Genomic DNA, 60948 nt, shown 5'->3' with positions numbered 1-60948 from the left:
ATAGTAAAAAAAGTAGCATGGGGAGTTGCAGCAGTTCTTGATCTCCAGTGCTTCCTGAACTTGAAGTTGTTTCTCTTTCAACTTCTCACTAGAAGCCAGACACATCCAAAGCAATTCATACTGTGCAACTGTCTTATTTGCAGCGAGAACAATATGTTTCAAAAAAATGCCTTTCCTTTTTTTTCATCCTACAAAATCACAAAAAACATGGAAAAGCTTGTGGTTTCAATAATGGCATAGTGTGCTTTTAGAGAATACTAATTTAAGAATAAAGGCTCTTGTGACCTGTACTTCATAGTCTGATTTCAAAATATTGAGCAGAAATATTTTGTTTTAAAATTATGTCTTCTTTCACGACAAAACTTCCTACAGTGTTTTTATACTTTCCATCTGGATGTACCAGAATTGTTTCATTCTTTTCCAGTAGAGACATATATTGTGGAAAGCCAGTTGTAAAGCCAATGGTGTATGTTTAATACAAAATATAACGTGAGATAAATTCTCAGTGCTTTCTGGAAGAACAAGTCTCTGAAAATAAGCAGTCACCAAGAACATACCACAGAGGCTCTCCCTCCCACCTTCGAGGCTCCTCTCACACTAGCCCCCAGTCACCACCGTGCTCAAAAGGTTGGAGATGGCTCTTCCCAGTGCAACATGGGGCTGTTTGGCTGTTTCTGCCGAGAGTCTGGCTGTGAGTGGAGGAACAGCTTCCCTTGCAAGCTGTGGGCTGCAGCAGTCAGTGGCCCCAGAGTGCTGGTGAGGCTCCGTCTCACGCCGTGGTGATGAATTAGCTGGGACAGCTACACTGCCCAGGGACTCCTCCTCTTTGACAACCCTGGCTTGACTGATGCAGCTGTACTGATGTTTTCTGTCTGGGGTTATGAGCAGAAAATACTCTGTAGGGAAAATAGAATATAGGCACTTTTAATGTTACCCACAGATTTAAAAATCTAATGCTTTCACTTAGAACTTTTGAAATATTATATAAGAAAATACAAATGTTTAGCTGAGGAAACACTTCATCTTGTTCTTTTGAAAAGAATTTATCTAACACATCATTTAGCTTAGAAAAAAAAGTACATATTCTGTTCATTTAGTTGGGCTTTTTTTTTCCATCCCCTCCCTCAGTGATATTTCTCTTTGGTCTATGAAATCATCATTCAGAATATGAAACTGTGATTCAGAATATGTCTGGGTGATTATATCCTACATGAGATATAGAAAAATGGTTTCATTCCAGATGACCCCTTATAAGGTTATAAAGTAATTTATAAAGGATTTGTCATATAAAGGATTTGTCATCTGGAAAAGAGCTTTTTCCCATGTTTAGAAAACAACAGAAACCATGTAGTTTTGTTATTAGCTGAGACTACTATGCAATTCTCCAGTAAAGCAACTGATTAAAATTTATTTTTCATAGAAGTGCAATTTACACTAGCATTTTGCCATTATTGATAATAATTAATAACAATTCTAATATAGGAAATGAAGTATTAATCAGCAATGTTTAAAGAGATGTACGTTATAGACATACAGTACTTAAAAAATAGGAAAGATTTCTTCACTATTTTGTTTTTTGTATTTGCAGCTGTGGACTACACAGTCAAATATTGGTGAAACAAACTGCAAAACATGCTTGGTGACAAGATGACAGGGTAAGGTTCTAATTACAGAAACAAATTTTTCAAATGTTCTCAGACCCAGTTTAATCTTGGTTCATGAGAGAAAGGGGAGGAGGTAGAGGGCATAAACTCTAATGTTCCATTTCTGTTTTATGTAGCTACATTCAGCTTTAACAGGCATTCATTTATTTCAATCAGCATGAATCTTGGCAGCTGTATTTAGTATATGTGGCTCAGAATAATCTCTTTAAAGGCAGAAATCCCGAAGTGCACTGCAGCCACACTGTACTGTGAACTGATTACCCGAAGAACAAAAGGCTGTTCAGACCTTTAAAGACATAGTAAGCCATGGAAAACTTATTTCATCAGTGAGCTTTAGGGGAAACTGATGACTCAGTGCTTGACTTACAACAGTGTTCATACACAACCCTGCACACGTCTGTGTGCAAATCCTTCACTCTCACTGTTTGACCAAGCAAGTCTGTGTTACCTGCACACAATGATATTACTGCTGGGTATCTCAGCCATGGGTTTTCAGAGTGCTGTTGCAACTTGTGTGTATACAGCTGAAGGTCTGCTGCAACACCAAGTCTTCAGGGTACTTAGCCAGTCACCCCGTTTATGCTCACACACTGCTCAGACTAATGCCAGTGACTGAATAAATACAACTGATACCTTTTTATCAGACACCTTATTTTTCAAAGGCTGAGAAATTAGCTTCTGTAGATCTGACAAGTGGGAAACTCTTGCCTTCACATTTACAACCTGGCAAAGAAAGTCGAACAGATCAAGTCTCTTGTCAAGGACGCACCAGAAGAGAGTGAGGTAGCTGGGAAGAGCTATTTTCTGCTATTGAGTCCATGTGCTCTAACCCCAGGATCAGACAAATGAATGCAGGCAGAAACCTGACCTGAAAATTGCAGATTTTCAGTTAAGATCACTAATGAGGATTTTAATTAGTTGAGTAAGCCAGCATCAATACAATCAGTAAACCAAGCTCCATGACCTAGCAGCCTACTTCTTTCTGAAGGAAACTTTACTGTAGACAAGTGGGTATGAGGCCTTTCTCAGCCAATTTTTACCATTTATTAGCACAAGTCTGGCTTCACTAATTAGTATTTTAATTAATTTTAAATGACATGGCTCTTCTTAGAGCGTAAATCCATTCTGAATGCTCTCATCTGGACTGGGATGGCCACTCATTTCCAACAAGGGCTGGTATGGCTCTGTGGCTCGCTTGTGGGGATCTGCTAGCCCTGTGTCTCCTTCTCCCCTGGCAGTTGGGCTTTTCCCCCAGCCTTTCCAGGCTGCCATAACTTCCCTTTCATCTGGTCCTAGCAGTGGTCCTCGCTGGGTTGCAAAGGGAGATTCCCACTCTGGCAGTGGTTGTAGGAAAGCCCCCTCCACAGCATTGCTAAAGATTTTCCTTTTTTTGGAACATGGCTGCCCCTTAGGTAAAAACAGCTAAAATAAAATTTTCAGCAGATTCCACTCCTCACTCTGATTTTTATTATTTTAACACAGTACCCATTGTGAAAAGCTTGACAGTCTATACAACCACTGCTTGAAATTAATCTAGATGATGTGTCCATAATATGTCGATATTCTGTGATAGAACAGCATCTCTATCCTTTTAAAGTAGCATCATCACCAGTGGAAACAATTTGCTTCATCAAGGTGATTCCTTATTTCCATGGTGTGAATTGATGGTTACAACAACAGTCAGGAATGCTTCCTAGCTGAAAGTTTGTGAATATGCAACAATATAGTGAATTTTGAACTTGCAAATAGCTTAAGATGACTGCCTGCATTATAAACAATAGACTTGCAACAATGACAACTGCAATACTTTGTGCAAACGCTGAACTTCCACAGAGCTTATAAATAAGATTGAGTGAAAGGGAAGAGGAGGGCTGAAATACAGCTGGATAGAGAATGGTGTGATAGCTGACAGGCATCAGGTCAAGGATGAATTAGGAAACCAAGAAGGGAATGGAAGGAGAAACAGGTAAAGTTTCCTTACAAGCTCCCTAGGAAGGGAGAAGAGCTGGACAGAAAAGGAAATGGAGAAGGGAGAAAATAGTATTGCTTTTCTTGGCTCTGATGGATGAATTTCAGAGTGTCCCTGTTATGACTGCACTGAGAAAGCTGTACTAACCTAGGAATACACTACATAAGACAGCCATAGGGCAGAGATAGTGCTTACTCGTAGGATTTAGTGGCTTGCTCAACAGCAGTAGCTGAAATTTATTTCTACATCTTACTTATATCTATCTTTTACAGAAACAGTACATATTTGTACTACATAGCTGCAGTAGTGTAGTTCTCATTTATCTTCTTTTTTCATTTTATGTCTTTTGCATTGCATTTTAATTTGATGAAAATGGAACAGGCTGCCCAGGGAGGTGGTGGAACCACCACCCCTGGAGGTATTTAAAAGACGGTAGATGTGGTTCTTAGGGACAGGGTTTAGTGGTGGACTTAGTAGTGCTGGATTAACAGTTGGACTTGATGATCTTAAAGGTATTTTCCAACATAAATGATACTATGATTCTCTCATTCTAAGGAAGAAAAGCCCCATATGAATCAAATCTGCACAGAACTAAATAAGAGAAACGTGATGCTGGAAACAATGTGTTGGCAAGGGCCATAGGAGGCCTTTGCAGCTCTCCATTCCACTGGCAAAGCTGCACCTCGTAAGACTGAATACAAACAGAAATATAAAACACCCTCAGGAATGAGAATGCAGAGCAAAATTGTCAGGCTAGGTCTGATAAAGAAAAAAGTTTGGAATTCGAGCAAGAAGTCTACAGATTATTGACTTAGGTCAATAAAGATACAGACACAAAATCAACAACATTTTAAAATCTTTGAGCTGGTTTGTAAGTGCTACTGTGAATGAAGTGGTAATGCACAAGAGATAAAACAAGCAATCAAAGACAAAACCAAAAAATGTTATAAATTAAATCCTTGTGTCTTGGTTATACAGACTATTAAGTGGCAAGAGAGTAATGTCAATTTGTATTAATTTCTGCCATTTATAGCAGATGAAAATGGGCTCCTATTTTTACCCAGCATCAGTGATGTGCTGGTAATTAAAAAATATCACAGCTTAAAATAATTTTCTAATTCAGTAACTTTTCTTCTACCTTTTTACCCAAGTCCAGAGTGAATGAAAGGAAAAAAAAATCTTAAATTCTCACCAATTAAAAGTTTAGCCAAGGTCTGTGAAGATTACTTGATTAATTTTTCATGTCTGACATTTTTTACAGAAGCATAATTTTTATGAAAAAGAAGTGCCAATTTTAATAGTGTTTGTCAACCAGCCTATTTTGACTGTTTCAGAGTCTTCTTTCACTTTTCTGCTCATCCTTTTCTTCCTAGACCAAACTCAGATCGATTTGATTGTTTTTCTGCTTTGCAGAGCATTCCTACAAAATCATTAGTTCAGGTCTCAAACAGTTCCCTTCATTATATGGAAGACTGCAAGGAAGTTAAGTTACTGAAAGAAGGTCTGTACCATCCATCACTCATCTTTTCAGTGAAAAGCAATAGATTTTTCAATGCAACAGCAAGGCAGAGTTGCTCTTGAAAATATATTTGGTCAAATTTTCAGCTAATATAGCTTGTTTTGACCCCACAAACATTGGTTCTATTTTTGGGCCATTTCTAATGTGCTCAGAAGTATTTTTTTTAATTTAAAACTGTGGTCTAATTCTTACCCAGATAGTACTCAGCAGCTTCTCTTTTTAAAAGTTAACAATATTATATGAAAGCAATAAGAATTTGAAAGGCAAACATATTATTTTTTTAGTGTATCCTGTTTATCTTAAAATGAAACTGTTTTAGCTTCCTTGAGTGCAAAGATATAATGAAAGCTAAAAGGGATGTAGCAGGTACCAATTATAATGACCAGTCTGCATGGGTACCAAATCTGCAATTCTAATTTACAGGTTAAGTGATCACACCTCAGAAAATCTGGGAACATAATAAAGAATTTGTTCAAACTTAATTAGGACAAGTCATTAAAGCAAATCTTGAGGGGGAGGAGTGGAAAAAGGAGGCAATGAGAAGAAATTGCTGTCCTTAATACTTTTTTACAAAGTAAAATCACTCTCAAGTGAATTCTAGTAATGGCAGTGAAACAGTAAAGAAAGGAAGAGTAGGGGAAAAAGCAAGGGAAAGAAAAAAGAAGTAAACTGATGGTATATGAAAGGAGAAAGGAAAAAACCAGGCATGTGGCATTTTAAAATTGTTGTGTGTTTTCTGCTGGCATGGCTGTTGCAGAAAGGTTGGTGTCTCTCCACACCAATTGCTGATTCCTTCCTTTGTTCCATTTCAGCTCTCTGCATTCTGCAATTGTTAATTGCATTTCTACTTTAAACTGTTCCATATTTTTGGTTAAACCCTAACTTGGATCTTTGGATTCTATAGTACTTTCTCCTTTTAAAACCAAGAAGTAACTAATAAAAGAACAAATCTACCTGAATGAATGCCCTTTCCATGCCTCATTATTGCAGTGGAAGGTTTGAAACGCAACTAAAGAATAAACAGAGAAACTAAAAGGCCAGGCAGAAAAGAATTCAACACTCCTCTATTAGATCTCTGGGGTTTTTTTTATGTTTATTAATTTGAGAGCCTGAATACCTGCTGCTGTCCTCCCTTTTTCCCCCAGGCACTGCCCAGGCAGGCTGGCTCTCACAGAGAGAACACCACAAGCACATAGCTCACACCACTTAAAGGCTGACAGGCTCCAGTCTACCAGTGCAGCATCCACTTCATTAGGATTATTTATATCCTGGTAGATGTCAGAGTGTGAATATTCCTGTTCTGGCTGAAGGATGCTGAGTGTCTGTCCCATTTGTGCAGAAAGCTACTTGTGGCCCTCCTCATATCCTCAGCACTGCTATTGCTCTGTCTACCTGGCTGTCATTTTCAGCTGTGCTCAAGCCACTGTCATTTATCCTCAGATCTCCCTGGCACCGCAGGACTGCTCTGATGCCTGTGCTCAGCCAGAGCACAGCATTTCTCTTACAGTGCCAGGGAGTGCACTTAGGGGTGAGAAGTATATATTGTGGCCTTACTTGACACAAAAATCATTTCCAGCTGTTTATTTCCTAGTGCCCTTGTTTGTGTTACAACTTAGTTCATTCTGCCAAAGCAATGTGCTAGAGTCACAGAGCAGCTGACAACCAGCATGGCTTGAGCCCAGGGTGTTGAAGCCATGAAGGTGACTCACCGTCACAAACTTTTGCCCAGTGTCCTGTTTCCAGGGAACTGATTTTGCAAAAGCACCCTGCTCTGAACCATTTTCAGGAATGGATTGCCTGTGCTGTATTCAGGAGACTGCACTGCCCCACCCTGGCCTGTGCTGATCCATCTTCCCAGTCACACAGGAGGCTGAGCTGCTCTCAGTCCCCATCCTTTCTCTAACCTGGAATGTAATAATACAGTGCCATGGATATCAACAGGAGGAAAAACTTACAGTGCAGGAGCTCAGGGTGCCCTCTGCTCCACTCTGAAATTCAGCAGTAATGAAGAATCATAGACTCAGACTTATAGAATCATAAAATAATCTGGGTCGGAAAGGACCTTTTAAGAGTCCTACTACCCTGCCATGGTCAGGGATATCTTCAACTGGATCAGGTTGCTCAGAGCCCCATGCAAGCTTCTCTTGAATGCTTCCAGGATTGGGCTTTCTTTGAGCTTCCTTTTCTGGCAGACGCACTCACAGCAACCCTTCTATTTCTCTTTGCATCCCTTGCTAAGTTCAGCTGCATCTTGGCCTTTGTGACCTCACCCCAACAAAACTGGGCAGCATCCCCATACTCTTCCTGTCTCTTTACCGTCTGGATTTGTAGCAAGCACTACAACTAATACAGGCGCTCTGCCTGAGGGGTAAAATAAGCAAAGCGAGGAAAAGAATATCAAATCTGCATACCCCTCTCCACTTGCTACCTTTTGCTGTCAGCTGCTTACAGATATCTTGCCCAGTCTGTGCATATTGTTTACTCGCAGCTATTACTAGCAGGAGCTGATTAAAAGTCCCTTCATATATCGAGAGAATTACTGGCAGCAGATGGATATCATAAGTTGAGATGAAAGGCAAGGGTGGCTTGGTATTGCACTAAGTGGGCAGAACTAGGGGATTGCTCTGGAAGGCAGTTAAAATGGAAGTGAATTCAACAGAGCGATATGGAAAAATAACAGCTATAGAACAAAGGCCATAGCTGCCCATGGACTGACATCATATTGGCAGCAGGTCAACAGGCAACTGGTATAAGCATTGTATTTTCCAAAGAATGACTTTATAAACAGTTCTTCACTACCAAATAGCAGAGACACTTGGATATTTCACAAGTTTTATCTGAGAAAAAGACAGAGAAGAAAAAAGGGGCACATTAGGATGAAGAACTACTCAGACATTCAAGCAGAACAATTTTTTTCATTTCCATAAAAGAGCTGATTTATTATCAATTAGCTATGATTAGCTTGTTTATTATTTATGTTTAATGTGGAAATTCTGAAAAGCATGTCCTCGATCCTTTTCATTCATGCTGTTATAAAGCAGCTGGGATGGGGTCTGTGGCTCAGATCCAGGAAGCCGTGACCGACCAGAGAGAGCGTCCTGCAAGGGACAGTCCCCCAGAGGTCTGCGGGGATCCCTCAGCCACCGGGCTGCCTCTGCAGAGGGGTGCCTGTCCCAGCAGGCTGTCAGCTCTTTAGGGATTTCAGTGAGAGTGACTTCAGCTCTTGTCCTGCAAGGCAAACCCCAGGCTGGACCAGGAGGAGAGAGACGAGAGGCTCCTTTGGCGGTTCTGCATGGGGCAGCTTTATTTGACCCGCTCCCCGCAAAGGGGAGGCCAGGGATGAGCTCTCTGATCTCTAAGGGGGAATAGGGGTAGTTCTTATAGGGATGCAAGGGTGGGTGTGAGAGGGTAAAAGCCAGTGGGTTACAAAGGATCTACATAGGGTCTCCCAGAGGATCATGGTTCTGTGTCCTCTCTCGCCATAACGGAGAGTGCTGCATCTTCTAAGGGGATTCTGCTGGGAGGTTATGCAATCTCCTTATCTCAGCAAGCCTCCCTCCAGGGCAGGGGCTGGGCATACCCCACACGGTTACATATTGAGAACAGCCAGAATGAAAAACATCTGCCTGCTGCTACAGACACCAAGGCAATCCTATAGGGAAAGAGGAATGTTTGAACTTTAACCTTATCTTCATTGGAATTTGCAGCAGGTTGTTGCACATATATCTTATTCAGAATATGTAGCTGACACTTTTCACTGGAGTTAAGCCTGTACTTCCCAGGGCTTTTGCTGAGGAATATACACATCGCTCTGGTTCTACTGCTCGGAGCAGAAGGTCTAAAACCAGCAGGCTCTTTCTCCGGAGAAGCATCAGGCAGAGGAGTTCTCCCTCTTGTGGAGTCAAATGTAACTCCACTGGAAATTTAAATTCTGCTTCCATGCTCATCTACTCTCAGAGACAGAAAAGACCTAGCCAAGAGGAAGGTGAAAGTAATTTGCAGGTTTCCTCATATGATGGCACAATATGAGCAAGAGCAAGGTCTAATCAGAAATAAGGTAATGTCACTATGAAGACCGTATTTTGACCTGAACACACATTGTGCATTGCAATAATTCCGAAATTCTTTTGCACATCAGGCATCTGGTTCAGCAGCTTTTCCTTTAACTTATGGCCATTACTGTCAAATCTGCCTTTCTTCTGTTTCTAAATGACCCTTTGCACTTCTATATAGAGGAAGGATTTATTACAGTTTTAAACCAGTGCATGCTTTTTTCTTTTTTCTTTTTTCCCCCCCTCTCTGCATGTAGGTAGAATGTTCTCAAACCTCACCAAGCAGGTTTTCTTCCAGTGTGAATTCTTTTTGCCATCCCTCCCTCCAGCAGGTGTGGCTCACAGTTGTTTTTGGCTCTGGGAAATGAACATTTCTGAGCATTACGTAAATATATTTCTGAATTGATCTTTGTTCTCTGTGTATACTGAACTGTATTAATTTCTATCACTTCACAGACAGAACATTTTGGATGAATAGCTGTTCAAACACCTATTAATTTCTACTGTTTTGTTTTGGTTTTTTTAATTGAACTGTAGCATGATCCAATTAACTCTCATTTATTCTTCCCAAGAAGATCAACCCTTGATCATTTGCTTTAATGTTGACATCTCATGTTTCAAACCCATGGTCATGTAAGTGAAATTCCATTCTTTTGACTCTAATATTGACTTTTCAAGGTAGCTAATAACCAGACATTTCATTAGCCCACTTATCTTTTATGTTTTTCAGTAGCATCCATTACATTAAATGTGTGCTCCTAAAAAAGTGTTTATAATTTTTTCTTGTGGTAATAATCTAGCCTCTTGATGTACAAGACAAAGTGGCTAATTTTCCCCTTACTGTGTGGCATCTTACTTAGGTTTGCATTTTATTTTTCTCATTCACATTTTTTTTCTTTTAATTTTAGAGCTTTTGAGCCACTTGCAAAATTTTAGAACTTCACATAGAGTTGCTTGGCTGGCACTCCTCATAGATCAAAAAGTCAATCCTGAAGAAAAAAAATTGGAAGATTTACAAAACCTGTTAGCTTATCAGAACAGGGACTTGACAAAGCTCGTACTAGAGATTGAAAGATTGTGCAATAATACTTCTTAAGTGTCTGTTACACAATGAAGGTAAATTTCAAGAAAAACATTAGGAAGTATCTTCAGTTTCAAGTCTCACATGTAGCAAAGGCCTTTCAGCTTACAGTATAACAGAGCTGTGACCTGTCCCAGTGTCTGGTTGTGCAACTCCCAGGTAGTTTCACACTTCTCTATCCTCATCCTACTTGATACGTGAAGGCATTTCCTCTCCTCTCTATCCAGGGAACACACAACAGCCCTTATGCCTCTTCAGGCTCATGCAAAGCCCAGACATCTTCAGACTTGCTATGGCTGGCAGTGTTTCCTCTATCAACAGCAGCTTCTGTTTTCCTTTGCTGACACAGAAATGGCATCTGATACCTATCCTCTTCTCCTGTTTTTATTTAAAGAACTGTGACTTTCTGTAAAAGGCAAGTATCACGTATTTCCTTAATTCCTAAATAAGAGCTAGTATAATCCCTAGTACTGTATTGCCCCAGCTGTCGCTCCTGAAAGGCCCTTCCCCAGTTCTGCAGGTGGGCTATTCACCAGGGTCCCTTGTCCCTGCAGCCTGCCAGGTCCTGTAGAGCCTTGCAGTGAAGCTTCACCTCCATGGGCTGCATCCTCCAGAGGCTTCCAGTGCTGTCCACATCCCAGTCCCTCCCACCAGAGAGATGCCAGCTGGCAAACTAGATTTAAAACAGCCTCCTCCTAATATTTTGATATCTAATGATGAGATACTTAGCCTAGGTGCCAAGATTGTCTCTGAAAAGTAAGACAGTTTATTGTCTTACTGTGTAATTGAGCACCTGTGAATAATGTAGAAAAAACCCCAAAACCTGAGAGCAAGAAAGGGCTTGAATTGCTTTTATGTCCCATCTGAAAGCAACTAGAAATTTTTCCTTCCATAAACGATTTTTTTATTGATTTACAGAGAACACAAAAAAGAGTTAGTCTCACTTCTCTTCTGGCAACCCAACTGGTGAGATGTAAAGCAGGGCAAATTTCTCTCACAGTACTATTTTTATGCTTTAAAGCCACACAACTATAGAATTTGCCAAGAATGAGATGTTTATTTGTTTAAACACTTGCAGCATCTATGACTTGCTTTAGGTATTTGGCAATAACTTACATGTATTATTTGTAAGGAGTGAAAAATCAACAATCACGTTAACATTTCTGAGATTCCAATGTCCAGAGAATTTCAGTAATTTTATTTACATTTATAACCTTATATCTATTACTTTTCTTCTGTTCAGAAAGAAAATGAAGGCTTGTGTGTATCATGCCCAGAAAGTCAAGAGGCTGTGCTGGATTGACCTTTGCTTGATACCCAGTGCCCACCAAGCTGCTCTATCACCCTCCCTTCTCAGTGGGAGAGGGGAGAGAAAATAAGATGGAAAACAAATTGGAGTTTGGGATAAGGCAGCTTACTAAAGCAAAAGAAAAAGTTTGTGCATGCACAAGGAGGGGAAAAAATAATTTTATTCTCTACTTTCCATCAGCGAGCAACGTCCAGCTAATTCCCAGGAAGCAAGGCTTCAGAACGATCACTCCTGAGGGCAAACTTTGCAACTAACAAATGCCCCACCTTCCTCCTACCTCTCTTAAGTTTTATAGCTCACCTGGTATCATCTGGTACGGAAAATCCCTTTGGTTAATTTGGGTCAGCTGTCCCAGCTGTGTCCCCTCTCAGGATCTTGCCAGCTTACTGCTTGGGAGTGGAATGTTGGGGAGACAGTGCTGATGCTGTGCTGGCAGTGCTCAGCAGTAGTCAAAATGTTGGTGTGTTATCAACACCTTTCCAGCTACCAATGAAGAGCACAGTACTGTGAGGACTGCTACGGGGAAAATGAAATCCATCTCAGCCGGACCAAATACACAGATACATGCAAAAAAAGATTTTGGCAAAGAACAGACAACAAAATAAGTTTCTCAGCTCAGAATTTTGTTTGGGAATGGTCTTATTTTGTATTTTTGGTCTTATTACACTCCCTGTAATGCCTGTTACCACCTGAAATGTCACCTCAGGTGTCTCAAATCCTTTAGAAACTTTGGTCCTGCATTGAAAAACTTCAGAGGATGGTACAGCGCTGTCTTGGTGTGACATGTGGCTCAGCACCAAGCATGACTTTGAACTCTGTGGAGGCAAAGACTGTCACGTTTACTTTGGTGCAGCTTGGAGGGTTTGTACTCTCTCTGTGCCCTGATACAGTCTGGGACCACAGTTCTGTCACTAACCAGTGCTTTGTAAGAGATGAGGCAAAAATGCAGAATTGCTGTACAATCATAGGGCAGGATCACAGTGGTGCCATTCTGTAACAGAGGCATATAACAAGAGTACATGGGGATGTTCTGAGCTGGGCAAACCAAACTGCACCCTTGATGCATGAAATTACAATCCTCCAAATGCCTTTGCAGTGTGGGGAGGGAATGAAGAGAGGCTTAAGTAATAACAATTGCCTATTCCATTGCTCTTTCTCTGAGCAGATATAAATAACACACAACAATTCTGGAAGCTACAGGGACTTGTATAAGATTAAATTACCTAAGTCAAGGTTAATTGAAGAGAAATGGTTAAATTCAAATTAGAAACAATGTATGTTACATTTAAATATGAAACCAGGAAGGAAGTATGACTTTCCAACAAGGATTACAAATGGTACTGCATATCAACAAACCATATTAGAGCTGGAACACTTGTTTTTATGGTCTAGGTTGCAAGGCTGGTGGCTTTATTTTTCCTAGAAGTTATTGTCTTTTCCAAAAGACTAAGAATTAGGACTAGTTGCACATTCCTGTGTGCCACACTGAAAACTTAACATTCAAGAGAACATCCCTAGTTCTTAACTGCCCTTTTCTTTCATGGCACCCACTGGTGGGTGCACCTGTCCAGTGCAAGTGTCTGTGCTGGGTATTGTGCAACAGGCACCTCTGTGGTGTGAAGACCTCTCTGGAGGCTCTCTGTGTGCTCAGTAGGAGATCTGCAGGTTATCACGTCAGCAGAAACTGGTGAGGTCTCAAGGGTTAGGCAGGGGCTCAAGGAATTTTGAAAAACATCAATTTTTAATTTGTCCTTGTGAATTTCTTAAATAAGTTCCACTGTGGAAAAAATCAGCATGATTCATGAGATCACACTTTTGATATTTCTAGGCAAGCAAAGGACAGTCTGAGAAGGTGAAGTGTTTTCCTTGAATATACACTAGCTGGAATGTGACTCAATGCCTTGAAGTGCTCCATGGCAGACTGTTCTGCTGGAAAGCAGAAGTACTTCAGTCCAATGGTATCATTTGTTTGTTGGAAATACCTTTTCTACAAAAGAGTAATGTATGTGGACTATCGTCAAATGAGAATTTCTCACAGAACTTAAATGACCAAACTCTTTGGTTTTCTGCTTTTGGCAAACTATGTGTGCCAGGAACTATGCATTAGAATAATTTAACACTAATATTACATTGACTCAAAGCATGCCTACGAGCAAGAATTATATATTTTTTCACTTTGGCTAAGAATTTAGTTTTATTTTTAGACGAATACTTTGGTTTCTATTTTCAAACACAGACTTTGAATTTTGCAAAGATCTGATCTAATATTTTTTACTTTTCTTTTGCCTTTAATATTTAGCACTAATCTACTAATAAATCTTTGTTCATTAAGTGCTTTATAATTGCAAAATGTTACATGATAACTCACTACTAACGAACAGAATTCTAAAAAGAAATCCTGGAAAACAGAGTGTTTTATAAAACCATCACAACTTAACTGACATCAAACTGATGCACAGTACAGTGGTTAGTGGTCTAGTATTACTGAACATATGGGAGAACTTCAGATGATAAAAATTGCTCCAGATAGGAGATGTCAAGGCACAGTTCTCAATGCTGAGGCAACTCTATTTACTCTTAGCTGCTGTGGGTTCCACGTCTATGTCCAGGTCTGAGAGAGCACAGTAGAAGAGCATCTGAACATACTTCGTTGTTGTAGCTGTACTGGCAAAAATGTGAGACAGAGTTATAATATATCCTAGATATGCATCTGGATTTTGAGGATTTGAAAACACTACACAGATATTAGGAAAATCTTAAAACACCTTAATCAATTGAATTAAGCATATGTTATAAATAGCTAAAGGCAAAAGAAGTCAATAATCAAACTGAAATTCTTGTTTAATCAGATTTCATCAACATTTTCACTGAATTTATAGCTGACTTGATTTATTCAAAATTAATAAAAATATTAAAGATATCCTTTTCAAGACTGCCTGAATTTGAGGACTGGCATCTACCCTTCAAGACAATAATTAATTATTTCATTGTTTCTGAAAATCTGTGGTCTCCTCTGATTTGGATGTTCCATTCCTTGGATGGAAAGTGAAGAATCAAAGATGTTCTGGTATTTCTGCCTTCCAGGGTGTTAAAAAGTACAGATTTAGTATTCACAATCCTACATGGCTCTTATTGAGCCAACATATTGAAATGGTTCAACACCACAAATATCAGATGACCACATGACATCCACATATGGGACTGTTTTGTACAGGTAAGCATAGTTTTGTTTTCAGGACCATGTGATGAAGCAGATGATCTCAAACATGCCACATATCAAAGCATAGCAAAGCTTCATAAAGAAAAGGATTTTAGGATAATTTATTCTCTCTTTCTTCTCACCAAGGTTTCAGAATGGTGACTAGGACGTGATGTTGCTTACCAGAGAGCCAAAGTAGACATTTAGGTCGTTTTTCAACTGGCAGATAGACTCCCAAATAATATGCAGGAATGCCTGAGAGGGCAATACCAACGCCAATAAGGGAATTGATTGTGTCACTGTAGAGAGGCACTATGACCAGGAAAAGGGAACACAAACAATATACTATAGGGAAGAAGAGGCTAAGCTGTGGAGACATAAAAACCAAAAAACAAACAAAAAAACCAGCATTTGTTAAAAGATGCAACAAATACTCTACTGTAAAAATTCAGGCTTTGCAGATTAAAGTCAGACATGTCAACAATAAAAGTATGTACTGAATCTTTTGACTGCTTACAGTCAGCATAATTTGTTAGCTTCGGTGTACAGTGCTGAGAGCCTCTTATTTGGCACACATCTGAGCATTTGACTATTTCATTTTTTTCAGGCCTGCATAAACCCAGTTCCTTTACAATTAGTAAAAGATCAACCTTTGAAAAAAGTACTTTAAAACTGAGCAGTAATGGCTATCTTTCTCTTCAACTTCAGTTCTGAATTTTTAAGGGTAATTTTGATTGGGAACTAGCTCACTAGACCTTTAATTACCATCTTGATGCTGTAGAACTAATGGACTGATTTACAACCATTTTGTGTGGTCACTTAAAAAAATATCATACCACAAATAAGGGAAGTTGGGCCACAAAGCTGATAAGAAGACTGGAGCACCTTCCCTACGACAACAGGTTGAGAAAGTTGGGGCTGTTCAGCCAAGAGAAGAAAAGTCTGCATGGAGACATCATAGCAACCTTCCAGGGTCTTAAGGGGGCTTACAAGGAAGCTGGAGAGGGATCCTTCGTCAGGAACTGTAGTGATGATAGGACAAGGAGTAATGGGTAAAAACTGAAAGAGGGGAAATTCAGGTTAGGTATTAAGAGGAGATTCTCTACTGTGAAAGTGGTGAGACATTGGAATAGGTTGCCAGGGAGGTTGTGGAAGCCCTAACCCTTGCAGTGATTCAAGGCTAGGTTGGATAAATCCTTAGGCAACCTGGTATAGTGGGAATTGGCCCTGCCTATGGCAGGGATGGTTGGGACTCTGTGATCTTTAAGGTACCTTCCAAATCTTAACATTTAAGAATTCTGTGATACTATGGAAGTTTCGATAACCTCTTTATGAATTTATCTTTCACCCATTTTTTTTACTGTGTCTAGTAGTGAGCCCTCTCATGAGTCCAGGAGTTGACATTTGAATACCAGCTGAAATTGGTGAGAGTTTACTGGTATAAATACTTTTTTTCCCTTAAAAAGGTTAAAAATTATGAAAACCAACTGCTACGTTTCAGAAAAGGAAACGTTGTATGTGGAGCTGTGGTGTTGAATAGGCTGGCAAATGCTGACAGGAATTAAACAGTCATTGTGTATAATCTGACTGTAATCCTTAGTAGAGTCAGAGGCAAAACTGCCAAAAAGGCAAGATTTAATCTTTATCTTCCACATATTTTGTGGGAAAGTTTGGAAATTGAGTGTGCACACACTTCAGGAAAATTTGGTCTGCTGTGGAAAATTGGGAAGTTTTCTAGCAGGAAGTACTTAGGATATTTTATGCCTTTGTTTGAACCTTTTTTAAATTAATCAGAATGTTACACTTAAATGGAAAAAAATGTGTTTGTAAAAATGAGGCAGGAGTTTTGGAAGAGAGATTGACAAAGAAGATATGTTTGGGGGGTGTGAATTTTTAATTCTCTTAATTCTTACTGCATCACTGCAGAGCCAAAATGCAGGTCATGGAGCCAACAAACAGGAGCCAGTGCATGCTTCTGTGTGCCTGCTGTGTATTTCCATCCTTGCTTCCTGGACAATCACTGGATTAAAACTAGAAACAGGTTTTAGGCTCACTTTGTTTCTGTGCAGTCTCCCTGGCCTAAGTGATAGTCAAATGCTCTTGTAAGTCAATCATTAAACTTGCATTTTACTGTCTATGACCACGATGCAGTGGGAGGGAACATTCAAAATATATTTGATTATTTAAGCTAACTTCTGTGTGAGCAGAATTGTGAACATTTATGGGCTTTGGAGGGATTTTGCTGTGTTTGTTAAATCACGTAGGTTTGATCTGTGTTAACCTCTCTGGAGCCTCCATCACCAGCTCTACTGAGGTCTGCTATTCTTCCAGGATGGGCTAAGAACCCCAGAAATTTATTTATTCCTTATTTGTGTGGAAACAAAAATTATTGTAAGTCTGAATGAAAGAAGAATAAATGGGATATATAATTTCAATTTCACAGCAAAACTACCAGAAGAGATGTTCTTGTGGACTCTAATGGGTTTTGCTCCTCCATCTTGTGTTTTGAGAGGATTTCTATGGCTAATAAATAATCTATAACGTAACTGGTACTGTTATGGTTGTGATATTAAAGATCATATAAACACATGCATTAGTTGGCTTTTAGAGCTTTTTTCCTGTCTTTTTTACTTACTTTAACAGGCCGTGGTCTATGTGGCTGAGTATATCTCAAATATATTAGTCCTGCAATAGATAGACCCACAAAGAGCCAGTAGTTGAAGCAGTAGTAATTAATAAGGAGGAAAACATCTTCCACAAGGAGATAAAGCAAAGTCATTAAACCCTAGAGATAATAAAAACAAAGACTTTTTAATGTGAAAATAAAGACAGAGTAAAATTATAAACTGGCCTGTTTCCAACCTATTTGTATGGGCTTAGGATATCAGGTCCTTGAAAGAAGGACATGGTCCGCTCATAAATTGAGACCATTAGAGTAAATTTTGTGCCCTGCAGGTGTGCAATACTGCCTGCACAGAAAGACCTAAACCACCAGGAATTCAATGTCTATTTTAACAGATGAGCAGAAAGAACTTCCACTTTCCACATGAAAAATGTGAATGGTGATATATTAAGAGAGTATAGATCATCTTACTACTGCAAACAGAATCCCTGTGAGAAGAGTCTTCATAATGAAATTACAATTTTTAGTAAATTATTCTATGTCAAACAGGATCAGTATGATAACCTATTCATAAATGTTATCTAACACAGGGCAATGGCAGACACCAAATAAAATGCACACTCAAATACATAGATTATTTATGAAAATTACTTCCACTAATTCTATAACTTGTGGCACAATTGTGTGTCACAAGATCTCATTTGTATAGTGACAGCAGAAAAAAGTCAATAGGGCTATAGGTATCCAATGGTAGAAATTTAATTTTAAGAGCTTTGTCACTTCTGTAAAAAATAGAGTTGTAGAACATCAACCTGTGGCAGGGTCAGAGAGATGTTCCTGACATACTCTCCTCCAGTGACACTCTAAAAGCTCACATTAAAGACTTAAACAGCTCCTGTCTATACCATTACATATTTAGCCATTCTCGGTTTTCTCAGCAATGCTATTGTACTTCTCACTAATATTGTTTGGAGAGTGTATGAACATGAACCAAGCCATTCTCTTTCCCACCCCCTCAATGAGTTTTAGAAGTTTTAGAAGTTTTGTGGGCATTTGCAGAAGATGTCCCCAGGGCAGGAGAAGCCCATGAGAAGTCCAGGGCAAAGCAGAGATGTTTTACCCGAGGTCCAGACCCCAACTGCCCCAGCCAGGCATGAGGCTGAGGTGTCACTTACATTGAACAGGAGAGCAGGGACTGGTGTGAAGCACTTTATGTGAATCAAGCTCAGACTGACAGGGAGGTGTCCTTCCCTGGCTCCAACATAGAAAAGCCTAAAAAAAGACAAAGGGAAATCAACCATACAGCCAAGGAATAGCTTTTTGCTTCCTGACAAAGCAAAGAAATAATTCTTTTATTACTCTGTTGTAAGTGCTGCTCTCTTCTCAAGTGGCTTTGGTTTATCAAACGGTGCTGATCATGAGAAGATGTCTGATTGTAACAATCTCTCCATCATAAACGAACAACTTGACATGGCAAAAATTAACTGTGTCACTTTTACCAAACAGCAGTAAAGAATGCTGATTAACAATACACGATTCCTTTTCAATTATTTAAAATAAATGTTGTATTTCATACCGAGATGCTGCAATAATTGATGAGTTTAAGCCACTATAGCAAGACATGGCCACTGCTATAGGAATTATCCACTTGGCATGACTAAGGGTTTCACCTCCAAATGTCTGTAACAGAAGAAAATAATGGTGAGGCCTACTATGTTAAGCATATGGATAATCCTGAGGAATTCTCATGAAAACACAACAGCCCAAATGTAGTGTCTTAGCCCATACTTTTTAATGACACCCAATAATGACTTGGGAAATGAGAATTTGAAAAAGCTGATCAGTATCAAAATAAAAATTGCAGATATATTAAAAAAGATTAAAAAAAATTCTAAGCCTAGATTAAGTCATTGATGGAAAAGAAGATGATGTATTGGCTTTAAAGTATTCTGACAAATACCGACTGTAGTAATCCATGAATTATCATTTGACTTCTGTATAAAATATTGATAAGGTTTTAAGAAATATTTCAGTGCACACTTCTGCATTGAAAATATTGCTGTGGTCCTGCAGCGTTAAATGTTACACACTGTACATCAGAATGATAACAAAAAAACCTGGTTCTCCTACCACCCAGACTTTCTACAGATCTTTGATCCTGGCAAAAGCATCTTTCCTATGATGTAGTGCTAAGAGCAGGATTTACAGAGCATGTAAGAGGATTTTTCAAGAGCAGATTTATCGGATACATTCTTGATATGCACCTTCTAATATACCGGTACTGTTACATGAAAAAAAGTGTTTTAAGCTGCCTTCAGCATGACAGTATTTCAGCTGTTTGCCAAGTATGCTACCTAAAATTTTCCTGTAGTGTCTTTTGTTTGGGTTATGTTCCACAACTTACCACAGCCACCGCATCACTTGTGAGGAGAGCTGACATGTCCAACACTACATAGTATGCTATATTAGTCAACAAGTAAATAATAGCTACAATAGGCATTGAAATTGCAATAGAAAGAGGTAGATTCCTGCAAAAGGAAAACAGAAAAATTATTTCATGTTATTTAAATGAGAAATACTTAAATGGAAGATTGGTCCCTGGTTCAAACATTTGTGAATGGATACCTCCATCATGTCTTGTAATCCATCATTTTGAAGCACGGGGTTACTAAATAACATGCAGCCATATGTGAAACAATCCCATAAAAAGCTTAGTTTTTTGCTTGAATGTCTGTCATAAGTTAAAAAAAAAAAAACCTTAAAACATTCATACATGTAAATTTAATATACTGAATTATATAATATGAAGCAATTTGAGAGCACTCAAACAATGAGATTTAAATGCACACTTAGGTATTTTCTTTTTCTGACTCATAACCTACACATGTCCCAAGACAAGGTGGACTATATCAGCTTGAGTGGCTGATGCACACCAACTACCACAGGGCTGACATCCCTACAGAAGGGAGGAGATGATATTTGCCCATGAAGAGTACTGCTGAAGATCACATCATAAAAGCCATAAATCTGACGCACTCTCACTCTACTGGTGGCAAAAGATATCTTGGAAAAATAATTTTGTCTAACTGAAAAGAAGTAGGGAGTTTTAGAGGGCTAGACAGACCTTTGCTTTTCCTTGCTTTCAGCAGGGATTTGTTCTCCTTCTTTAAAAATTGTTGTCTGAAGTGTAAGATGTAAAATACATACATATAGGTAAATGACTCATTAGTGTGATAAAACTGATGAATGGGCACAATAATCAGAAGGAGTTCTCCTACTTACTCCCTCGTTTGAAAAGAATAAGGTTTTGGAGAGAGAATAATTTGACTAATTTCCAATCAGAAACAAATACAGAGTGGCTTGTCCTGCCATCACCTGCCAGTGATTCAAAGGAAAGTGATTCATGTGTTTACCTCTCAGGATTCTGCATTTCCTCGGTGACATAGTTGAGCGTGTCCCATCCTGAGTAGGAGAAGAGGGCAGAGTAGAGAGCCAGGGCGATCATCCCTGGGTTTGTTGCCGAGCCCTCGAATGGAGCTCTCAGGTTTTCTGTTTCCCCTGTACAAATGGCAGGTGCCAATTGCCTGTTACATTTCAAGGATTACAACTTAGAAGGGCACTACACCTGAAGTGTCAGCTAACCAAAAGGAAATAACCCCCACTGCATCCAACAGCATTACTGTATGTGAAAGTGCACAGCTTACATTTTTATTTAACAAACAGAAGAGTTTCAGTCAGGTGTTCAGACAGCTACACTTGCACAGGGAGAAAACAGAACACATTTTCCCATGTTTGTTATTTGGATGTGACTTTTGTAATTCTACCAGATTTCACAGAGTCCTCTTCTGGCATTACTGCCGAGCCTACCGAAGGAGGGAGCCGTACCAAGGGCATGCACTACTCTGCCAGCCAGGATGAGGTACTTGGCAAACCCAATTTCAGTTCCTGAATCTGTCTCATATTTCTTCCTAAAATCGGTGCTTTTATTTTTCAGATGAATCAGCGGCCACTAGAGGGGGACCTCCTGTAGGCATGGTTTTCAGGGGGATGCTCTGACCCACAAGGGTGTTCCCCAAAACTAAGAGATGAGACTTAAAAATCTTTCTTTTAAAAATTCTGCTGTAGTTTAGCAACATCGGTTGAGATGAGAACCTGCAGAATGCTGCAAAATAGGCGAAATGCTAATGAAACTGCATAAGCCTCCACTGCCATCCTGGAAAGGGGAAGAAAGGCCTTACTGAGTTTGCAGAAGGAAAGTCTATTATCTAATGCAAATGGAATTGGGTTAAGTATTAAGGGAAGACAGAAGCATGCTGAAACCTCAATTAGGAAAGAAAGTAATGTCTTTGTTGTAAAATGAAAGCACTGATTCGACTAAGGAGTTTATAGATACTACAAAGGCAATTCAGTCATTGAAGAGCAGGAGACTGAAGCAAAGAAGAGAAGCTATGAAATGTACACATACTTTGGAGAAGAAAATGGTTGGAATGCAAAAAAAAGAAAAATCCAAAATGATCAAGAAAAGCTTTTTGGGTTTTTTTGCTAAAGACAGCTCATATTCAAAATCAGATATATTCAGAGTATTTTAACACAAGAAGTGTATCCAGGCACATCAGAAAGAATATGGCAGGGCTAAAACATCATAACTGTTCCTCTCACTAAAACAGCTGCTGACCTTAAGAGTCATTGACCTGGTCACAGCTTCCTCCAGAAGTCTACATTATTCCTCCTCCCAGTCCTTCCTGTATTTAAGTGCTCAGTTCTGCTTAAACAAAGCAGAGATGAGACCTTTACTACCAGTAAAAGCTCTCAGCATTTCGTGTTCCTCACCATAATGTTTCCTCTGTGCTTTAACCCTCCCTGACCCCACAGAGCAATGCAGAGGAAACAAAGTGGGCTGTATGTGGGACCAGAGGGAGCAGCCCCTGGGTCCAACAGCACACCAGTGAGTGGGACAGGAGTTTTGAAGGAGGCAGTTTGAAAGCAGAGGCAACGCTGCTACAGAGCTGACACCACAGAATCACACCTTTAAAAAACTGCAGCAGTTTTATGAGGGGAACTACTCCTTCATGCAACTGTGGCCCTTAAGCAATGCTGCTTCCCTGAATCTTCACGTCCCTGCCCTTAGGACTGGGTTTGGTTGTCCAGGTTTCTTTAGACTTCAACCAACTGGTGACACCTGACATGCACAGATAATGGCTTATCAAAAAAGCTTTCTTAAAGTCTGGTGTAGCTGCACAGTGTAACAGCTGAAGCATCTGCAGCCAAGGAAAGAAGGAGGCCCGCAAACAAGGAAAAGCCAGCACGCTCCTTAGGTTTTATAAGCTAATTTAGCAGGAGAAAAAGATAATTCCTAAGCTGAAGAGGGGAAACCATCTTTATTTCAACTGAGTAAAGATAAAGTGGCTATGCAATTTAAGAATTTCAAAGCAAATAAAAATGTAAAAACCTTAGTAATCTAAGCAGCAGAACTAGAACTGGAAGAGACTTCACTGTGGCAGAGGCCCAAATTAATAAAAGAAAATCTATTGCCATATGCAAAGATCAGAGAATCATAATAAACTACTCTCCAGGTTTTCAGTGCGTTCAGTTCAGCCCAGTTATTGCTGAGAGGAGGTGGTTCATCTGCCCTGTGACGCCTTACAGTAACACCATACCACAGTGATTCACAGAACTGCACTGTTACAGTCTTCTCCTCTGTTTCTAGGAACAAACATGCCCTCTCCCAAATCCCACCTATGATTTACCCTCTCTGATCCTCTCCCTGGGCAGGGTGCTGTGGCCAGGGGTGGTGCTGGTGGGGTGAGGTGGGGGGAGAATGGTGGTGGTGGGAACTGTGAGGAGTAATGCAATTTCTGTTTCACTGTTCTGTTGTAAGACAAGTAGTAATGCCTAAGTCAGACACCAAGGCTGACTTTAAACTAGTCAGCAGGAAAGTGATATTAATTCAGCTGCTATTTGCTATTCAGACCAAGCAGCACAGGACTTGGCCTGAATAATTAGCCCCCGATTGCTTAACAAGCCATAAAATAGATGTGATCTTCCTATCGCAGACTTTTTTTTCCCAGAATAAACAACACTTCATATGTAAGTCTTAAGGATCTCCCTGCACGGATTTTGAAACTCATATATGGTTCATTTCATAGAATTTAGATAAATGAAAATTATTCTTACCTTTACCAATTTTGTAAAGTCCAACAGATATCACCAAGATAAGAGCCATAACTTTTGCATATGTGAAAACATCTTGTACACGGGTACCCCACTTCACATTAACACAATTAATAAACGTTAAGGAACCTGCAGAGAAAAAGAATATGCATGAAAGAAACACTGGATGTTGAACATCACTTAAGTCATATTTCAAATCCATCTTTCCAGATACCACTCCTCTTTCAAGGAGTAAAACTGAATCAAATTTTACCACTTCAGGACCACCCAGATTTATTAAGATGAAATACCGGGTTTAAAATTTACACAGTGCTTTTCTGAAGAATACTGTTTTCATGACAGTAGGTAAGACAAAACACATCAGTTTTTGAATTTTAGAGCTAACTCCTTCTCCTTTTAAATAATACTTAAATTTTATTAAACCAAACAGAGTTGTTCACATGCAAGTGATAGTATTTCTTTATATCCTGTATATCACAGATTTCTTCATGCTGAATTAAGCTCTAGTTTAGGTACAGAATAAGGACAACTTCTGCACAGAAACAGTCTGGATGCTGTGGACAAGATACTGCACTGAGCCAGGGCATTATGCTATTACTCTGTGCTAATGGCTTAGAAGTTGTGTCATTCACTCTTTGGCCCTGAGTTTTGAAGATTGCATAGCACTTACAGAGTTCTCTCAAGTCCCAGTTTTGACAGAATCTCACAAAAATAACAAAGTAGTTGGTTTCAGAGAGCAGGTGGGATCAACCTGTTTTCCTTTCCTCCTTTTGTTTTGTCCCCTTTGTTTGTCCCAGGGGCTGAGCCATGTGCCCATCTGCTCTCACTCTAGCACACACACATGGCATTACAAGCAACTTCTCCCTCTTGCAACCCCGTAATTCAAAACAGAGACAGATGAGGAAAGGTAAGGGTATGCATTGGTACCAGGTATGAAGCCCAGCTCCTGGAGTAGAGAGCAGAACAAACATGGCATGGTGACCTAGAGTGCTCTTAGGTGTGGATCAAAGTGGGCTATTTCTTATCTAGAAGTCTTGTTGGTCTTTGCTTCTGTTTCCTCCACCTGCCTATAATCTATACTTCAGTTTTGAAAGGAAGAAAAAGGGTTTTGTAATGCTCAAAATGAAAATAATTTAGAAATCATTCTATATCGTAAAGACACTAGCATGCAACCACACATGCTCAAAGAACTCCTTGCCTTCATTTTCATAAATGAATCTGTGTATGTGACAGTGTCCTATCAGCCAGTTAGGCCAGTGAACCACAGACATACACGTATCTTTAATCAGCAGTCACAATTTCTCCCTGCCAAATTGTTGTAATTCTCCTCTCCCCTCTAGTAATCCCAGCCCCAAACACAATACAGCTGAATAAAAGATTATTAGTTTCTAAGAACATGTTTTAGATAGGGAATAATTATTTTCACAGAATGCAGAGAAATAGAAATTTGGCCACATATAATTACAGTTCTTAACTTCTAGCAATCACTACTTACATATACACGCAGCTGCAATCAACCTCACTGCATCATACGGCGGTTCACAATGGGGAAAAACTGGCTGAACAATATAGTTAGCAAAGGTGATTGCTATCACTGCCTGAGTTGTTGGTTCGATAATTAGCAAGGAAGACCAGAGTCTGATGAAGGCCACAAAGGCCCCAAACGCCTCCAGGATATAGGCATAACTGCCTCCAGATTTCACGATGGATGTTCCCAGTTCAACGTAACACAAAGCTCCAAACAGGGAAAAAATCCCACCTAGCGCCCAGATGACTAGAGAGAGTCCATAGGAAGCACTGTACATTAAAACACCTCTGGGTGATACAAATATCCCAGAGCCAATCATGTTCCCTACAATTAAAGAAACTCCATTTAGTAATGTGATTTCTTTTTTCATCTGCACTTTTTCACTTGTCTCTGCCATAGTGTCCGTTTCAGCTTTTGCATTCTTAGTTCTGGATTTTTTGTCGCAGCATATTTGCCAAGGGGTTGGCATTTTCAAATCACATCACCTGAAAACAAGAGGAGAGAACATCTTTTGTAATGCATATGGCATCAGAGACATGGATAAAATAATTAACATACAGGGCATAAATGATACAAAGAACAACTATTTCGCCTGCTTTTGTCTTGCAGTCCAGGAATAGCACACTAGCGAATTTTCTTCACTTTCACAATTGCATACCTTTTCAATGGGTAAATATGAGGCCACTGTCCTTGGTTATAGATTCTAAAACTTTTGTTAACAGTTCACTATTGTTGTTTGTCTTGAATTGTAATTCTATGTTATGTTATTGAAAATATTTTAAGGAAGAAGGAGACACTGTACCCCTGGAAACATGTTCTAATACAGCTGGAGTGTCCACTACAAGAATACCTCTTCCTAAATTTTCTTCTTATCCCAGAAAGAATTTTATTTCGTTATTATTTGTTTCATCAAATGACATTCACTTGAAAACTGTTCTGCTGGAGAATACCAGAGAAAAGACAGAAAAAGATCCTCCAAACCTCTAATCTCACAAGGTAAATGTAAATATGAGGGTAAAAAAAGAGTTTTAGCTGCTCCTAGAAATGGGATTGCTGCTCTAGTGAACAATGCAGCTTGGTTAGCTATTAACCTCACTTGACTTCTCAGGAGAAGCCAGTAACATTCATAGGGGTCTGGAACACTCTGTCCTGGAATGCTTCTGTATACGAGAGTCCAACAAAACATGCCTTAAATGCATCTCCCTCTGGTGCTTGTAGGACAAGATCCAAGTATGCTGGGAGCTGGGAAAAACGCCCTAACTGCACAGCTGCATGGATCAATCAGCCTTGTGCACACATGCACAGCTCTGGGGCTGGGGTCCCTGGGGATGAGGAACCCAGGACTGCAGTGACTGCCTCAGTTCTTGGGTCCTGCTGATGTATGAGGGTGCTTAGACCAGCGGCTAATTTTTGGTGCCTGTCTCAAAAAACATTTGTTTCTCCTTCCCTTCCCCCCTCCACACACACTCTAAAGCACTTCTAAAGATAACTTCCTCAAAATCCTATGACCTAGATCCAAGTTCATTGAGTAGAACAAAGCTCATCCATGCAACACTGGCAAAACACTTGTGATTACAAATGTTCACACATTACACTTGGTTCACAATTTTATGTTGTTAAAATGTGGGTCAATGGCCAGTTTAAAACAATCTGGCCTACCCAAACTTCCTAAAAGGTTTGCTTTCCTTTGTAAAGTATGACTGTTTTAGCAATCCTGAATATAATTCTGTGTGTTCCTTCCCAGCTTTTTTGATGCAACTCGCTTTCCTAATTGATCAAATAGCAAATGAGGCCTGATGAGTATTAAAAATTAAAAGATGCCAAACTCTCTTTGAAGATTAAATGCTTTTCTCATCCCAATGGCACTTTCTCTAACCGCAGGAACACTGTGGGAACACTGGAATAAAGTTAAATATTAACTCTTGTCATAAGTGTCCAAGCATGACTGCAGTCTCCCATTTTTTTTTTGCTGACCTCCTCTTCACACACGGGTGACTCCTCTTACTTCTCACATCATCCTCTCTGAATAAAAAACATCATCCTGCTTTGCAGAGAGAAACTTCATGCATCCAACACACCACTGATATATCTTCCTTTAAATTCCTGATAAGCCTTACCTGTTTCCTTCTGTGTGACAGAAAAGAGAAAAAAGTCACCCTCCCCACCCCAAAATACAGGCCAATACTTCCAGAACCCCTGTCTCCACTTCTGTTCTCAATGGCTACGTGAAATGTTGTCAGAAGCCCCTCCCACGGCAGCTGTCCGGAGAGCTCATCATGATAACAGCATGCTAAAAATCTGGGCATAATTCTCTATTAATACAATTTTTCCAGCATAGCTAGTTGAAAATCATCTTGTGCTTCTTATGCTTGATCTAAGATTTTTTTAATACCTTTTTTTTCAGATTTTTAAATGCAAGCTCTGGCTGTGAGCTGAAATGCACAAATATTTCAGTGGGTGCAGCTCAAAGGATGTGAGAATTTAAAATGCAGTTGTTACCCAGGTGATGTGAATGTGGAGCTATGCAAGTAGTGATCAAACCCAGTGTCTATCCTGAAATGAAGTCTCACTGATATGTGAGATACAGTTATTTTCCTGTAAAAAAGAATACATCAAGTAATTGGTAGCTACAAGTAACCTGCATACGTGGTATCAAACCTGAACTTTGACGTCTGGTACAGATGGCCTGGTAGCTAAAGGGAATTTGATCATTTAAACTGGCAGTGCTTCTAAAGTCTAGTAGCACTTTTACAATCTGCAGCTTTCAGGAGAGCAAAAAGGTAAAGGTTAAATTATTTCCTTAAGTATCACAATGTTTTGCATATTTTTCTCTTATCTCTTGTGCCACTAAAAGATTATTTCTGATTTCTGAAAATGTGTAACTGGAGCTGTGTAGGGAAGTATTTCTTCCATAAATGACAGTGGATGAAACCATTACGGAAGAAACCCAATTAGAAGAAACAGTTCAAAATTCAGTACTTTGAGAGATGTCACATTAGCAAAACTTTTACCCAAACCCTCAGGTAAGTCCACAAATAGGTATAGCCTGAGAATCAAAGGATGAGAGATACAGTTTCCATAACCAAGATGTGCAAATTCACTGTAATTAATTTATATAACCTGAAAGTAGAAATTTTTGAAGAAAATATTTTAAACAGCTTCTGCCTGTCCTTATTCTCCAAGACAACCACAGTATTTCCAGCAGCTTTGACAGTGCACTGATTTCATTCAGTGCCATCACAATGTTGAAGCAGTTACTGATTTCTTTAATCAGGTCTGTGTCTTAAATAAACAAGAAGCACTGAGTCGTGACTCATGCTAGTTCTCAGCAAAGCCCTCATGCTATTAAGAAAATTAGTGGAATATAGGAAATAGCTGCATGTACAGATGTCCCTATATAATAGCAAAATAATAATTTTTTTGTCAAGTATATAAAGAATTTACTGCTGTTACATTCCAGGCAGTGATGAAAACTATTTGTGGATATGCCCAGTGCCTGTTGACTAACTCTTTATCTCATTAATAACTTCTGCTATTTTGTTCCTACTGAACCTGGCCAATAGTCCTGTCCTACTGTTGTCACTGTCACTTCATCCTCATGCCACCATCTTCCCTTTCTGGGACCATCACTGATGCTTCTGCCTCAAACTGGTGTGCCAGGAAGCTTAAGCTGAGAAGCTTAAGTGTTCAAGAATGTTTCAATAGCTCTTCTGCATAATTTTGACATTTAGGTCACATTTTGAGGGTGCACATAATCCAAGTGAGAGCCAGCAGAAGCTACTAACTGAGAGAGCTTATTGGAAACAACCATCAGAGCTGTAATAAGGTGATTTCTTACAGGAGAGGCCATTTTCAGTTGTAAAATCCTGTATTATAATAGATGACAAATACTTACAGTGAATCTTCTAGCATTCAGAGTGGCTTCCCGAGACCAGAAAGTTTTAGTTTATGCAGTAATTAAAAAACTGAGGTTCTTTGCATTCTGCTTTAACATGGTTTGGTATTGTGATGATAAAACTTTATGGCAGCAAAAATACCAGTACAGGTATTTTAGTAACTCTTGAGCATGAAGCCTGAAGAGCAAAGCATAAAAGCTTCCTGATGCTAAGGAAGCTCCTTGCTCTCTTGGCCCCATGGACTGTGACAAATAGAAAGAGCTGCTGGTTTCTGGAATCAGTGTGCCAGTGTGCCTCAGAGACCGCAGCAGGCTGAATGACACAGCTGCCAACTCTTGCCTTTGCCTCTGTGTCAGCGAGTGAGCTCTGTTACAGAACTTCAGAACCCTATTTTCATGCAGGTCTTCCTTTTTCCTAGGGGCTCTCTCAATAAATGGAGGGAAATTTTCCTCTCAGGGAAAGCACAAGGCCTTGAGAGCCCAGACAGCCATAATGGCCCTAAATTCTTTGCAGCTTCATGTTTAACTCCCAGCTGTGTGTGCAAAGAGCAACAGAAAGGACCTTGGAGACTGACACCTGAGAAGTTAAAGGAAACAGTAACACAGGTGATTCTCAATAGCTCATTTCCTAAGCCACTGCCAAAAGTCATACAAAAAAGTGAAGAAGGGACAGGTTGATAGTAGTTGAAAACTAGAGCTGAAATCAAAGACAGTTCTTCCATGAATTACTGTAGGGCTGGTTTGGCAGGGCAGGATTTTCTCAGACACTTCCCATTCTTCAGGGGTCTACAGCTCATGCATGAGTGATTGCTTCCTTCTTAAGGAGGTAATTAATGATTCAGCAAGGCTTGGTCAGGGAATGCTTGTGTGCTTCCACAGGAACTCACAGACTTGTGAAGTCTTATGAACTGCTCCATAGTCTTCCAGAGGGACTGAGACGCCTCTATTTGTTAGAGCATTTTGAAATTCTCATCCTTTAATTCAAGAAATATTAGTAAATCAATGAGGTCTCAGAGATCAATTATTGTTGCCTTCAGCAGATTCTGTTAGAAGCTGAGTGCATTTAGAAAGTTAACTCCCATGAAAGATGTTGGAACATGCTGGACACCAAATTTACTCCTCATTTCAGGGTCTTTTGGTGAATTTTGTCTACCTCCACATAATTTCTCAATAATGAGTATGCTATACCACTAATGAACCAGGCAAAGTCAAACCAGCTAGGAAAACTGACAAGCCCCCAATATTTTCTAGTTTCAGTCAGAAAATTAGAGAGATTAAAAATCACATTTAAAATTAAAATCTAGCACATTTTAATTATGTGTATTAGAAATCAATGTGCATGTAGAAAGCAATTGTAAAAGTCATGAGCAATCTCTTATTTTCTCCAAGTACATTCTGGGCAATATTCTCCTGCCTATAGAATACTGACCAAAAGTTAAAAACCCCAAACATATACATTTATATTAATAGCTATTGGAACATGAAATCAGATGAGCAAGCAGTTTTCAACATGACCAAAAATGCGTAGTTCAAACTTCAAAACACTACTCCTGAGTATGAGCATGGACAGGTCTCAAAGGGAGTATTCATGGCAGATTGTACTGTTGGACATTTCCCAACAAGGAAAGCAAACAAAACAAGATTATACAATGTCAGGAAATAGCATAAAATAAAATCCTCTCAGAAATTATAATACTGAAAACTCAAAACAAAAAACTCACTTGGATCTCATCTGAAGCAAACATTTCTCACTCAATAGGAAACAAGCATATTTTGGTTTTCAAATTCTATGTTTATAAAGTATTTAATGAATCACACATTCACACGGTCCAAATGCATTACTATGGTCATAGACTGGCTTTCCCACAGGAGGAACTTGCTCCGCCCCCAGCACTCCATTCCCACCCCAAAGCAAATCACAGAGGAGTTTTGAGAGAAAAGCTCCTGTAGCCCAAATCCAAGGAAGGTATTAAAAGGAGAAGATAACAGCTTATCAGGGGGTAGGTAATATGCTTGCTTCCTTTAGCAGAGAGGCTGCTGTAATAGAACAGTGCCTCTCAGGCTGCTGCTCTAAATAAGCGCCTCTGTTTCACTGGGATGGGTAAGCTAAAACTCATGTATGTGAATAGCCTCTTCTCTCACTCTCCTTTTAGCCTTGCCTTACCTGCTATTTTTATTGCAGTAGTATGAATACTAAAATCAATGTGAGCTTTCAAGGCTCTCCTGGAATGTGGTTTCTCCAAACAGCCTCAACTGAGGTCATTAGCAGGCAGAAGCAGGCAACTGCTGCTCTCTATTCCTTAGAAAGTTGTGATAGAAATAGAACAAAAGGAAAGTTGGGAAAAAAAAAAATCCTTCATCCATGTGTACCTGAAACCATGAATAACATGCAATAATGCAGTCTAATTCCTTCTTGCTGATTTAGAAAGCCACAATGAGATTTTTACTAACATACACAAAGATATTTATTCTGGTGGCATAACTTGCCAAATCAGAAAGACTTTCGAGTGGTATATAACTGAAAATCATAGATATTATTTAATTTCAAACAATAAAATGTTTTTCTGTTTTTTAAAAAAATGTATTTTCTTCTAAGTTTAACCTATGCATTGTTAAATATTTATCAACTCAATTATTTTTCTTATCTTCAGAATTATAGATCTGTGGCTTTTATAATAATTTATGACATGATGCATGAGAAACAAAACAGGCTGATCTGGTGTTAAGATCTTATTTTAATAGGTAAGCTTTAAAAAAAATCAAAGATAAAAATAAGCAAAGAAAGAAATTATTTACCCAGTGTATTCACTTAGTCTTCTGAAATAATAGGTTGTCCTATGATATCCTTTAGCAAAGCCAGTATGGTATACAGCATAATATCCACTGAAACAAGTAAACATCCTGAAAATAAAATCTTCTGGGCAGAGGGAATAGTTAATGAATGCAAGAGTACTAACTTGGGATTTTTGTTTTCCGTGAAGAATGATGTACTCACGTGCCAAAGGGCATCTAGAAGGAGCTGATCCAGCAGGTCAAGAGTCTTGTCACTAGAGCTGAGGCACCAGATAACAGCACTTCATCAGACTGGACCATTAATCCACACAGGAAAGTCAAATATCTGAATCCAAGCACAGATATCCCTCCAGTACGCCTCAGCAGTCCAACTAGAAAACGAGCAGGAGCATAGAATCATGTTGCACGTTCCATTCTGTAACCCACAGTGACCAATAGGAATAATAAAAACAACACAAATCTTTCTTTTATAAGCCAGTGCTCCTCCTAGTTCTTAATTTTAAACTGTATCTTGTATAAACATGGTTTTTGTGACAGACTGAGACAGCTATACAGTTAATGCTTACACAGAAATGGCTGTGCTTTCTTAAAACCCTATTTGAAGCAGGTGTAGGACAAATTCTTTGAATAAACAGCTTTCCAGCTGTTTTATCTATGAAGGATGAGAGCTCTCTAAGTCTGCCTGAAAAGATTGCACAATTCCAGCTGCCTGCAAGTTTCTGGTTACGTACATAATAATGTAGCAAGAAGCATTTTGGCAACAGGATTGTTTTGCAGGGAGGTTGTTCCTTGTTGGACAGAGACGCTGAGCACCCTGTTCCTTAATCACGGCCTCTGTCATCTTAAAGTCTTTTTCTTCTGCCAGGGCAATAGTTAACAATATAGCAATATAGTTAACAAACTATAGCCTAAAGCTCAGAATGCATATTTTCAAGAATGCGTAATTACTTTCACTCTGAAATTTGAACTTGAGTTTGTCCTGCTTCTGATTTGGGGCACCAAACTGGTTTTCTGATTGTGTGTTATACTGAGGGACTCCGCTATCAGACCACCTTTATACTGTCCATATATCCCGCTCCTGAGCCAGCCCCAGCCCTTTGTTTCAAGTCTGTAGAAACTGCATGTTGGAACATGAAACAGAGCCTCTTCTTCACTAATGCCTCCCATATTTCTATTGGTCTGACCCTCACAGTTACACACTACTGGACATTTGCCATAGATTTACAGGAACAACACATAAATCAACATTGAGCAATCATAAAGCAGGCACTGTGCATGAAAAGGATTTTTCTTGAACGTTTATTCTGTAAACACAAAATCTAGTTCCTTTGCCAAGGAAGATTACACTTAATCTTGCACTTTAAGTAACCAAGATGGATAATATAAAGAAGTGAATGTGACTGCCTTTGTTACAAGTTTTTCTTAGTAATTTTTACAGTATTTCAGGATTTGATAAGAATGTTTGTAGTGAGGCTTCTCCTGTACCAACTTACTGTTCACAGTAATTCTTCTGCGTGTCTTAGTTACATATAAACACATATTTCCTTATGGAACAGCAAAGTAAGGCATGCTTGCCTGAATAAACCTGTGGCATTTTCTGGTTTCCTGACCACACTTCCATTACTGCTCAGGAAGGCTTTTCATACTCTGCACTGGAAACAAGACTACTTCAATTATTTCCAGAACCCTCTTCATTCATACCATTTTCAGCTGCAGCAAACAGCTCAGTGGTACCCTTGCCAAGTCCTCTGCTTCCTCCTGTTCCTTAACTCTGCCCTCTGTGCCTCAGCCAGCACAGGCCCCTACAGTCCTCACCTACAACATACGCACTTACACTGAATCCTGACTGAAAACACCCTGCCAAACACCCTCTACCATTAGCTGCAAGACTGAATGACAAAGGCCACTATTTGTGTCATCTTGGTAAAATCAGATCTTTACCTACTTTGCCATAAAGTTGATGCAGGACAGAACATAGTTCACAGACCAACAAACTTTTTCCAACCATGTTAACTTCAGTTATAGGAGCAGAACATGAAGAACAGCCACTATTAAGTGACTAGGTGCTAAAATACCATATAAAATCTAATGCCAACAAGTGCAAAATAATATGTGTAGTCCTATGTTTCTATTTTCCCCCGTGTACATGTAAAAAGACATTTCTACATGCACATTTTGAAAGGCTTTCAGTGAGATGTTACAACTCAGAGAAAAGCTTTTATTGTCAGTCTGAAACAGCAGCAGCATTTCCCCTTGGAGTGAAAAAGCGGAAAAATCTGTTAGGAATTGCCATGAAGAAGTGAGGAATGTACAAAATACTGTTTAAACAACTCAAAAACAAGAGCAGTGTCAGACTTTGGCTCATATTGACTCTCATGTCTGCCACCTCCACAAACCCTTCACTCTGCATGGCCAAGCACACAACCTCCACCTCTCATTCCTCATGCCTACCCCAGATCATTCTCCTTATGCCTTTGTCTGTATCCCTCAAGCCCCAGCTGTGGCTGTCCCCTCCCCCCTTTCACTCAAGGAAATCTGTGTGTGCCTAACATGTTGGAGAGGGCAGGTTGATGTTGCCCAGAGTGGTAGTGTCTGATGCCCTGGAAACATTCAAGGTCACACTGGACAGGGCCCTGAGCAACCTGATCTAGTTGAAGATGTCCCTGACCATGGCAGAAGGGCTGGACTAGCTGACCCTCAGAGGTCCCTTCTCACCTGAACTATTCTATGATTGTACTCCATCACGGAGGGAGGCTCAGGGTCCAAGGACAGAGGAGGGAGATGGGCTGGTGTTTTTCTACTGAGTGGCCTCAGGGTTTCCTTGGAAGGCTGGGCTTTGGCTAGAATGCTCATGGCATTACAGATGCAGGTATATTCAGGGCTGGGGGTAGAAAACTACTTTTCATGCAGCTGTGCCACCCCTGGGTGATGACACATGAAGAGGAGCAGCCCATAGTGATTGCAGCACTGTGACAGCACCATTCCTTAATGTGACTCCATAGGCCACATTTATCACTGTAATTAAGGGACTCCAACCTAGTTCTGTACTGACAGGCAAGAGTCAGCAAGGAGACTTTGAAAGCAGCAGGATGCTCTTTTCCCTCACATAGGTGTCTTACAGTGGGTCCTCAAGGAAGTTCCTAATACATGATGAATTTTGGACACACACTGAAGAAATGTTACTTTGCTACCTTGCATGACACAAACCCTTTTTGAAGCAATGGTAATAATCAACAGATGTGGCTTAAAATGTGATGTGCAGTGAAACACACAGTTCTGGCACCAAACTCCCACTGGCATGGCTGGCACCTTTCCTAAGACTTCTGCCCACTCAACATCATTAGGTCTGCTCTAGAAAAAGCACAGCTATTCATTGCACCATGGTCCTGGTTTCAGCCATCTAACTTGAATTTTACAGCCTCCAGAGAGAAGCAGTATAAAAGGCAAGTACCCAGTTTATGTCAAAAACTTACTTTATTAAAAACAACTTTAAACCCCTCCTATCCAATAAACCATACATTGTGTTCTTGTGATTCAGTTCAAAAAATCATAAAGATATTTTAAAAATTAAGCCGTTGCAACTAGTAATGACCACACTGAAACTTGAATCATTGAAATGGGGCAGATCTCACATCTCCATAGGTTTTGAAATAGTGACCACTTAGAATTTTTCATTTATCTGCTCCTTTTTATATGGTAATTTAGGTAGATTTCACCATTCTTGTATGTGGAGTTTGGATTTTCCCAAATTTTAGATAGTCTGAGCAGAAATTGTAATTATTTATTAGTGCCTGCAAAAATAATCTGCCTGTGCTGTACAAAAAAAGACCAGTAATTTTTTAACTAGTTTTGAAGTCACCTAGATAAAGTCACTAAGGTCTTGTGAAATGAACTGAAAAAAATACCACATACCTTTTCCTCTCAGGTGGCCCCATTTGTGCCTCAACATGTCAGCACCATCCTTCAGACAAAAAAGGACAGCAGAGAGGTTATCCGGAGAAGGTCAAGGCAGGTCATAGCAGAAGAGACCCCTGCACATTACTTCCAGCATGGCAAGGCAGGGCATGATTGATCTTTGTACATACCCAACTACTGTTCATTATGTAAATACCAAAAATAAAACTGAGTTACAAGTTTGATCCAGCAACATGAGAAGTATTCATGGCAGATTCCAAAGGTAAGGAGTGGTAGGATGGCAGATGACAAAGGCATAGCAGATGACCAAGGAAATGTTAAAGAGATATTAACTGAGGATGCCCTTCTTTAAGTTCTTTCTGGATCTCATCCTACTATGATCTCAAAAATAGCTGAAGTGGTTATAACCACACAATGTAAAATGCTATAGCTGCAGCCCTTCTACTATATCACTTCTGAGTAGACAAGCACAATTTCCTCTTTGCCCTTGGGCTCCTCTTTGAACTAACATTCTTCTTATGCAGTGGTCTGAGGCACTTGCTCTGGCAACAAAATGGGAAAAAAAATCCAAAACAAAACAATAAAAAATCCTGAAATCCTGTAAAAACTCAATGTAAATTTCCTCCCACCTACCACTCTTCCTGGGTATGTACACCAGCATGGCTTAAGGAAGAAAGTTTATTGTACACACAGCAGAATAGCCCTGGAATAGAGCACGCAGATTTTTCTTCCCTCCTCTGTGGGAAAGAGCAGATGGAAGGAGATAAACAAACACGCCATGCTGAGTTGTCTCAATCCTGTGAGGTGAAAGGAAAGGATGTGTATAAACAGCAAATATGTAAAATGGTGAACCTTTAATGTTTTTCTTTGTCATGTATAAACAAAATACTTTTACAAAATTAGTCAACAACCGTCAAGTGGTTTGGCTTTATGATTGCACTCCAACTTATTAATTGGCCACTCACCAAATGCAGGCTAGATGAACTCAGGGTCATTTCTAAAACTCTACAAGGCACAATAAAGACAAAGCTGCACATATATAAAACACTATATAGAAAAAAGAACCATGTTGGAAGAAATATTCACATGGTTTCATAAAGAAAGAATAGATTTAAAGATGCAGTCTTTGAGAATTAGATACAATGTCTGGATAAGGTTGAAGTCCTAGCTGTTTGTTATCTTTCAACTTTTGTACTATAATTCTGGCAAATTCCTCTCCTTGGCTGTCTGAAGTATCAAGCAGTTGTCGTACTTTTGATGTCCTTGTAGGTTTCGTGCTTATGAGTTCATAATCTTCTTTCATGAGTAAATATCTTGATAGAAGAGCATCCAGTGATTGATTCAAACATGCTTCAGTCATCTGATCGATGATTTCTTCTCTTTTACTTTGGATCCACTGATGAGCTACATTCTGTTGTACAGTTTCCAATACAAAATCTGAGATTGGAAAGGATTAGAAAAAAGGAAGGGATTGTAACTGTCTGTCAATAAATACTGCCACAGAACAAAAAACAAGCTGAGAAAAAGCTGTTTAAATGTTCCAATTTGACAAATTTGGTGGTTAGAGTATTTGTTCTATCTGAATCACAGAATAATTTAGGTTGGAAGAGACCCTCAAGGAGGTCATCTGGTGTAATGGCCTGCTCAAAGCTGGGCCAACTTCAAGGATCACTCAGGTTGCTCAGGGCTTTGTCCAGCTGAATTTTGAGCATCTCCAACTGATAGAAGTGGTACTTCTGCAGTCTCCATGGGCAACCTGTTCCAGTGTTCAACCCGACCTTGTACTAAAAAGAGACAGGTGGTGAATTCACTTTCCAGGGGGATTTTTATTGAAGATTACTGAAAACATCCCTGTAGCTTCCCTGGTATTTTTCTCAAGATGAGGTTTCACACAATGAAAAGGTGTTGATTCTCATATTTCCAGAAGAGGGATAATGCAGTAGATCTTTATAAAGCTGCATGTTACTGTGTGGCCCCTCAATAAAAAAAATCTGAATAATTCATCATTAAAGTTTCTTTTTGTTAACTTTTGTGTTAACTTTTAACAGTTACTTGATGCATAGAATATAATGTAGTGGGCTCTCAACTAACACAAAGGATCATTACAGGTGAGATGCTGACACAGTTGCTGCTTCTCCCTGCCTCACCATTAGTAAATGGAAGACTGGAAAGCCTAAAAAGTGAGAAGTGACAAGCAACAAGGTGACTAACTTCGAGCCAAGTTTTTCTCCTGTTCTGCTGGACCATAGCACTACTACAGCAGTAGGATATAGGAGAAATAATATGAGCAAAGGGAACAGGATAAAGAAGACCCATGGCAGCAGGAATTTGATTAAGAGGAGAGAAAAAAAGCTAGTAGCTACAGGTACCTGTACTTGGTGACATTTTACACTGGTCTTGCTTACTTTGTAATGTAAGTCTACAAGGACAGAATTACTTAATTTTGCATTCTTAATTTGCACATGTTTCGTTCTCATTTTGTTATTCTCAGGTGAATAACAGTTCTAGTTTCCATTTCACACAGACATATATTCAATGTTAGAACACTTATTGTGGGTCTTGCAATCAAACAGTGTCTGCTGTACCTGAAGGAATCGGTGATGACCGCAGCACACAGGATGAAGAACTTGAGGCATCTGAAATACTCTTGTCAGATGAGAGAACAGTACTGTATGGATGCACAAGGACTTTGGCACTCTGAGTTACAGAGAGGTTTCCATCTGTGCTCTGGCTGCTGAGAGAGTGTAGACACCCAGAATTTCCGTCTTAGGAAAAAGAGAGGAGGAAAAGAAAAAAGAACAAGCTGTATTACTTGTGTGTTCAAATAAAATACAGCCATCAGAGACTATTCAGAGCAATTCCACCAGAGAAGTCGTAAACCAACTACTTTCACATGATATACAAAAAATTAGTTCTTATACTCAAATTCTGAGTACATTTATGTCCCTTATATTTTACCAGGGCCTGACTATGGGTTTGGAGTCCTGCTTTATTTTAAAGAAATACTGGGGGTATAAGTCTGGTAGATGTGAACTTTAATGAAAAAGCTCTGTTTGACAGAAAATTTTTGTAGGGACTAGAAGAACAAAATAAATCCTTTGAGTGTTTGGAGAGGTAACTAGAAGTCAGCAGGAAAGCAGACTAATTTATTTTGATGAAGTTTGCAGTGTGACAAAGATGAAAATATTAAAATAAAGATTCAGGTGGGAGAAAAGGACATGAAGAGCATTGGGAGAATTCAACATTCAGTGGGATGCCAATGGAAGCTTTTTGTAGTCCATCAAAACTGGGTATTTCAGGAAAGCTTCATGTAAACTTCTGCAAAGTAAAAAGGATTTCTATCAGGTGGAAAGTTTAACAGTTTCTAGGTTTAGGATTTTTTATAGTACGAAAAGGATGAGAGTTATGAAAACAGCAGTAGGAATGACTCAAGGAAGAGATAGCAAACAGCTGATGAGAGATGAACTACAGGCCATGTGCCTAACTCTGTAAATAGCTTTCATTAGACTTTTACAGTGTCACTTGATGAAGACACGATAACTAAGATGTTAACTAAGAACCACAGATGCAAGAATTCAGATGGGCATCTAAAGACACAATGAGGTAGCCCCACGGACAACTCGAGATTACCTGTCCAATGGGGAAATATGAGGGTGAATTCCCAGCTCTTTGTTGACCTGTAGAAGAATATGTAAGTACACGGAGCAGGAATAGGAAAATGTGGAAGAAACTCCATTCTCAGTATTTTAAAAATGGTGGACTAGAAATCATAGTAACTAGTATTTTATTTCATGAACAAGAGAGTGTGTTGGGCAGAGCTATGTAGTGTGAAGCAGCAGATATTATCTACTGCATGAAAAAAAGGGATTAGGAGACAATCACCGTGAGTGAAAGATCATTTCAGAAAAGTATTTCAAGCAGCTGTGCTAGGATGGATTGTTATACATTTTTAGGCACACATATTTAATTTAATAACGTAAAGACAAAACTACTAGGGTTGTACTGGTATGAGAAAATGACCTTGACCAGTGACCAAAGCATAAAAAATATAATCATAAAATCACACAATCGTTTCGGTTGGAAAGACCCTTGAGATCAGAGACCAGCACTGCAAAGTCCACCACTATACCATGTCCTGGTGCCACATCTACACATCTTTTAAATACCTCTAGGGCTGGTGACTCAACCACTTCCCTGGGTAGCCTGTTCCAAAGCTTGACAACTCTTTCAATGAAGAAATTTTTCCTGATATCCAATCTGAACGTCCCCTGGCACCACTCAAGGCCATTTCCTCTCATCATATTGCTTGCTGCTATTGCTTGTCAGGTAAGAGGCCCCCACCTGGCCACAATCTCCTCTCAGGTAGTTGCAGAGAACAAGGTCTCCTCTGAGCCTCCTTTTCTCCAGGCTAAACAATCCCAGTTCCATCAAAAAAAAAATTGCTAATGAGAGTTATTCAGATGTTATTCAGAAAAATACAGGTTGACTCAAGTTACTCAAAAAGAACCTCAGTGACCTAGAAGACCTGAGTAACAGAGGCGGAAATTCAGAAGGAAAAATATGAGATCTAGACTTTCTGTTTCAAGCTGGGGCTAATGATTGGAAGTGAGATGAGGAATAAAAACAACCCCTAAGTAGATTATTCTGTAATGAAGGACCTTGTGAGAAAGGAAAATAAAATTCTGAGGTATACTATGTAAAGGGGACTTTGTAGACAAAAAAAAGTTTTTCATGTCTTTCATACTACTAAGTAGCCTTAGTTCAATGACTTAAGTTAGGACATGCACCAGGAGGCCAAATTAGGATACCAGGAGAATAAAGAAGTTTATTTTACAAAGGGATTTCAGAAGAGTGCATTCTGTTCATCTAGCAAAACAAAGTATATTAAAGGATTACTCTCTGTATCAAAAATGAAACGGGGAGAGGTAAAAGAGCTATTTCAAGAAATAACCAAGAAAAGCTGGCTAGGGAAGGGAAAAAAAAAAGGAAAGATGAAAAGAAAGGCTTAAGGGTAGAAGAAAAGTCTTAACTCTGAAGAATCAATTTTCTGAAAAAGCATTCTAACTGTACACAGAGAAAAAACAAATCAGCTAGAATCTACAGTCATTAACTTCTGCCTTGGTGCCATGCCAAACTCCTCTCTTGCTAACAGCTAACTGGAATTGAATTTTCACCTGAAACAATTGCATCTGAGTTTGAAAAGCAAAAGGAATATCAGTTTTTCTTCCTACTACAAGACTACCTGATGCAGCTATTGGCAAAGTAATAACAAATGCTTCTGCAGTAGGGTTTTGTAGGCACTATTTTCACAAGCTTTATTGTGTTTATGTGTGGATACTGTAAAGTCTAAGCAATGACTCTATAAAATGACCACCAGCTGATCAGTCAGATTAATTGTACCAACAAATTTTCATTGATGCCCTCCACAGCAAGACACAACAATTTATAACAGGAACCAGCAACAAGAAAGGCTGGTATTTACCATTATCTTATGTGACTACACTTACAGTCCATGCTCATGTTCAAACTAATACTCCATGTTCTAAAATTCATCACAACATACTTATTAAGCTTGGTAAATATGAGTTAATCTTCATCTCTGAGGTTTTTATGCTGTATAGATAAATGCTCCAGTTGAGGCACAGACCAAGTACCCTGCACTTGCTTTCTGCCATTTTCTCCAGTAACTGAAAGTCCTTAAAACTGAAAGTCCCACAATTTATTTTCCCAAATTCCTCCTGTATTCGTATCTTTCTAGTACACAGAGTAGAAGGTCAAAATTGTGTATGTGTTCAAACATAAGCTGAAACTGCCTGTGCTCTCCTACCTCGACCCAGAGTATGTCAGGTTTTGCAGCACCTCAGAATACTTTTTGATGTCCTTATCTTATAGCAGTGAAGTCAACAGTCTTGTCTGCTTTCATACTCCTGGTCCCTGCAATGCCAGAGGACACTCCATTTCTTTGAAATATTCTTGCATTCAGTCAGGGGAAGAAACTTAAATGCAGTTTTAGTTTCACAACTGGGTGAAATAATTCCACCTGGGTCCCATTGCATTTTTCTGGCTTCTGACGCCAGCAAAACCTCAAAACTGAGTTTTCTCAGGGAATTTTGCCAACATTTACTCATAAAAGGGGACAGCTACAAAAGGTCTGTGCAGATACTTTTGCAAGGCAATCTATTAATGCCATTTTTATTTATTGAATTCAAAATGATCTAGAGGTCAGGCTGTATTGGAAACTTTGAGTTTACTCAGTTTCTAGAATGCCTTAAAATGTGTAGCTTTTTTATATTCAGAAGTAGCTCACAAATTTAAAAAAAAAAAAAAACCAGTTAACTAAACTGCCTGGAGTCTGAAGGGACAAGTAACTGTTACCTCTGCACTCACAACTCTGAGCAGGAAAACTGAACCTGTGAGCTGTAGAGATTTCTCACGTGACAGGAACAGAAAATCAGAGCTTAAAAAAACGCTTGTTTTTTACCCAGAGCACAAAGTTTACAAAAGACATTTCTTTCTGACATAGAGTGACCCAACTTTCTACTACACAAATGCAATGTCACAGTGGGAATGTAAAGCTGCAATAACAAATTTACACAAAATCAAGAGTATCTCACCTGATGAGAGGATATTACACTGGGGAATAGACTTGAGTTTTGATATATCTGGAGAGATGCTCCGAAGTGGAAGTGCATCACACTGTATGGAGCTAGAATATGCTGGCTGAAAGAAATCCAGTTGTATATTGAACAGGCACACTAAACAAATATGAAGTTGCAATTTTTTACAGAGAACCTTCCTGTCACCGTGTTTTCCCTGCTATCTAAATGCTAAATAGCACAATTAAAATACGGTAAAATCAGAAGAAATTACATGATCACGATACTTGTATTTTTCTAAAGATGAAAGCAATTTTGTATACAAGAACCAAAAGCAGCAGCATTAAGAATCAAAATATAAAATATATCTGTATGGTCCTATATAAGCAAGCTCCGTGGAGGTGTAAGGGAGCAGTAGACAATCTCTTACTATTGGCAGGCATTGTGTGCTGCACTCCTCCTTGAGGGGATCACAGACTCACAGGATACACGGAGTGGGAAGGGACCCATCATGATCATCAAGTCCAACGCCTGGCCCTGCACAGCACCATCCCCAAGAATCACACCATTTGCCCGAGAGCATTGTCCAAACACTTCTTAAACTCTGCCAGGCTTGGTGCTGTGACCACTTCCCTGGGGAGCCTGTTCCAGTGCCTGATCTCCCTCTGAGTGAAGAACCTTTTCCTAATATCCAATCTAAACCTCCCCTGGCACAGCTTCATGCCATATTTAGACCTTTCCTGTATTTAGATACCCTTCTAATTTCTGCATACCCACCCTTTACTTCACATACATGGCTTTGCATTTGTTACACCCTGGCTCAAGTAATGCATTTTATGCCTTTCCTGACTGCACAGGTAAGTAAAGTGCAGAACAACCTCCCTTACCACGTTAACCTTCCTTTAAGCTCTCAGGATGCTGAATACCAAATGCAACATGTATTTACCTTGTCGGGATTCAGAGGTATATTTAGAGATATCTGCTCCATGTTTGCTTTCTTTCCACTCTTGTAAATACATTGTGATTCATATACTGACTGGAAGAGAAATATTTAACTGTATTAAATTTCTGCTATAAGACAAGATGACAGCCCTGTACAAACACGTTTCAACCAGATACAAGACTAGACAAAGGAGACTGAGGAGAAATGACAAAGGAGATTACACTTCTTTTAGCAAGTGAAAGTTACCAACTTATTTGACCGATTCATGACTGTAACAAAAGATACTTACCTTTGATCTCCTTAACAGAATTACTGCTTCTAGCATAGCTATTTCATCAAATGTTCGCAGAACTGGCTCCAGGTCTATTAAACATTCTAAACAAGGGAAGAGTACTTGGTGAATAGTTTGAAGTGGAAATCAAGGTGTCATTTTACTAAAGTGTCTTTCTTACATTTAAGAAAATAATTCGTCTATTGACACGTATCAAACCACTTATGCTGCTAAAGCAGAATCTGCTTGCTTCTATTAAAACAGTTCACACCACCAAAAGAAACCTTGATCTGATCTGGCCACATGATCACTGTGTGTCAAAAGAGATCCAGGGCTGGGCTGAACTGCAGGTCTTGCATTCATGGAATGGAGAGATTGGTGAGTTTGCTGTGTTTCAAGGCAGACCCATCCAGCCTGATGAGCTGAATGGGACCAAACACCATAAGATCTCAGAGTGGGTTGTTATCATCCCACTCCAGAGGAGGCGTTGAAGATTTATACCAGAAAAATAAACAAACACACAGCAACATCCAGAATACATGCTTAAGGCATGAGGAAGGGCCAGAGAAGATGGGGTAGTCAAGGCACTGACCTGTCACAGCCAGTGAAACCAAATGACACTGGCCTCACTCTCACCAAATGCAGCAGGTCAGAGAAGTTAAAATCAATACTCACACAGGGAGGCACAAAACAGTCCAATAAGCCAACAACCACCTGTGCTATGCTCCCTTGTTTTCCAGTGCTTTGAAGTTTATAATACTAAATATTTCATGTTTTGAGATGATTTTATTATAAAAATAGTTCTTTGAAACTGTGCTCAGACAAACAGGAAAGTATGACAGCGTATCACAATTGTACTGCTTTTCTGTGAACTCCATGGACTCAGGAAAACTGATTTACCATACTAGCAACTCATCACATGGCATCCTTATTAATATATTCCTATATTTTTATTACAATTTTACCACTATTCTTCCACATGAACTTTTTTTTACACTAGCATCTTCAAGACATACATTCAACTCTGGGAGTTTTCCAAGTTTGGCAGGCCGTTTTCCACACTGAAATACTAGCATGGTCAATTTTTGTTGATTTTATTTAAACTGTAGGTACACACTCCAAGTACACGCAGAAAGATGGTGATAAGCAGTCTTGATCCTTTGTTTGTAAGATGAACAGACAAGTTAGATGAGCTTTTGCATTTAAAGCTTATTTAACAAAAAGGGTGTTCGGGTGCTTTTGTGCTTGTGTGTCTGTGCCAGTGTCCCTGTGCTATGGTAATTGCTTAAGTTCCCCATCAGGGAGCTTTACTTCCCTTCATTTTGCAACAGTTTCGCAACTTCTTCTTTCTTATTACCATAGTAAAATAGAGGCAAAAGCGATGGGTTTTTTTTTTCAAAGACCATCTCACTACAGACAGGGCACTAAGAAGAAAATCCAAGTTAGCTCACACTGTAGTACATATCCCAAATAATTTTCCCTTCAGTGTGACCATACTCTTAAATTGCCTTTTTTTTTTTTTTTTTGTTAATTGGCATAGGAAAACAAGAATACATATGGAAATAACATGATGTGTCTATTCTTTTTGATTTTAGAAAATACTGTATTTCCTTGCTTGGAAAAAAAAAATCCAGTTCTTGCTTGATAAAGGAGATGGAACAATAGAAGATAAAGTGTCAGTGAAAGATTTACACTGAGATGCAAATACAAGTTGAAGTCACTACAACTTATCTGATATGCAGTGGTTCACTGGTGTTGGTTGTGTGCTCATAAATCTCATAGTACTCATTTTATACTTCACTTCTCCCACCTCCCCTTACAAACCCCTAATTATCTTCAACAATAAACAAAAAACTCCAAACACAAGTAGTTAAACAAAGCATGCTGCTTTTTAACAGGTAAATTAAAAGATGGTAAATGCAAAAAACTCCAATAACCAACCTGGTTTTATGGTGCACACTTCATAGAAGTTTGCTTACAGACATGAAGGAAGCAGCCAAGCACCTTGTCATAACCAACAGAACTGAGCACATGTATCTCCTGACATTTTTAACACTTCCCTTTCGTGACTATAACCTTGGTCTGTAAGTACCATGATCAACAGGAATCTGGCAGTTTAAAAATCTCATTATGCAAGGTGAACTCACTTAAGAACGATGGTCTTTCATCTGGGTTTTGTGCCCATCCACTTTCCATCAATCTTATGATAAGCCCTCGATGAGGAATATCCATTGACAGACTTCCTTCACTCAAGTCTAGTCGCTGTCCTTGTGACACGCTGTACATTATCTGCAAGGGGTTTATAACTTCTGTCAAAACAGACATTGTGAAGCCATTAGAAATATATGCAATATAAAGAGCTTACTATATAGGACGAGTAATTCGGTTTGTAGACATAGAATTTACAGCTCATCAAAATAAGGTTATGTTTCTTTTTTAATTAATGAAAAATTATTCTTAATTTAGGAAACAACAATGTAATTAAAAAAGAAGATGATACTAAAAAAAGAGTCTGATTTGAAAAGTATTTCAAAGAGTTCTTCAACAAGCTTACAAGTTGAATTATTAGAAAGTAACCCCTAAAATGAAGTCCCCAGTTTCAGGTTTAACCTCTAGGTAAGGCAGGAAAAATAAGTTAACAAAAGACATGGCCTTACCTTCAAATGGCTGTTTCCTTGACATCACTTCCCACATGATAACTGCATAACTGTTTACAGTATAGAAAGTACAGAAGGTGTTATTTTAGACTGCCAACACTTAATAACACAATATGCTCAGCTTTATATCTTTTTTAAAACATTCTGGTAAAATGGTCCTGCAAGCACACAGGGGACTGACTATAGCTAACTAAAATGATGACATGAATATGTGAGAACTAGAGCGTGATTTCAGCTAGAACTAGTTAATACTATTAAGTGCAGAAAAAGATCCATGGCATATAAACTCCTATTCCAAATCTGTATCAACCTGGCTCTGCTAATACATTATGAATTATGTACATGGAGTTTCAATCTCAGCACACAAATTGAAGTGAGCCCCAGACAGCCAACTGCTCTGTCCTAATTGCAATACTCTGGCACCTGCCTAGTACGGACTGACACTCCTTGACATTGCCAAGGAAAGCTGGGTATTAGCAGGGAGGATGGCTTGGACCCACAGCTCTGTCCCAACACAGTGTCACAGAGACAGGTAACATACAAACTTGCGCTTGGGATGCCCACTCCAGCTTCCTCCCCACCCCCCCAATATATGCTTTCAACATATACAATCTCCATAGGGAGAGATGTCACTTACACACAGCATTCACTTTCCAAAAGAGACTCTTGGGAAGACTACTCTGAAGTAACGCCAGGAGAATGAACACACATGTGCTTACTCAAACCAGTGACCTTCTTTTCTGTTCACACCAACATGAATGGCAAGTGGTTGAGTGAGTACAAACTTGCCCCATCTTTAGTAAACTAGCTAACTCTCTTCAGCCATCAGGATATACTAAAAGTATAAGAGATAACTTTAAACAACTCTGTAATTTAAATAAGGTTAGACGATTTCATTTAAAAGCAGCACTGAATTCTCAGTCCTTCTCTCCAATTTTTCCTCACATACTCTACCATATCTGAATGAAGCTCTATTCCATGATTTATCCCAAAAGGTCCTAGCACTGCATTCAAGTATCTGGTTCCACTATTCGGATTTAGAAAAGACAATCCAGGCTAAAGCTTCAGTGCTTCCATAACTTCATGCAAGGTGCTGACAAGTGTGTATTTCCATGCTTTCAGTTCAAGTCTTTATAAGTGCTGTGACAGTGTCATTCCAGGAAATAATCACCATGATCAGTTGCTGTTAAGGCTTGCTCCCCACCCTTGATACGAACGCACTGAGCTTCCTTCCTGCATCACTAAGAAGTACCAAATTTTGCATACAGGTTACCTTTAACTGCCTTAGAGAACTGTACCATCCGAGAGCTACCAAGTAAGAATTCAAAAAAATGAAGTAAGAAACAAATAACTGATGCTTAAAATCAAATCATATAAATTGAGTTTTCCTAACTATTTATTCCGTTTACATCTTAACATTCTTCAATAATAAAATTTATTCATGTAGCTTTTAAGAAAAGCAGTCCTCCCTGTTAGAAAGTCTGCTTTTGATGTATTCCTGATAAATCCATGCAGGCTGATTTTTTTGGTAAAACAAATCATCCCTTTTGTAGAAGTTAATGCTGTTTGACTGTTGTTTAAACAATTTGTTTTTTTAAGAAAGATCCTTCCTCACAAATTAGCTTCAGTATCTCAACAACACTCAGCTGTGATCAATTAATTAGACAGCCAGAAAATATCCAAATACTTAATAATATCTTTCATTCAGTTTGGAATCTCTCTACCATTAAAGACTATTTTCTCAGTTCTACAACACTGCAGCATTCCCCTTTACACTACTCCTGTTTTCCTTTCTTATTGCTGCTTTGTAGCATCCCCTTCTGACTGCGAGCACAGATCCTCCTGTGTGGTCTTTCTGGTGGTCCTTCACTGTCTCTGCACCTTCATGTCTTTCTGCCTTGGACATCTCTTTTTCCAATGCTGTCTCAGTTTCTCTTCTTTCTTCTCACATAATCTCTTTCCTTCCTGATTTATCTGTTTTGTACACCCTTCTACTGATGTGTTTTCTTATTTTCTCCCATTTGGTTGTTATTCCTCTGAAAATATTATTTTCTTTCTAACAAACATTTGTCTTCTTCATCTCCACCTACTCATTAAGCTGCCAGTCACCCTTTCTTCCCTCTTAATACACTATGTTTTCTTTTCAATGTTTTCCTTATTCACATCTTCTCATCAAAGGGTAAGGAGAGCAGGTATGTTGTCATCTGTATTCTTTGGACAGGAATGTCAAGGAACTTCATGTGCTTCTTAAGGGTAAGGGATAATTAAGGGAACTAGTGGTCTCCCTGGAAGTCAGTAGGACCCTGTGAGACTGAGTCATCTCTCACCAAGATACAGCCATGTCAGAGATCAGTGAAGGTAAAGGTGGTAGACTGCACCAGAGTGATGGACTTTGTCACAACGATTGGCCAGTTCATGCCTCCTCAATCTTCCTTTACATATGGTAATTCCTCCCAAAATCCTTCAAGTAATCTCTGAGCTCTCCAAACCATTTCAGATCATCCAATCGTAACTCCAATATCCTCAGAGCAATTTCCTTTTGTTATATGGGTCACCACCACTCTATTTACTATTCTATTACTTGTACTCAGGACTGCCCAACACAAAACTACCACAACTTTCATAAAGCAAATCATTCCTTAAGGAGATTCTTATAACTACTTTCTCCAACCCCACTATCCTGTTTTTATCTACCTCCTTTCCAAAAACACATTTTCTTCTTTCCCCCAAGCACATTCTGAAAATTATGTTACTTGATTACACATAGTACAAGAGCATATGCATTGACTTAATGGTGTGAATGGCTTTCTTCTTTCCCTACACTGTCTGTACATGTATGCTCATTCACAGAAACCAGTCTCCCCTACCTATTTCTGTAGTCTCAGCTTAATTTTGGAGCATTACACCTGTCACAGCACAAAATAAGTGAGTCACTAAATCCAGCTATCGCTCAATTCTTTACTTCCCCATTCATTTTGCCTATACAACTATGATATTATCACTGAAAATAATAAAATTGATGAGAATATGTTAAAATCTAAGTTCAGTAAATCCAATCTGAGTTCAGATTTCAAACCCCACCAGAGAACAACAGGAGTTACCTGTAGATATCATGTTTCACACTTGCCCGGGTTTTCTGAGTGGGGTTGTAATCCTCAGGTGGCATGTAGATAATTGTCCCTCCTTCCGGCAGAGAGGATTCACTTCGTGATTGCGACATGGATATGACACGCCATTTGGACATGCCAAAATCTGCAATCTGCAAAGGTCAAATCAGTTGCTCTCAGAAGAAAAACTGGATTTATCTGCTGACAGTTGTTAGAAATTCTTGAAATATGCCCAGAAGAAGGGATCACCCAAAGCTCTTAACCTGACACACAAAAGGTATGTGGTTCACCTAGCAACAGGAAACATCCACTCCAGTCCATGAAGCATTCCCAGGTCATGACTCATGCTGTCCCTACAGCACTCCCCTATCCTATTCTTTTAAGGAAGGACTCATGTACACTATGGCTGAGGAATCTGCTGTAGCTAGCTGTGCCACATGAAGAAAATCACTTCCTTGTGCTAAAAAAAGCAAACAAAAAATCATTGATCACTTGTAGCTCCCTGGTTGTGAAGAAAGAACAAGTTTAGTATAAATCATAATAGCTGTGCAGAACTCAGCTTGCCAATATCCCGAGGCACTTCCCCTCAGAAAAATTTTAGGGCACTTCACCTCTTTTCCAAAGCGATGACATATTAATCTTGAATGAATAAATTTGATATTCTGAAATTCTGTGCTGCAAAAAGTTGCTGAGTATTTTCTTTACTATGCACTCTGGGGCCTTGCTCCTTTCTACAGGATACAGTTCATCTACATGAAGAAGTAACTGACTTCAGTTTACATCCTCAGACATCCATGAGCCAGGGTGCCAGACGTCAGATTAGGTTATGGCTAGAGAGATAAACATTTAGCAGAATACACTTGCTGGCTGAGTTGCAGTGTCTGGCATACATGGGAGACAGATAAGCAGCCAGCTACCAGCTCTGCACTTGTCCAGTACTTGCATAATAGCAAATATTTTCAACAAAGAAGCCTGTGCAAGGCAACAAAGGTAACAGAAACAAGCTTTCTGAAGAGCATACATCCAAATCCACAATGACCTTTCTTCTCTACAACTCACTCTCATCAAGCCTTCCTCATTGTAACTGGTCTTAACTCTTGCTCATTCAGTAGATCAGGGACAGCCAGAAGCACTCTGTGAATGGTGTTACTTTTACACATATGCAATATTTCTTCTATTTGGCATGCATTATAACCTTGTTTGCATTTCCTGTCAACTGTACTAATTTAGAGAATCTTGCTTCACTAAAAACCCTAAGGACACTCCTTATAGGAGGCAGGGCAGGTATGCAAGAGTTAACCTCTTCCCTTCAATTGCCTCAGCAAACAAACTGTTCAGATGTGGTCAGGCAGAGCACCAGGCCACACCAAAGCTGTTAGGGATTAAAAAGAGTGAATAAAAAAATGACTTGGACCAGTTCCCTGATCAGGTTTGTCAGGAAGCTCGAGAGATGGCAATACCAGCACAACTGAGTGGGAGAAAGTATGACCTGCTGAGGGTGTGAGCGGAGACAAAGCCACGTGAGGCACTTTGCTGCCAAGAAAAATTTCTGTGCAACGAAGAAAGAAGAAATCAGCAGCGGGTCTTTGCTCAAAGGACTCACAAGGAGATTCATCTTACGGTAACAACTCATCTTACGGTAACAACTCAAGCATTCACTTTTCAAGTATAAATTCAGTGCAAAGTATCTCTTATTTCCAGTTACTTGAGTAACATATTCTATCAATTATAAAAACAGAAGATCTTTTAAAAGAACATGAAAACAACAAACCCAACTCTTGCAATTATGGAAGCACCTAAACATTTTGTCAGAAGTACTTTTAGTCTCTTTTTCACATCATGGCAGTGATATTTTAAAAGGCAAAATTAAAGTTTTAAACTACTGATACTTCTGTATGTATGTTTGCTTGTTCTAAGGAGCTTCACAAAAACCACCTTCCAACATGGTAAGATTCTGCAGGCATGTTTTTTCTGTTCTTATATTACACCAACAGAATAGATATGTCCATATTGCATGACAAGTATCAAATGGAGCCTTAACATTTGAATTTGACCTTCTGCCTACCAGAAGTAACTTGTCAGAGCATCTCGGGCAGGAACACTTTCTATTTTCTTCTCAGAAAGGGCCAGATGTAGCTACCCTTGGAATGCTAACAAAAAAGTGTCACCACTACTGAGTATCAGCTACTGCTATAGCAGAAACAGCCCAAATTCTATCTTTCTGGTCTTTTCAGATAGGTTAAATCCACAACTGATTAATACAGAGTTTTCAAAAGAAAAACTCTAAAGTTCTGTCTGCAAGGATAGAAGAAAAAGTCCACCATACAGTTACATCCGTGTGGCCACAACCTCACCCTTCCTCCTCTACAATAATGAAAACACTTTCACTCATTCAGGATGCTGAAGAACACAAGAATTAAATAACCCTACCTTTACATGAAACTCATCATCCAGCAAAATGTTCTGGGTTTTTAAGTCATGGTGCAGCAATGGAGGATTCATGTTGTGCAAATAGTTTACTCCCAAAGCAATTTCATAAAGAATGCGGAATCTCAGGCACCAGGGAATGTCAGGATATATATCTTTCTGCCAAGATAAAACCACAAAATGAGAATATCCTCTGTTCTGACCTAACAGCACACACAAAGACTTATTTTATAAGAAGAAGAAAGTGACTTGGGCATGCAGTAATCTTTCAAAACATACATTACACAAACTCCTTAAAAAACTGTAACAGAGCATTAAGACTCATTAGCTGTTAAAACAAACATTATTAAAAAATAATAATTATGCAGTGCTATGTTTCCATTTGCTAACATTCACATAATAGTTCATGACTGCTATATATGATGTTGAAAATTTGCTACATTACTCATTCACATGGAAATATGAATTACAGATGAACTTTTGCATGAAACTTGCAACCCACAATTTATGAGTCCTTCACAAAGAATGGCAATCATATCTTCAATTGACATTGGGGAATAAAAGCGCTGTATTGAAACTATGCACAAAATACTACCTTTATAAATAATAATACAGCAAGAAAAATGCAGTAAAACTCAACTGAAATCTTAAAAGTTGTATTGGCACTAATGCCTTTATGAAAAACACACAGTTGAGCTCTCTAAGGCACAAGATGTGTATTGATTAAAGGTGGAGAAGAGACTTCAGTGCTGTTGAGACTCAACTGCAGTAGCTTTGCATAGCAACAGTCTGTGTTCAGGCCAAGCTAATGGAAGCAACTGAGAGTTCAGCACAGGAGAATTTATTCAGAGAGTAAGATCTGTTAGAAATATTCATACCTGTTTATGTTAGCAATATTTGGCTTCTATAAACTAACATCAAAATCTTATTTTTTTTTTAAATATTCAAATTCATGAAAAGAGAATCAATATTTGTATTGGCAGTACTTCAGAAAGCCAGACTGAAGCAAGCATAAGTATTTCAGAATCTAATTAGAGAACAACTGAGATTTTTAAAGTGACTGTATGTAACACTGCAACATAAAGCTAGTTATAGGTCACAACATTAAAGGAAAAAGTTTAACAAAACCTAAGTTGGCTGAGTTTAGTTGTCTTTTTGAGATACAAAAGGTCTATCTGAGCACCAAAAACTACTAGGGATAATGAGCGTCTTTTAATGTGAAATATTATAAATAAAATACTTTACTATACTAATTAAGTATGGAAATTGCAATCTACTTGAAGCAGCCAAGTATCGTATTTGAAGACCGTAAGTACACTTACCCCATGTAATAGCTGGTTTAATGACCCATTTGTCATGTATTCTGTCACTATCCCCAGAAATTCAGGCTCGTTGCAAATTCCCAAAATTGGCAGAATGTAACTAAACCTGGCTTTGTGTAATACCTCTGCTTCTTTTAAAAGATGGTTTCTATCGCTTAAAGAAAACAAGCAAACAAATAAAATACATTACCAAACCAGTACTAGGAAACTCAAAGCAAATGCTGGGTTCACTATATTCTCTGTCATTTTTATCCCTGTATGCAGTGCCACCACCTCTTCATTTCTACCATGATGTTTTGAGAACAAGACAGTGTAAGACAAATTAGAATCTGCAAATGCAAAGACAAGACAGCTTCCCTGGTTTTGTCGTACCACACAAATCTCTCTATTTCCATCACACATTTCATCCATGTTTCCAGTAAATAAGGATACAGTCAGAACTTCCAGCTTCCATCGTTCTTTGTAACCACAAAGGTAACAACCAGCTGCATTTGTCCTACTTTGCTAAACATCTTCAAACCCTGAGTTTTCACTCAGGCCCAAAATTTATCTCCTACAGAGTGGAGATTTTAATACTCAGGATTCTCCAACCATTTACATTTAGTGGACTCTGATGTATGCTAAAATAATAGGGGCTAAAGGAAAGCACTTTTGAACTTCTGAAGGAAAAATTACCTATGCTTTGTTTTTGCATAAATCATTCCTTCAAACTGAGCCCCTGCTTTGAATCACTCTCTGGAAAAAACATTCCCTAGATGCACAGGAAGCAGGAATAGACCAGCCTCATCGTGTTTGGATGCCTGAATTTGACTGTGTGGATCCTCCCTGTTACCTCAAAACTCCTCATAAATGTGGGTTTGATGCATCTTTACAAATTCAGACCTTGCAGCACATGGATTTGAGAACGTCAAGTTTTATTTAAGATTGAGTATGATTCTATCCCTAAAAATAGAAACTATTTGGTACGCCTTATATCTCAAATAGTCTTGAAAAAAATGGGTTTGTTGTCAGTGAGGATAGTTGGACCATGAAGCATAATTCAGCAAAAAAAGGATTTAGATCTCATACCAGTGAAGACCTGTACAGTACATGACTAGGATATTCAAATACAGGACATTTACAGCACATTTGAGATAGATCCTTTGGATATGAGCCAGTCTGACTCAGAAGCAGTAGGGCTGTGCTGGGGCCAGGGCTATGCCCATCACAATTTGTTCAGCACAGCACCGAGCTACGTGCACAGCACAGCTCTGGGGTGAGAGCCGGCTTGTGCCCATCGAGCTCAGGCCACACCCCGAAGCACTCACAGCAGTCTGGATCCATCAAGGTGGATTTAGCACTCACAAAGAAAAGGCCATCAGGATATACTGGGAAAAGAGGAAGCCTTGTGAACTAAAGCCTGCAGATCTTAACAGCAGGAAACTTTGAATTTAGATGGATATTAAATTAAGGTCCTTTGATCTATGTGATGGAAAAAGACTTATACGAAACTCTAGGAAATGACAGAAGTAAATTGGCAGCCTTTGAGAAAAGCATGGGATGGAAGACAAAACTCTATGCCTTCCTCCTTCTCTCCAGAAATGACTAGGTTTGAGGAAGCTAGGGGTTTCCCAGACAGTAAGGCACATTTGGATGGGATTCAGCTGTGGCAGGGAAACAAATTGCAACATACTGAAGTCTATTCCTGTGTCTGTCAGTCACTTCACCTTTGTCTGCTCTGTACCAGAAGGGCACTGAGTAATGCCTGAATGAGTACATTCCCACAACAGCTTCCCGACAGGCTTTGCTCTTTGGCTCGTCACATACATATTCTGGGATGCACAGCACACATTTCCCACTTGGGCAATTAATGGCACCATGAACTCATCCCTTTTCTTGACAACACTTACAGGTTGGCATTTTATATTGCCTACTATACAACCAACAAAGCAGAGGCTTGGGTATAATGGATTTTTTTACAGCTTTCAGTATTCTGATAGCATTTCTGGGCTTTGCATGATATGTGGTAGGTGACTGAATTATTTTGATTATCTCACTTGCCCTTTTAATCACAATTTCACAGGTTAGATGTCCCACTAATCCAAATTCTTGCAAGGCTAAAAACAGTATTTTGTGTTTCCTCCCAACTGAGTTCTGTGGATAAATGCTGTATTTCCAATTAACAGGGATTCCAGCAGACATTTAAATTTTTAAAAAAATTCCAAAACAAGAAAAACCCCACGACACCCACTCTGCCCCCACCCCCCAACTTATCAGAAAACACAACATAACTGAGATTCCATTTCTGGCAAGATTTCAGAGATACAGCCTGTGTATATACACACCTGGGTAAGAAGTGGTGAAAGAGCTTAAAACAACTTGTCTTATATTCTAGTATATTGGGTCACAAGACTAGAAGCCTTTCTGAGTGAAGCTATCCTACCTAAGGGCCTAAAACTAGATCAAGGAAACCTGAGGCAATAAAGCTTGACGACACCAAGATAAGACTCAGAGTAAGGTTTACAGTCAGGCAGGCTTCAGACAGTGTAAGAAGAGGCAAATTTGCTGTGATACGTTAACAAATTGGAACTATGGGGATTGAATAAGACAGAGACGAATGAAAAAGTACAACTTGCTGTCCCCTTACATGGAGTGACAGCTCCTGTAATAAGCATGCTACCACTTGGGTACCTGGAAAATGGGGAAACCGATTGTTATATGGAAAATACCAGTTGTACAGGGGGGCCTACAAGCCTATTATTTTAAAATCAGCTTCTCTCAGTATTGTGAGATCTGGGGGGGGGAAAATAATTTTGCTTTGTCTCAGAGAAGCTTATCCTGGAAGCTAGAAGCAATCTCTAGTGGATAGAACAGTATACTCCCCATTCCTCTCCCTATGTAAACACCAAATCTATAGTAATCACTGTACTTCAGCATCCTGCTGATACCTCAGCAAAATGGGTAGCAACCACCAGACCCAGCAAGAAGCCAAACTCTGTCAATCCCACCTTGAGGAGGGCTCAAGGTGCACAGTGCAGAAGAAAAAACCTCCAAAAGAAACAACGTAGCGTCTCACAGACCGAGACCGAAACCACCCCTTTACAATAATCGAAAGAGAGGAAGCTCCGGGGCCGGCCCGTGCTTTCTCTTGGCCCAAGCTGAATCATCCTCGTGGGATCCCCTTTCCCCGTGGAATTAAAGGAAGCCTGCCACCGAAACACCAGGATGTGATCCACAGACCTCAGAAAGCCACGCCGGCATCTTCGACCGGCACTTGGACGCCTTGCCGGGGGCTGGTTTAGGGAAAGGCGGGTTCAGCTCGGCCCTTCCCCCGGCGATGCCCCAAGCCGGGCCCCCTGCCCACCCCGTTACCTGTCTAGCAGCGGCCCCTGCAGGCATTTGAGGGCCACCGGGACCCTCCAGTCGGCGTGGCGGGCGGCGGACACGGTCCCGTAAGCGCCCCGGCTGATAAATCGCAAGTCCGGGAGTTTGCTGGAGGGGATGGAGGGGAGGGCGTAGCTGAGGGCGCCCGCCCGGCCCCCACCGCCATCCCCGCCGCTCATGCTCGCACTCGGCCGGGCGCAGCGCGGCCCGCAGCGCCGCTCCGCTCGCCCCGCTCGCCCCGCTTCCTCGCCTCCCCCCGCGCCTCCCCGCCCCGCCTGCTCTCCTCCTTCTACCCCGCCGACGAGCCACTTCCTCTGGGAAAGAAGCACAGTCCCACGGCTCACGGGCCGGGGAAGGCGGAGCAGGCGCGATGGGAGGAGCGAGCCGAGGGAGCGCGGTGCCCTGGAGAGCGGTGCCGGCGCAGCAGCCTCGCTCTTCGGCAGCCGCGGGAGCGCTATGGCGGGGCGCATCCCTCGGGCCATGGATGGAGCATCCGTCGTCCGAAGGGGGTCCTGGTGGGGAGCATCCCGTGCGCCGGAGAGGAGGAGGCATCCCCCTCCGTCCGGGGAGCGGGCGGGGTGTGTGAGTCCTCTCTCGAAAGACGATGCAGGATGCCAGAGCCGAGCGCAGATCGCCGCAGTGAACTGTTCACTCACTGCATAGAATCATAGAATGATGTGAGTTGGAAGGGACCTTGAAGATCATCTATTCCCAACTCCTCTGCCAGGACAGGACACACCTGTCAGGCTTGCTCAGAGCCCCATCCGGTGTATACTCATTGCTCAAGCGAAGTGAGCAAAGCTTTGTCTCATGCACTTGCTTATCTCCTCCGTGTTTGTCTTAGGAAGGTTTTTCAGGATAGCGGCGTTTCAAAAGGGTAATTTGGAAATTTCCAGTAAGTGCAAGTTCACCCTTGCCCCGCCTCATAGCGAGCTGCCTGATACACTGATGTATTTATGAGAGCTTTGTGTGAGGGTTGCGCAGGAAGGTTTTGTAAGGCCTGTTCACCAAGCCAAGTTCTCACTTAATAACAAAGTAATTTAATTTAAAGATAGAGGTTTGTAGCTTTCCAAGGAGTGACAGTTCCGCACGATGAAATAAAGGTGAATAGAGCAAATCACTTGCCTTTCCGTGTGTGTGGATCAGAGGCTAGGTGCCTGTGGCTTTTCACCTCTCCTCTTTTCTCCCAGTAATGGATATGGACCAGAGAATGAGGGAAAAGACCTAAGTTTTCAAACTACGATATGTTCAATATTTCACAGCATTCATTTTAAGACATGGCAACAACTTTTCAGTTCTGTCTAGGTGCTAGCACTCTAATAGCTCTATGGCTTTTCCAATTTTCTTGTATCTTGGATGATTTATATCCTCCAAATGCTTCAGCATTATGAACCTATGAGCAGCCACATAAAGCAAGTGGTGGCTTAGTCTACTTTCAGTTTTCAGTTAGTAGGTGTCCCTTAGACACACTAGGTGGTTTCCCAAAACTAATCTTGAGGCAATGTTTGCAATATGCAAGTTTTGGGTATCTATTTATGCATATCTCTCTCTGTATTTACCATGTTGGTAGTACCATTAGTCATGCAATCTTAAATTTGATATATAAGAAAGATTTTGTTTCCTAAAGAAAATAATATGCAATGGACTCACCAGGATTAAAAAAACACTGTGTAAATATGTATTTATGCTCTTTGCCATCAAGATGTCACTATACTGAAAAATTATTTGTGCATCTTGTTAGTGTGTACTGTGTTGATTTAATGTATATTTACAGTGTTAAGTATACTGACTTAAACCCCAGGAACATCACTGTGATTCTAAAAGTGGATGTGGAGGCAGCACTGTTGGAGCAGTGCCATGCTTCCCTTGTCATGCCTATTCCAGGTACAGTGTTCCTGGAGCTGTAGTCCTTGTGACACCCCAAACCCTAACCCTAACCCTAATGGCAGCTTGGGAGTGAGGCTGAGGTCCTAAGGTAGATTAAAATTTTGATACAACTGAAGTTTTTGTTAAATACTGTTTCTAAATGATAGAAATAGTATTTATAGCATGCGGCAGATAAATAGCCGCTTGTGGTTTACTTCTTTGAAATTTTAACTTGTGAGATTTCCCACAGTCCTTTTCATTCTTAAGTGTTGGGTCTGACTCTTCCGTTCACATGAGAATTTTCTGACGATCCTCACTGATAATGAGGTAAGCAAATTCCACAGCAAAGAGGATACTTTTTGTGTGTGTAGTATTCATAATGGTTTGATTAGAGTTGTAATGGCTATAATTTTCTTGAATTTAAAATGGAAAAAATGGTTCTGAAAGTCTGAAAGCTATGGCAATGGGCTTAGTCTTCCTTCAGCTTGCAAAATCTAGGAAGGCAGCTGCTGTGTGATCAGTACATCATGATACAGACTTGTAAAATGCTTTGCATTCCTTGTATCTTTGTAAATGATCAAGTAAAATAACAACTAAAATTAAACACACTTTCCAGACTGAGGTGGTATTTGCTTTCTGACATTCTTCCCTGTGGGCAGCATAGGCTGGAAAGAGCTTTTAGATTTCTACTGTAAACATTGCATTGATGTTGAGAAGAGGATACGAAATACAGAAAGAGGGTGGGTGATTTTTTTTCTTTTCCTGTGCATCTCCACCTGAAAACCAGGCCTCCGATACACAGATATACATGCACTCTTTTATATTCATATTTATGTTTTTAAAAAGTCACACTACCTGCATGTCTTTACTAGTATAATGACTTTTTTTTTCAATTTGTTTCAGTCTTATCCCTCCACCAAAATATTTTAGTGCCTTCATTTTTATGGACATCAAGCACCAAACCTACTTGTATTTTTTTGCAATTCACCAGACTGACTGTGTTTCCACAATGACAGGAATCTGTTTGTTGTCAATACAGGATGTTCAGATTGAAATAAGCTATGGTTGCATGATGATGATTTTATATCTCAAACAACTATACCATACTTTGCTGTTGGATTTAAACATGATGGACCCTGTTACCTATTCAATATTCTGAAAAATTTGGAGAATAGGATTTTTTTTCTCTTGACACTTGATAGTCTCTGAATTTTAGTTCTATCTTTGGAGCTGCATAAAAGACCCTGTTTTAGAAAATGATTTTTCATTCAGTAGTCACAATGCCTTTGTCCCTGCTTTTTATTTTGTGGAGTTTTCAAGCTTTTAAAATAAAAAGATAAGGGATATTTGGTTTACAATAGCCATTTTAAAAGGAATATTTTGCCTGAATATTTTGTACTATCCACATTGCAGGAATGAAGGACTTTGGTAGTAACCTCTTCAATTGTGTTTGTTCTTACTGAAGGAAGTATTTTTTTTTCTGAAATAATACATCAGGTGTTTAGATTCTGTCCGAGATGCTGTTTTGCCTGCTGTCACACTGGCAACGTAATGATACACTTGCTCAGATCTATTAGTAATGAGTGCTACAACCATGGAAACTGATAGCCTTTGAAATCATCTGTGTATTCTACCAGCTTCAACCAACCTTTCCTTGTTAGCATGTGCCACACTCTAGGTGGGCCATTCCTGAACAGCTGAACTCTTTTGGAAGTTGTTACCTATGGTTTCAGATGTCTGTTGACACAATTTTGTATTAAGAGATCTGCATGAGAGTACTTGTATCCAGCTATTACAACATGTTGACACTACCCAGCTGACTGAATCAAGGAGCAGAGCTGCTGAGAGCTTTTCTAGCAGTTTGGAGGGAAGGAGGGAGGGAGTGCTTGTGATGCATCTGAGTCACCTGGATTTTTATTTCCATGTTGTGCTACTGTTGGTGCCCATGTGGTGATGACACATCAAGAGTGTACCATCAGGATAAACTCTAGTGCTCTTTTGAAGGTAAATGACATTTCCTTTCAGCACTAGGATTTTAACAAAGCCACCCCACACTTGAACCATTTGAATGTTTCTTTGCTATTTTCATTGAGCTTCCTCTTTTCTCCTCTTGCCTGTGGGACCTGAGCAACTTTATGAAGGTCGTCCTCTTCCTAGCCCCCTGCTTTGCATGAACCCAGTGAAGCTTTCTGTGTGGAAGTAATGCAGAGGCAAAAGCTTGGCAGAGGAGGAGGGAAAAGAGGGGGTGATTTTGAAAGGTTCTCCTTAGACACAGTAACACTGTGGTACTCTTCTGTACCTTTCTTAACATGTGCTGACTGGGATTCTCTGGGGCCAGGTGCAGCCCAGGTCCATCCTAGGTGCTGAATCCAGCAAACGTGTTTGACCATTTCTTCGCAACAAGGACACCTAGCATGGGATGACTGTCATCCATCTGAAACAGAGAATCTGCATCAGAAGTGCCTGTTAAGAGTAGTTCCTAGCTAATTCCTAAACCATGGAGAATATTTAGGAAAGTAGTGTTTCTCATGAGCCCAAAGAGATTATTTTAATAGAATTCTAACAGAACTGTATTTTGTTGGAAGATGAGTTGCAGGCCTAGGAGCATTCCCTGACACCTCCAACTTTACAAGGACAGGCAGTATTAGGTATTCAGTGGTCTGCTGTCTTCAGGATTA

General features: G+C 39.7%; 2 protein-coding genes across 7 annotated transcripts; both read right to left on the bottom strand.

Moving 5' to 3' along the window:
- Positions 1-453: 453 nt before the first annotated feature.
- On the bottom strand, positions 454-32921 carry LOC104692765 (Y+L amino acid transporter 2-like). Of its 6 annotated transcripts, none has more exons than XM_020584052.2 (11): positions 32370-32921; positions 32006-32174; positions 25083-25600; positions 23591-23716; positions 20830-20974; positions 19821-19944; positions 18993-19096; positions 18592-18688; positions 17429-17578; positions 14977-15160; positions 11320-14253 (listed from the first exon to the last, which is right to left on the bottom strand). In XM_020584052.2, the coding sequence occupies exons 3-11, from the start codon at positions 25582-25584 to the stop codon at positions 14162-14164; spliced, it is 1524 nt and encodes a 507-aa protein (XP_020439641.2). In that variant the 5' UTR covers positions 25585-25600; positions 32006-32174; positions 32370-32921; the 3' UTR covers positions 11320-14161. The 6 variants fall into 6 exon arrangements, with proteins under 6 accessions (XP_019144641.1, XP_020439641.2, XP_039404222.1 ...); XM_039548288.1 differs by lacking the exons at positions 32006-32174; positions 32370-32921 and adding exons at positions 31175-31309; positions 31807-31998 and having other exon boundaries at positions 11320-14258; XM_039548287.1 differs by lacking the exons at positions 32006-32174; positions 32370-32921 and adding exons at positions 31175-31309; positions 31807-31998.
- Positions 32922-36553: 3632 nt separating this feature from the next.
- Positions 36554-56636, bottom strand: RIPK2 (receptor interacting serine/threonine kinase 2). The gene is made up of 11 exons (XM_010405006.1): positions 56393-56636; positions 53042-53195; positions 51723-51878; positions 49287-49444; positions 46186-46235; positions 45676-45837; positions 43547-43632; positions 43261-43350; positions 42333-42438; positions 38304-38483; positions 36554-37155 (listed from the first exon to the last, which is right to left on the bottom strand). Exons 1-11 carry the CDS (start codon positions 56581-56583, stop codon positions 36830-36832), a joined length of 1659 nt encoding a protein of 552 aa, XP_010403308.1. The 5' UTR covers positions 56584-56636; the 3' UTR covers positions 36554-36829.
- Positions 56637-60948: the final 4312 nt, after the last annotated feature.

Source organism: Corvus cornix, chromosome 2 (assembly GCF_000738735.6).
Source record: "Corvus cornix cornix isolate S_Up_H32 chromosome 2, ASM73873v5, whole genome shotgun sequence".
Taxonomy (NCBI): Eukaryota; Metazoa; Chordata; class Aves; order Passeriformes; family Corvidae; genus Corvus; species Corvus cornix.
Note: the sequence above shows the minus strand (reverse complement) of the source record. Positions and strands in the feature narration are given on the sequence as shown.

What these genes read in the sequence shown, in the direction of transcription:
- LOC104692765 (XM_020584052.2), bottom strand. Translation starts at nt 25,584, where the DNA reads ATGCCAACCCCTTGGCAAATATGCTGCGACAAAAAATCCAGAACTAAG. An exon ending in ACTTTACAAAATTGGTAAAG is followed by an intron (nt 20,975 to 23,590) that starts GTAAGAATAATT and finishes CCATTTGTACAG; the next exon opens with GGGAAACAGAAAACCTGAGA. An exon ending in TCCCTGCTCTCCTGTTCAAT is followed by an intron (nt 17,579 to 18,591) that starts GTAAGTGACACC and finishes TATTATCTCTAG; the next exon opens with GGTTTAATGACTTTGCTTTA.
- RIPK2 (XM_010405006.1), bottom strand. Translation starts at nt 56,583, where the DNA reads ATGAGCGGCGGGGATGGCGGTGGGGGCCGGGCGGGCGCCCTCAGCTAC. An exon ending in TAAACCAGCTATTACATGGG is followed by an intron (nt 51,879 to 53,041) that starts GTAAGTGTACTT and finishes TTATCTTGGCAG; the next exon opens with AAAGATATATATCCTGACAT. An exon ending in AAGGAAACAGCCATTTGAAG is followed by an intron (nt 45,838 to 46,185) that starts GTAAGGCCATGT and finishes CTGTTTTGACAG; the next exon opens with AAGTTATAAACCCCTTGCAG.